The sequence below is a fragment of the Rattus rattus genome, chromosome 10 (genome assembly GCF_011064425.1).
Source record: "Rattus rattus isolate New Zealand chromosome 10, Rrattus_CSIRO_v1, whole genome shotgun sequence".
In the NCBI taxonomy this organism is placed as follows: Eukaryota; Metazoa; Chordata; class Mammalia; order Rodentia; family Muridae; genus Rattus; species Rattus rattus.
The window spans coordinates 11,500,726-11,572,814 of NC_046163.1; positions in this window are offsets into that span (position 1 = coordinate 11,500,726).

Below are 72,089 nucleotides of genomic sequence, written 5' to 3' on the forward strand. Positions count from 1 at the left end.
ACACTGGCTGCCAGCAGCATACTGCCACAACTTTCCCCACAGCGCCCTGGCAGCCAATGAGAAAACACAGAGTCAGGAAGGGAAGGGCCTGAACACACAGCTGCCCAGAGGAGGAATGAGGGAAACAGAAGCCACCTGCTCGGTGTGGTGGGAAGCAGGACGGGGTCTCAAGGTCTCCTGGACGTCTCCAGCACCAGGGCAAAGGCTGGCACTTCAGGGTGGGGGCAGTCACGAGAGACTGGCATTGCCTCCTTTGAGTTAGGGGACGTGAAGCCCGCCATTCTCACCATCTGGAATGAGGAGTCGCCAGGACGACCCTGTGATGACTGCTAATCACTAGATGTCCAAGAGCAACTGGGCAGACATAGGAAAAGTTTTCAGGATACAGGAGTGGGTGGTGTGATGGGCGTTTGTGGCTCAGTTGATGAAGGGATTGCCTTGCAAGCTCGAGCACCTAACTTAGGTCTTAGAGTCCATGTGTGCTTGTAATTCTAGCAATGCTGTACATCTATTAACATGCTCACCCAGGTGCACACGTGCACAAACACACGCATGCACACACACAGGCGCACACACACACATACGTGTGCACACACATACACACAAAGGAAGGCTTACTCTAGACTTTGGGGGGATCGGTGGTCTGTCTAGAGGGTAAAGCTTGCGTCTGTAGTTAGCAGATCGGATGTCTCTCCTACTGGGGCAAAGGGAACCAAGGAAGGCCTTCTGGAGGCTGTGTCGTTTCAGTTAGACATTGACTTGGGGCAAGGATAGGATTTAAGAAAGCCACTTAGCATCTCAAGGAAGAAAGCCAGGGACACAGAGGCGGAGGGAAGGCAGCAGGGCAGGGGGCAGCATTTGGAGTGGCAGGAGGTAAGAAGAGGCAAGCTCTGGCCACTGTGGCCAACAGGACAGGCGCCTGTCCTGTAGCTGGATGCCAGTAGTGTCCTAATGTCACTGGGCTTAGGGGATAAGTGAACTTTGGGGACCTGGCCTGATTAAATCTGCCATCTCAACACAGACCCAAGCTGTATATCTCTGAGGTGGGGGAAGCGACACCTCACAGCCTGCACACAGCTTCATTTCTGAGAGGAATGTGAGAGAGGGGGGAAGGTCAGGAAACAGGCAGCGTCGTAAATTTGATGGAAGGTTTAGCTGGAAGCCCCATTAAATCCACAGACTGCTCAGTGCTGGGCAATGTCCTTCTGGTTTGCCGAACGGGGCCAGGGAGGTGAGGGACTCACTAAGTAATGTCCTCATTCTTTGGTGTCTCCTATTACTCTGGGGATGAAAAACCCATTACCCACAGGTTTAGTGGCACTTGGATCCAACACTGCAAATATTGTCCTTTATCTAAGCTCTCCCCTTGGCCAACACACATGGCATCTAGGAGCTCCTGGGCCTCTGTGTCCTGGTTACCATCTGTTCACTGTTCCTGAAGGCCGGGACAGGGACAGGGACCATAAGTTCACAAGCTCTGTTCCATGAGGTTGGTGCTCCTGTCCCTGCCCAATAGGGCATAGGTTAAGTGTGAGCCAATATCCCCCACATGCTGGGCTGCCCTCAGGTCAGGTGACAGATTTACAGAAGGTTCCAAAATATTTCCTAGGGAGAATCAGAAAAGCTTACTATATTTTTGGAAAAAGGATTCTGTCCTAGTTAGCTTTAACCATCCACTTGACACAGTCCAGAGTCGGATGAGAAAGCAGCCTCTGTCAGGGGGTTAGATGGCTTGTAGGCATGACTGTGAAGGAATGTCTTGATGTAGGAGGGCCCAGCCCACTGTAGGTGGCGCCATCCCTAGGCAGGCAGTCTGGGGTTATAAAAGAAAGAAAATCAGAGCCATCCGGCAGCATTTCTCCATGGTTGTTTCAAGCTCCTGCTTGAGTTCCTGTCCCGACTTTCCCCAGCAATGGACTGTGCTGGAAATGTAAGTCAAATAAACTCTCTCCTTCTCTAAGTTGCTTTAGGTCATGGTGTATTTCACTGTAACAAAACCTACAGTATAGAATACAGCCCTTAGTGACAGGGACTGAAAGCATGGGCAAATGATGCCTCTGTTCCATCTCTGCCACCCTCCTCCTTCTCCACTTGAAAGCGGAGTCTAGCAAGTCCAGCAAGGATCACCCTTCCTCGACTCAAGAATCCCACAGAATAGAGAGGGTGGTGGCAGACTCAGAGATCAGATCCTAGCTGTGTGACACTGTGAAATGCTGAACAATTCTGAGCCTCAGGCTTCTCACTGGCTCAACGGAACTATGGAGGTCTTACCCTCATAAAACTGCTGTAAGAACATTAGGGGTCCAGAAGAAAATGCCCAGCAAACACCAGCTAATATCCCGGACCCTGGAAAGCAGCTCGCCTCCCCCAAGCCTGGGCGGAGGGAGGAGAAAGGGGGAGGGAGGAGAAAGGGGGGCTTTCCTCAGGGCAGGTGAAGGCAGAGTGCTAATCCCTTCTCACACTAGTAGGGACCCTGATCTCAGTCCCTCAAAAGTCCTAGTTGAACATGGTTGATGAGGGTATTTATATGACATTCTGGAAAAGGTCAAAGGGTGGGGACAGGGCCCTTATCAGGGTACCAGAGGCTGTGGGGCCATGCAGAGGACAAGGTAGACATTTTGGGGAGAGGGAAGTGGTCTGTACCTTGCCAGTAATGGGGGTTTTGCACTTGTGTACATTTGTTAAAATCCACAGGACTCTACGCCTCTTTTTTTCCTATTAATTTATTTATTCATTCACAACTTTACACCCCGTAAGGGTGTTATTTGGCTGACTAAATCTTGAACTTTAATAAAGGAACTTTAAAACAGAAAAAAAAAAAAGACTTGTTGGAAGAGGGACTCAAGATAAGAACACTTGGCGAGGACCAGGGTTCAATTCCCAGCACCCATATCTGATAGCTCGCAGCATTCAACGGCCATTCTGGGGAATCCAGTGCCCTCTTCTGGTATCTGAGGGCACAAGGCGCCCACACAGACCCACATTCCTACAGGAAAATAAAATTATAAAATACAACTTTAAAAAAGAAAAGAGAAAAACAGACTCAATGAAAACCAGATGTGAGCTCAGGCTGGCTTTCTGAGGAACTCACTGAAGAAGCAGCAGAGAGGGGTTGAGGGGAAAGCTCGGTCAGTGCTTACCTTGCACACACGAGGGCCTGGACATGGGCTGAAACAGACAGACCAAAAACCTAGTTGTTGGTCTGAGATGGTAGCTCAATGGGCAAAGTGCTTATTGTACAAGTGTGAGGACCCTAGGTTAAATCCCCTGTGTGGAGTCCATGTAAAGCCAAATGCAGTTGCAATCTCAGAGCTCCTACATAGAGATGAGAAGTAGACTCAGGAGAATCCTCAGAAGCTTATAGTTAGGTTAGCCTGGTGTACACAGTGGCTACAGCAAAGAGCCTTTATCTTAAACAAGGTAAGAAGTGAGGACTGGCGTGTAAGATTGTCCCTTTGACCTCCAGATGCACACAATGGTATGTGAATGTGCACAACAGTATAGTATGTACATTTACACACAGGCATAAGTGTGAGCATGTGCACCCATGCGTGTGCGCACACAGACACACACACACACACAGATACACACACATACAGATACACATACACACACATACACACACAGAGAGATACACACACAGATACACACACACACAGACACACACACACAGACACACACACACACACACACACACACACACACACACACACGTGATGGTGTGCCCTTATAATCCTAGTGTTTGTTGGGAGACAAGGACCAAAGGCTCCCTGGCTCCTGTCTACCTGGTGTGATTTAGAGTCACCGAGGAGACAGACCACTGGGCATGTGAGGAGTTGCCAGACTGAGAGTCCATTGAAGTAGGAACGCCTAACCTAAGAGTGGGTGGCATCATTCTGCATCTGGGGTCCTAGGCTGAATGACAAGGAGAAAGTGAACTGAGCACCAGCGTCCATGTCTCTCTGCTTCCTGACTGTGATGTGAGCAGCCACCTTACCCTTCTGGATCTGTGACTTCCCCATATGATTAACTGTGCCCTAAAACAATAAGCCAAAATAAGCCCTTCTGCTCTTGTTGCTTTCATTGTTTTTCTTTATTTTCTGCCTGAATGGATGCATGTGCCATGGGAAGGCAGTGCCCAGAAGAGGGCATCAGGTCCTCTGGAAATGGAGTTACAGGCCATTGTGTCCTGCGGCTGTGTGGACCGGGTCTTCTGCAAGAACAGGAACTGCAGAGCCGTATCTCTTGCCAGGTAAAGTTTTTAATGAATACATCCTGACACTCAGCATGACCCTCAGGGAGGGTCCAGGCCTACCACAAGCAGACAGGCGCCTCCATGGTTCAGAGTGCGACCCGGGTACCTTCAGAGTATTTGGGAGCAGTGCCCACAACCCGGAGCCTGAGTTGCCTGTCTTAAATCATCCACATTCAAGGTCTTGGCTAACTTTATAGGCACGCAAATGCTTCACACAAATTTACTTAATCCTACTAACCATCTATTAAGGTTTGAATGGGAACCATCCCCCTCAGGCACATGTAATTTAAATGCTTGGTACCCAGATGGTTGTCGGGGCTCCACTGAGATATGCAGCCTTGCTAGAAATAGATCTTTGTCGATGAAGGGACTGAGGACTGGGGGGGTGGGGTGGGGGTGGTGGTGATTGAAGCTTATAGCTGCGCCTGGCTTTCTATCCAGTCTCTGCTTCCTGGCCCAGTAAAATGTGAGGAATCCTGACTACAGAGTGCCCCAGTCACCACCTCATAAGACGGATCTGCAGGTAAGGGTTCCTGCCACCCAACTCGGAGTACCTGAAATCGGATCCCCGGCACCCACATGGGAGAATGACAGAAACGGCTCTTACACATTGTCCTCTGATCAACACATGCTCAGCACATGTATGTGTGTGCACAGGCACAAAACCAAGTAAGTGTGAAAAACGAAATAGAGCCCATCCTAGGACTTTTTACTCCCTGATTTAAATATGACTGCAAAGTAATTAAATCGGTCAGTTCCCTAACTCAAATGCTCAAGTGGCTGAAGCCAGCTGCTGGCCCTAAAAACTCATGCAAAACCCAGAGAGGAAAGAAGTCTCTAAAAGGAGCATTTGAAGATGGCAGCCACCAACGACAGTGCCAGGGGCAGCATGCGTTCTGCTTTTCCACCCAACCCACCTGAAGTCCTTAAACAAAACCTTTCTGCTCCCCACAGTACGAAGGCTGAGAAGTCAGACCCATGTTACAGGTCAGTAGTGAGCACAGGAGTGGGAGACAAATGCTTAAGAGGTGTCTCCGTCTGCCCTGATGATCACTGCCCCTGACTACCATGCATAAAGCTGAGGTACAGAAATCCAAGTGGTTTACACAGGTGTTGTAACCAGCACTTAAAGCTCTCAGAGCTGAAACAGAGCTGGCAGTAGAAGGAAAAAAAATCTCAACTGGCTAGCTGTGAGGTGCCCTTCCCCAGCCGGGAGGCTCTTTAGCAAGTTTGAGGGCTTATTAGAACAGGATCGTGCAAACGGAGTTTAACACGCTGAGCTAGAATCTACTGGTTTACATCCACAAACTTCTAAAATAGTAATTATGGGTTAGCTCGAGGTGGCAGCCCAGCCGTCAAGTGACTGCAAGCTTAGGTTCACACTGGGCTGAAGCCAAAGGCAGGTGAGTGGCTGGGCACCATGTGAACAGCTGTTTAGCCTGTGGGGCCTGGCTGGGACTCAAGCACCTACAAGGGACTACTAATGGCATCCGTTCTCAGGCACCAGCACAGAGTCACCACCTTGCATCAGCCACTCGGCTGGAGCTGTAAGAGGCTTAGGCGTCTAGTAGGTCTCAGTAGCTGTTCCAAGCCTCCGATGTTCTGTAGACACCTCAGCCAATGAAGTACTTGCAAGCCTAGGAACCCGGCTCCATCCCTAGAACTCTATAGGAAAAGCCCTGAGTGGGACTTGCTTCGCCACCTCAGACACCTGCCCTCGAGACTGACTACTGGAATTTGACCCTCTCCACATGATGGTGGAGAGAACTAGCTCCTGAAAGGTGTCTTCTGATGACCACATGAGGGGTTTGGCATGTGAACACACACACACACACACACACACACACACACACACACACACACACACACGGAATTTAAAAATTTTCGACGTATTCATTTTTATGTGTATAAGTGTTTTGCCTCTATGTATTTATGTGTGTCGTGAGCATGCCTGGAGTCCATGAAGGTCAGAAAGGGGAACGGGATCCCCCAAACTGGAGTGACAGATAGTTATGAGCCATTATGCACCGGGAATCCAAACAGGGTCCTCGACAAAAGCAGCAAGTACTCTTAACTGCTGAGCTATCCGCCATCCCCAGAGAGGTGGAGACCAGAGTATTCCCAGGGCTCACTGGCCAGTTAGTCTCAGCTACTGAGTGAGCTCTAGGTCTGAGAAATATTGAGTCATTCGGGGTGGCCAGGGGAAGAAAAAAATCGGAGGGTGCTGTCTAGCTTCCACTCTCATTCACGGTGAGGGTGCACACACCCATCCACCCACCGACACACACACCCATCCCCACACTCTACGTACACACCCAAGACACAGACCTGAGCCTCCAGCCATCAAACTCCATGATCCAAAGTGGCCGACCTTCTGTACCTCACTGAGACCCATGACATCCAGACTGACGCTCAGAAACAGGTCTTTTCACAGTTCCCCACGGCTGACGGAGCACCTCTGTCCAGGCAGTGACAGCTAATAGCTCTCCACAAAGCCACAGCCTGCCATGGAACATTCTAGTTAGGTGGAAGGGAAACTGATGCTTGGAAATCAAAGGTCCTAGCCTCTCTGGGCCAGGAAACAGACCGATCTCTAGATCCATAAAATGAATGCGAAGTCAAGGGCCAGGCGGCCAGCAGTACCCATGAGCCCACAGTACAACATGAAGACACTCAGTGCCCCTCAGGGACTCCGAGGAGAAAATACAGCAATGAGCTTGTCAGGCTGCACACAGAAGAAAATTTAAACTGTAACTATTAAACAAAGTCTGGCTCTGAATTTGGGCTGTAAGATAGGGGTTTTAGAAATCATCTTACACTGTGTACAGAATTTGGTACTCTTCCTTTGTAGTACTGTGGTTTGCCATACGGATTTTACATAAATAGCTTATTAGCAGGTTCACAGTATCTCCATGCAAAGCTGGCATTAATTTATTTAAACCTTCGTTCTTACTCAACCAAGTCTTTAAATACCATAACGTGATTTTACTATAGCCATGATTCTGCGCAGGCAGCTCCTCCGGACTTAATTGTTTGTATGAAGCGATGGACTTCTCGTTAACGGCCATTACCAGCAGCAAGAAATAGCTACTGCGCTTGAGCACGCCAGCATTAAGCGCAGGCACATTTGTTTCCAGAGTGCACCCAGTAAATATCTGTGGCTGAAGGCTGGGTAAGCGGATGAGCCACGGTATTAGAAACGCCTCCCTAGGCATTCCCCCCTCTACTTCTCTGAAGTTCCTTAGCCCCCCATTTGTCATCAGGGACCCAGGCTCAGCCAGAGCTTCAACTACCCACCCTAGTCTCAACGGTTTCTCCAAGACGTTAAAAACCAGAGGGTTATTTTTTTTTTCCCTGAGACAGTCAATCTTGCAGGTCCGTCTTAAGATCCTTGGACTCCATGTGATGGCAGAGAGAACTGACTCCTGAAAGATGCACTCTGTGTACCTTGTGCCGCCACTCCTGACTTACGTGGTGCTAAGGACTGAACACGAGGCTTCGTGCTTGCCAGGCGAACGCTCTACTAACTGACTCTATCCCAGGTCCCATTACTCTTCTGTGTGAACTGCCTAGTCCCTGGCCTTCTGTAATAGCAGCAGAACAGCTAGCCCCAGGGGCTGGAAAGATGGCTAAGTGTCTGCTGCTCTTCCAGAGGACACGGGTTCATTTCCCAGCACCCACACTGATGGCTCACAACTGTCCCTAACTCCAGCTCCAATGGACCTGATTCCTTCTTCTAGGCACCTAAATACACAGACACATAAATAAAAATGTAACCTTTCTGAAAAAAGACAGGCAAAGGGCCTGAGGACGTCACTCAGTGAGCAGATGTGGCATGGAACGCAGGAAGCCCTGGGTTCGATCCACATAAACCAGGAGTGGTGGCACATGCCTATAATCTCAGCCCTCAGGGGTCTGAGGCTAGCCTGGGCTATATGAGATCCTGTAACAAAAAAAACAAAACAAAACAAAACAAAAAAAACAAAAAACAAAAAACTAAATCTTAAAGCAGAGATCCCAGCCAAATGTGCTGTCACATCTTTTTGGACTCTGTTCTACCCCAGTTCCTTGTCTTAGTCACCAAGACTTTGTCCCATGGCTTAATAACCATTGGGTGTAACTGCTGACACAGCTGTAGGTCACCCCATCCCCACTGTCATCGAAGAGTGGCTTGGCTCTAATGGTTGTATTGTGTTGTGCGTAGATTTGGAAGAATTCCCCCAAGAGTTATATGGTGATTGTGGTGGCTTAAACGAGAACTGTTCCCCCATAGTCACACATGTGTGCACAGCTGGTCACCTGTCAGTAGCGCTGTTTGGGGGAGGGTACAGAGTTTTTAGGAGGTGTAGTTATGCTGGAGGAAGGATGCCCCTGGAGACGGCTTTGAGAGTTAGCCTTGCCCCGCTAGCCTCTGTCTCTTGGCACGCCGAAGAAATGTGACTGGCCAGCTTCTTGATCCAACCACCTGCTGCCAGGCCTTCTCCAAAATTACAGACTCTGGTGGAACTATAGGTCAAAATAAAGGCTTTCTTTTGTAATAGCTTCCGGTTGCGGTATTTTATCATAGCAAGAGAAAAGTAACCAATACAGGAATCTGAATTCTGAGGTTTATAGGTAAGAATAGAAATGCAATACAAAGAGAACAAATATTTGTGTGTGAACACATACGTGCATACTTGTAGAATATGTGTGCATGTGTGGGGGGCAGAGTTCGTCTGCAGGCACTGTCCATGACTTGTAGGACACAGCCTGTGACCTTTACCTGGAACTCATGGCTAACCTGGCTGGCCACATAGCATGTGGCGTCCACCTGTCTCCACCTCCACCCCCATTCCCAGTGCTACAATTCCAAGTGCACATCACCACTCCCCGAGTATTCTAATGTGTGTGCCGGGGATCCAGGTCAGGTGCCCGGGTTTGCACTGTGACCAGTTTATTGACTGAGCCATCTCCCCAGCCTCACATGGATTAATTCTGTCGAAAGTAGAGAGAGTAAGTAAGCAGGAGTCAGGATCGCAGATGGAGGGTAGCCACCACCACTACCACCATGTCGCTATGGCTATGAGCCAGGGCCTGGTCTCCAGGACATACAGCATCTACTATAGCATTTACTGTAGACTCTTCTGGGCCCCTTCTTTCCTTGTCTGCTTCAGAACTATTTCTCCAACAAAAAGGATTTGGATTCTTCAGCCCTCCCCATCAATCATGACTCTAGACTTCTTGCTTCCAGGATGAGCCTCAAGCCCAGACTCCCCTAGCCAAGCTCAGGCTATGTTCGAGCTTCCCCTCTTGATATGGTTCACTCCTCCAAGCTCTGCGGACACAACACACTCCAGGAACTGTAGTGTTGTCTCAGCATGGATGAAACTCTGGGTTGGAGCTCCCATACCACAGAAAACAGATATTCGAGGAGGGGAGGCAAAGGGGAGTTATGACCATCCTGACTACATGATCTTGAGACCAGCCTGTGCTTGAGATCCTGTCTCAATAGAAGGGAAGAGGAAGGGTGGGGAGACACTACTCCATCTTCCACTCTTGTTAGGCACTTGGTATGGAGAAGTGTAATGGGTCCACTGGTCCAGCAGGTTCATAGGCGGCTCCACGCCAGGCACGGGCATTGCCAAGAAGCTCCTAATCACAAAGACTCCAGCACGACCCAAGCCACTCGCTTCTTCACTTTATAGATAAAAAGACAGGTGGAAAATATCTAACCCTAGCCCAGGTTAGCTTGCATACCCTGGGCTACATTCCTACCAGTAATGACTGGTGTTAGACTGACGGCCCCAGAAGCAAATATCCCTGACACCAAGTCGCTTGCGGGGCAGATCCTTGGCCTAGCTGAGGTTCTCATCAAACCCAAGCAGCACCAGCTGTCAGGCCATCAACATCTCTCATGCCCTTTCTTCTGTGGGACAACAGCTGCCACCGCAACCAGCTGTTGACAAACTGCAGCCAGTGTTCCGCTAAAGCATCTTTCAAAACTGCCTGCATCCTCCGAAGCGGAGAGGCCTCATTAGCGTGCCGTATTTCAGTCCCGAGAAAACAATGCATGCCCAGAGGCCATAAACAAGTAGGTATGTTGCAGGTCACGGATGATAGATGCCATGGGTAGCTCAGTGCAGGTTACAGGAGCAAGGCCTACTTCTGGGCACATCTGTCTTCCCCCAAATGCTGACACAGGGGGAAGTCTGGGCTCTCCACTCAGGAGAGCCTCCATAGCTTCCCACCCAAGCTCTAGGAGCCTTTCTCCTGGTGGGCATTTGGCAGTGTTTTGTGATGACTTTCTAATACTTCAAACAGGTCCAGGAAACTTTCTCTTCGGAAAATAAAGCTTAGGGCCCGGGGAGACCAGTCAGTGCTTGAAGCATAAGTACAGGACTGGAGTTCAGACCCTCAGCATGCACCTCAATGCCAGGCAGGAATGGAGGCACACCTGTAACCCTAGTCCTTGGGAGGAAGAGACTCAGGATCCCTGGAACAAACTGGGTAGCCAGTTTCCTAGTCAAATCGGCAAGCGGTCGGCTTAAGGGAGAGACCCTGTTTCCAGAAACGAGGTAGAGAATGATTGAAGAAAACACCCACTGTCAATGTCTGCCTTCCACATGTACATACATACACACATGTACACCCAGGCACACGTGTATCTCCATACGTAGGAATACGTGACTCTGTACACATACACTCACATGAATGAATGGATGAGAGAAAAGAAAAAGAGAGTTTCAAAACACACCAAGCACATTTTGCGCAGAGCTGGCCAGCCGGTTGAGAAAACAAGCCAAGGCCAAGGCAAATAAACAGGGGCTCTGGCGCAGACCATAGGCTATCACAGACCGTGCTCTGTCAGCAACACGGTCCCACCGAGTGGCGCTGCCCTAGCCAGCTGGGGCCTAAGGCTGCGTGCAGCTGGGAGCTGACGTGGGAGGAGAAGGCAGGAGACGCTGGTTCCCTGGGGTCAAAGCTCTACAGAGTAAGCTGAACCCCCAGAGCAGACCTCAGACCTCAGGGACTACAGTTCCTTCCCAGAGCATGTTCCTGCTGCGGGAATCTGGCAATAGTACACGCTGAGAGCGGCTAAGGACTCCAGGGACACGGGGGATTTGTCTTCTCCAACTATGAGAAAGACCCCGAAATGCTCTCAGTGGTGTGCACCGAATGGTGTGAACAACTGGCTGTTATGTTGGGGCCTTTTCCCGGCGATGGGGAGGGGAGGCCACATGTCTTTGGATGTGAGTGTGGTCGGATGAGGAGGCCCAAGGAGCCTGTGGTTACCAGAGGCATGCTCCTGGCCCAGCCTCGAGTAGGCACGTCAAAAACATCCTGTAGGCTTAATGAAAGAGTCTTTAGTGGTGTCTGAGGGTGTCTCAGTGTCTGTGGAGTCACTTTTTCTTATTTACTCTGTGTGTGCGTGCGTGCGTGCATGGTCTGTGAGTGAGTGTGTGTGTGTGTGTGTGTGTGTGTGTGTGTGTGTGTGTGTGTACACATGAAGGGGTGAGTGTATGTCAGAGAACAACCTTAGATGTTGGGCTAAGGTACCGCCCACCAGGTTTTTGAGACAGGGCCTCTCGCTGCTCTGGAACCCAGTCACTGGCCGGCCTGCCAGGGAGACACAGGGAAGCACCTGCCTGCATCCCGCTGTGGGGATGGCATGTGTGTGCCGCAGTGTCCAGCCTTCTCATGTGAGTTCTCGCGGTCCAAGTCCAGTCCTTACACTTGTAAAGGCAAGCAAGTACTTTATTCAAATTGCTTTTTTAATTAAATAAAAAAAAGCTGTGACATTTTTGTCTTTTTTACCCTTCTCTAGTACACAAAGTAGGTGACCCGCCAGAAGTCCCCAGGCAACTGTCAACAAAAGGCTTCAGCAGGCAAAGGGACTCAAGGCTGGCAACCTGAGTTCAATCCTCAGAAGCCACATGGTGAAGGAAAGAACCAACTCCTTCCTGTAAGTAGCCTCTTACTTCCACAAGTGCATGGGTGTATCACACACACACACACACACACACACACACACACACACACACTCACACACACACACACACTCACACACACACACACACACACACAAATCTGTGTAATAAAAATATAAAAAACAAACTTCGTAGAGATCCGTTCATTCAACAACAGGAAACTGAATTTAAACTCTGAATGTCTCATTTCTGATTTCTGAAAAGGTATCAACAAACATGCACTGTCAAAACGAGGTTCCAGCCAGGCATGCTGGGGTGGCTCACGTCTAGAATCCCAGCACGCAGGTGGAGGAACAAATTCAAGGTCACCCTAGCTACATAAGGAACCGAGCTCGGGTTCCATGACGCTCTGTCAAAACCAAGGAGTTTGGGGGGGGGGCAAACTCCCAGAACTCACTGACACTCCCAGTACTGTCCTCTGAGAAAGGCGCCTTGACCTTGAAGCCCCCCCCCCTCCGAAAGAGAGCTTTGACGAGCAGAGGCTGCTGGGGCACGGGGGCGAGGCAAGAGGGAGAAGACATGAGCGCCAGTCACCTGTGTGTTCCACACACAGGCAGAGAAGACAGCAGGAGCGTAGTAGGAAATCTAGTGGGCCTCTGTGAGTGGGAGATTCCGCCTTTGCAACTTACAGTTGTGACTACTGCCGTCACACGACGTGCTGATGTCTGTTCCCTTCGGCCCATCGCACTCAGAGGTGCTTTCTGAACTGGGGTAGTGCAGACAGAGTGATCAAGGACACCGGCACATGTTTCACACTAGAAATGCTCTCCGATCACCGGGCCCATTTAGAAGCAGGAGTGGCTGAAAAAGTCACTGTAGAAGCTACAGTGAGGTCAAGGTTCACCATCACGCAACAGCCAGGTGACAAAGAAACACAACGCTTTGTCTATCGCCAGAAAGCTGTGCTCCTAGACTCTGGACTAGGTGTCCGGTGTGGCCTGAGAGAGCGACTCTGAGGGGGGCGTGCCTTAACACACAAACCAGAGCGCTCTGAGAGGAGGAGATCTTAATTGAGAAAACGGCTCCATATAATATGGCTGTAAGGCATTTTCTTAATTAGTGATTGATGGGGGAGGGCCCAGTCCATTGTGGGAGGGGTCATCCCTGGGCTGGTGGTCCTATAAGAAAGCAGGCTGAGCAAGCCAGTAAGCAGCACCCCTCCATGGCCTCCTTATCAGTTCCTGTCTCTAGGTTCCTGCCCTGTTAAGAGTTCCTGTCCTTATTCCTTTTGTTGATGAACAGCAATAAGGACTTACAATCCAAATAAGCCCTTTCCTCCCCAACTTGCTTTTTCAGTCACGGTGTTTTGTCACAGCAATGCTAATCCTAACTAAGATGCGGGCTGGTAGTCCTCCCCGGTGTAGCTGATGTATGATGTGTACAGACTTCACCTGTCATGGGCCCAAATATTATATATGAACCGAAGCCTGTGTGTCTATCTCTGGTCTGAGAAGGTGGCTGAGGGGCACAGCTACACAGCAGAGGGCCTATGAGAATGTACTACACTTAAGAAGCCTACTGTGGGCTGACAGGTTCCTCTCACGGGGCACACTCAAATCATTATCAAGACTCCACTTATGGGTCTGGGCTATAATACCTGGGAAGTGAGGTCTTGGTTATTGGACTGTTGAGGACACAATTAAACCATCCTACGTCAGCTCTGAGATCATAGCTGAGGAAGCCTGGGACAGGTGGAGCGCGTGGGTGGTTCCCCAGGATCCCATGCTTCCGCTAGCTCAGACCCCAGCCATCGGCAGGCATCACTGATATGAAGCACAACAATACACTTTGGACACGAATCCCCCTGGGATCTGTGCAGGAGATTCCTGGTCTCTCTTGTCTCTGTCACAATGTGATGTTGTCATCATCACCACAGACCGACCCTTCGGGGATCCTCCCACCTCACCCAGGGAGCGGCTGGAGCCCTCAGCCTGTTTCCGAACTGGTGTGCTGGCTGGGGATGTTAAGAAACATAATAAATGGGCCAGGCTCCTTTTGAAGCACCTAATTTGCAATAATATTGAAGTCTCCAACAATAACTCATTTACTCTTATAATAAATATATAAAAAAAGACAAATTGCTACATTGAACATGCATTTTCTTCACTGCGAGTAGCTGGTACCCCTGGGAGAAAGCCCTGTGCCGCTAACTAATAGTAAATCCTTTGAAAAACCATGTGTCACAATGATGGACAACCTGGGAAGGGATATTAAATAGATTTAGAGGTTAGCTACTCTAACAAGAACAAAAGACGTCCTTTGCAAACCCACACCTAGAGAGCACAGATCGGCCTGTGATTAGCAATACGGTCCAAAGCCTCCACTGGAAAGAAAAGTTCTGTCTTGGGCGGGGTGTGGCAGGCAAGGTGTCGGGACAGAGAAGTAAAGGGCATGGACCAGAGGAGACCTGGGCACGTTCTCAACTTCCAAGCCCCACCCTCCAACACAGAAGGTCTCGGTTTTGCCTGCTGAGCAGAGAAGCCTAGAGCATTGGTCATGGGGTCAGGGCAGGCAGGACTCGTGTGCAGGAACTTATGGTCTGCCTCTACACGTGAGCACCTCATGTGGAGACCGGAGGTTGACCTGAAGTGTCTTCCTCTATATTCTCAATCTTATAGTATTTTCTCCAAATTTACGTTTATTTCTGTATGTGTGTGTGCAAGTGTGCCATATGTGGGCAGCTATAGAATCCTTTGGAGCTGGCGTTACTACAGTTGTGTGCTGCCTGGGGCAGCTGCTGGCAACCAAACTTCAGTCTTAACCATCTTTTCAGCCTCACCATCCATCCATCCATCCATCCATCCATCCATCCATCCATCCATTCATTTTGAGATAGGATCTCTCAATGTATCAGGAACTCACTAATTTGGCTAGACTGACTGGCTGGTCAGCAAGCCACAGAGACCAGCCTACCTCCATCTCACAGTGCTGGGTACATTCTGCTATGTCTGACTTTTTTAATGAATGCTAGAGACAGGAAATAAGGTCGTCATGGTTGCCTGGTACCCTGGTTAGTTTTTATTTCCAGTGTGATACGCACTACAGTCATCCGGAAAGAAGGAACCTCAACTGAAGAATCTATCGGATTAGCCTTTGGCCGTATCTATGAGAGAGTATCCTGACTGACAATGATTGATGTGGGAAGGCCCAGCCCACTGTGGGCAGCGCATCCCCTTGGCAGGTGGGCCAGGGCTAACGCTGGCTGAGCACGAGCCAGTGAGCCTGCCGATAAGCAACATTCCTATGGTTTCTGCCCTGATCTCCCCGACTGTAATTTGTAAAAAGAAACATTGATTGACCGACTGTAATTTGTAAAAAGAAACATTGATTGACCCTTCTCCAACTTGTCTTTATTCATTGTTTAATCACAGCGATGGAATAGGATGCTAGAACACACAGCAACACATTACCAGCTGAGCCAGCACACAGCCTTTTGCCCTATCTTTCTGAGGAAGCCATGGCTTCGGCTGAGAGCCCAGTCCAGCCTTGGCGTGGATGTTTGAAGACAGTGTCGGTGGACACAAACACCCTGGCCAAGAGAAGCAAATGCCGAGTAGCAGACGACTTCTGGTTTTACCATGCTGTTTAGCACAAGCCCATGGGTCTTTTCCCAACAGGGTTGAGTCCTGAAATTCACCTGCCTCAAGCTGGGATCTGAGGTTGACCCATGTCGTCTCTAATTGATTTGACACCAATCTTGTCCTCACTGGTGACCACCTACCCATCCTTCTCTTGCCTGGGTTTCTGTACAGGGATTTGTTCCTGAGTGTCACAGTGTTCTTCTTAACTAAAGGTGGCCATTGAGGTTGCAGGCAGACCTTCTTGCTGTCTTTGGGCTCCATATCTACAGTGTCTTATGTCACAGGCGGGAAAGATGAGGCCCTGGGGCTCAACTCTATGGCTCGTAGAAAGTTAAAAACATATAGAATGTAAGGAACAGTAGCCTCAGGTACTGGGCTCCACCCAAGAGTCCTGATACACACCCTGGCAGGAAGAAGCTGGCCTGTGCCATAGCACTCGAAGGAATCAAGACAGCTTAATATTGCCTGTCATCCACTCACGCTCACCACAGTGTCAAAGGCTGTTGACCCTACAACCTGCACTCCACAGACAGCCAGTTTTACATCCACAGATTTCAGATGTGAGTCAATGTGACCCTGTCAAAGCCAGGACTTCTCTAAAGTCTTCCAGTTTCCCACACGCTCTGGGACAAGTTCCTGGGTTTGCACGGGACTTAATTTCTCTACTGGCAAAAATGGGGTTGCTGACTAGATGCCAAACAAGATTTCTATAAGGGCTTCTTGCCATTCATTCATTCATCTAATGAAAGAAATGTTTCGTTTTAAACAAATGCTTCATGAAGATGGCGCCCATGCAGCCGTGGATACCACAGGGGAACAATGCCAGGATTCGCAGTATTTTTTCATTAAAAACTTTAGTGTCTACAGAAACAATTAAACTTGAGGGCTGTGTATGTGTGTTTCCTGCGCGCGCGCGCGCGTGTGTGTGTGTGTGTGTACATGCGTGTGCATGCGTATGTGTCTTTATGGAGGCTATAGACCATGCGTCTTCATTTTGTGTATTGACACAGGGTCTCGTTGAATCTGGAGCCGAGGGAAAGGCTAGTGAGCCAATGCACTCCCATGTGCCTGTCTCCATCTCCCTGGTGCTGGGAGTACAGGTTCTTGCTGCTGGCCATTTTAGGGGGTTCCTAGGGATCTGAAGTCGGGTTGTCATCCTCACACAGTAAGTGCCTTACTCACTGAGCTACCTTTGTAGCCTACACTTGAGGGAAACACAAAATTCCCAAAAAACACAAAGCCCACCTCTTGCAAACACCACACAAATATACGTATTTGTTGCCCGCCGCACGTTAGCTTGACAACAATCGAGATCAAGTGTGTGTCTGTCTGTGTATGGGTTATGTGCACACGAGTGCCCCAGCGAAGACCTGAAAAGGACACAGAACCCCCTGGAGCAGAATCACAGGCAGTTGGGAGCCACCCCAAGTGGGTCCCCTACAAGCGCCATGCCGCCTCAGCCCAAGCTCGGCGTCTTTACACACACAAGACAGAAACTGAAAACTTCCCAGCAGTGTCTAGAAAGAGGCGTGAAATACTGTGGGACCAAGAAACAGCTGAGACCCTGTAGTCTAGAGCACGGGGAGGGGGCCATGTTTTGCCCTTAGGGCATGGGTTTGCTGGTGTAGCCATCTTTTCCTAAGCTGCCTGAGCTGTTCCACACCTCTGTGTCCAGAATACAAATACAAACATTTTCTTTTACTGCTGCTTTATGGCTCCAGGGCTGCCGATTGTTTCCTCACTGGCTCCCAGCATCTCCCGTCTAGAAATCTTTCTACAGTTTAAGCCACACACCTCGGTGATTGATGGAGATCTTTGCAACTGCTATCAGTTTACTATTTTAACCCATCTATCATAAATCAGGAAGAGGGATGCTGGGCCCAACTGGAGGGTGTGACTCTCACTCATTACCTAGGAAGATTATAGCCGGTTCATCAAATGCACTATCTAGAGAAAGGATCCTATTGGCGGGGGCCAGCAAAATTCATTTCATGCTTCAAAAGTTTGTGATGGGACCAGCTAAGGGGAGAGGGATTAAAAGAAAAAGCTAAACTGTTTAGAAGGTGTACCACCATGATTTGTTTAAAAACCACAAACTGCCAAGACAGTTCGTGATACCAAGTAGCAGTTTGTGCCCAACTGTGGCCCTGGGACCCAGTCCCTGACCACAGAGCTCTCCAGTCACACAAAGATCCAGACCCCTTCCAGCCTTCACAAATAGCCGGACAACCCATCAGCCTCAGGCCTAGAAACAGAACCTTTGCAGCCTCCGTCTTCCCAGCTTGGCTTTCTAGCCCCGTTACCCACACAACCACTTGGTCACGTCCTTCCCTTAAGGATAAAGACCCCAACCCTGCTCATCTCTAATGTCATGCCCACTGCTCCCTGCCAGGGTTTGGGGACAGTGACCACTGCCTGCTCCTGGAGTTGGCATCTTTCTCGCGTAGAGAGGTGTAAATGGGACACCTCTGTCTAGAACCTTTATATGTGACCATTCTAGCTCTCATACCCACTTCCCCATCTGCTGCTACCTGGGCTTCCAGACAGCCCTTCTAACCTTGTTCCTTCTGGCAGACATAATCTGGCTTGTTTTAAGTGACACCAGGAAGGCCTAACCTCCTTACCTAGCTCTATTTCTGAACGTCTCAGGGCCTGCACGATCAAGGTGGGGTGGATAAGAGGCCCCACCACCCCTGCTTGCCTGCCCGGCAACACATGGAGGTTCCCACTGCACCAGGGAACAGCTCACAAGAACTACTAGTGCACTGCCTTCCCAAAGGAACAAGACAACCCCCACTTTTAGTACCCTAGGGGCCCTGAAGGCGGTGCTGGGAGGTGCTTTCTGAAAGCCCAAAGAGGAAACTCAAAAGGATGTTAAAAAGAATCTCATTTTTTTTCCCCGAGTCTCTAGAACATTCCTTTGCCAATGTGACTCTGTTTCCTTCTCTCTGAAATTGAACTTTCCTCCCAATTCATTCCTCACGCGCAGACAGCACTGTCCCTGTGGGAACTGGGTTTTAACGCACATGTTTTTCTAAGGAACTTGGAGCCGTGGCTCACTGCAGACAATAAAGATTCCTGTCTGCAAGCCCCCCACCCCCACCATGGCTGCTCAGACCGCCAGAGGATTGAGGTGGTGAAGACGCACTGCTTAGAAGCCAGGCTTTTCTCGGGCGCAAAAGGTTCAAAGTTCTCCTCGGTACCCGGAGAGTTCAAGGGACTCGGGATCCAGCTGAGGTGTGGAACCCAATCTGTGGGCCTCCACATCTCTCCCTGACACCTTTGGCCAGGGCCATGTAACCTTCTTGTTTCAGGTTTCTCTTTGGAGCCTCATATACTCCCTCCTGATCTGTCTGCTGGGATTTTTCCTTCCTCGGCAGCTCCCATCCCTAACTCCGGTGCCCTCGGCCCACATAGCTCGCCCTGCTTCAGAGGCTGGCTAGACTACACAGTTCTCTCAACCTCAGTAGCTGGCTTCAAACTTGTAGTGCACAGGGCCCAGAAAGGGAGGCACAGACTGAGCTGCATGCCAAACTGTGCAAACGCATCAGCTGCCTCCTCGCTCACACTTGAATGGTCTCGAGAAAAACTGTTCTTCTCCTGCTTATGCAGCATGGTTGGGATATGGGCAGGGAGACTGGCAAGGAGCCAGCAAGGGACACTTACAGCCACTCTGTAGCAGTGACTTCCTGAGGCCTTGAAGGTGGAGAACTCTAAGTATCCGCAGGTCACATCAGAGGACACTCTGCAGGCAGGACTGGGGTCTCAGCACTGCTATGTGAACCTCTGAGGAAGCCAGCTGAAAACCTCTAGTTTCCAGCCGGGCAAAAGCTTCCTGAGACAGAGGCTGAGCCCAACACAAGGGTCAAGAAATAGGAGGTAGGAAGAGAGAGGTTCAAATTCTTGACTCTGCACCCCAAGAGAGAGAGGAATCTACGTGGGACTTCAGGGGATATCAAAGACAGAAAGCCTACAGGATAAGGGGAACTTGAGATCCAAGAAGAGAGAGTGATTTATCCCAGATGCACAGCAAGGCTGTAGAAGATACAGGACAGAACAAGGCAGTGGCCCTGACTTGTGTATGTATGTGTGCACAGGTATATGTATGCATGCACTCGGAGAGCACGGGCCCATGCCAGGCATCTTCTTTAGTAGCCTCCTTAGTTCTTAGTTTTTAAAAATATTTATTTTATTTCTATGTGTATCTGTGTGTGAGCTATAAGCACGGATGCAGGTACAACCAGAAAAAGGCCTCAGATCCCCTGGATCAGATCCCAGCACTTGTGAGCTGCCCAAAGCTGGTGCTGGGACTCCGGGTCTTTTGCAAGAGGAATACTTAACTCTTCACTCTGAGCCTTCCTGGCCCTTCTCTACTTTATTCTTGAGTCAGAGTCTCATGCTAGACCTGGAACACAGAGTTTTGGCTAGAGTGGCTGACCAGAAATCTTCCTGCCTTTGCCTTCCCAGGACTAGGAGTTCACAGACATCCTGTTCTCCTGTCCCATAGTCTTCTTCACCTTTTTGTAACAATGATTTTCATTTTCTTGTTGACACAGTGTCTCGGAAAGGCCTCAAATTCAATATGTAGCAGAGGATGGCCTTGAACTCCTGATCTTCCTGCCTCCACCTCTGACATGGTAGGATGAGCAGCATGTACTACCATGCCTGGCTCATCAATGACATTTTTGTATCCTCTTTCCGATTTCATCTCAAGACATCAAACACATAAAGGGAAAAAAGAAAAAAGAAAAGAAAAAAGAAAAAAAGACCAGCAGCCAGAAGGCTCAGTAGATAAAGATGCTTGCTGACAAGTCTGAGGACCTGAGTTCAATCCTCAGGACCCACCCAGACACTAAAGAAAACCAACTCCCAACCTCTAACCTACACACACACACACACACACACACACACACACACACACACACACACGCCCAAAGGCATTGGATGGATGAATAAATAAATAAATAAATAAATAAATAAATAAATAAAATTTTCATGAAAACTAGTCTATCTTAAAAAAAAGAAAAATAGGATTGACATAAATTAGAGATGCTACAGAGTGACCTCTGGGCAGGAAGGGAAGGAGGTAGGGACTGACCAAGAAAAGGGCAGTCTAGAGTCAGCTGCCTCTCTTCCTACCCCATACTGCCCTATCTAAACCTTCTTTAGAGAGAGACCCTTGACTCCGTGTCCTCACGTGAAGCCCTCTGACTGTGGCCGCATGAGCCCTACCGCATGGGATGCTCTACCATGCACTCCTCTGGGAGCTACAAAACAAGACGCACCTCCTACAAAGTGAGCAGGGCCCCTTATAAGCCGCAAAGGTCGCTAAGACTCTGAAGATGGCTCAGTCAGAGAAGTGCCATGCCGTGCAAGCATGAAGAGCGAAGTGTGAGAACTCAGGTTAAAAGAAACTGCCAGGCATGGTGGCACACTCAGTAACCTCAGTTCCGAGGAAGGGGGACACAATAGTGCCTGGGGATCCCTGGCCAGCCAGCTTACTGAAATCACTGAGCTCTAGGAAAGTGAAAGACCCTGTCTTAAAAACAAACAAGCAGGGGTTGGGGATTTAGCTCAGCGGTAGAGTGCTTGCCTAGCGAGCGCAAGGCCCTGGGTTCGGTCCCCAGCTCCGGAAAAAAACAAACAAACAAACAAACAAACAAACAAACAAGCAAACAAAATCGTGGTGGAAAGCTATTGAGAAAAGCACTTGATATTAACCTCTGATGTCTTTGCATACATGCATACACCCACATGTAACATGTAACACACACATGGACAAACACATGGGCACACAGACACATGTACACACACAGGGACACACACACCGACACACATGGACATGCACATATACATGGACACACATACACAGACACACTGATGCACAGATACACACACATACATTTAGAGACACATCAACACATATGATCACCCACATGGACACGCACAGACACAGACACACACAAAAACATACATGCATACGTGTGGATGCACACACACAGATACAGACACCTAGAGACACACACACACAAACTCAGACACATACACACACAGTAAGGGGAGGCCGGTGGCCATTTCTCAAAAGGAGCGGAGAAGCTGCTCTATTAACACCAAATACATCTTCAGCATAGTTCAGGGTGTGCTGCCTGAGGCATAAAGCTCTGGGCTAGAAAGAGCCTGCTTGACCACCATTTTGTGCCTTTGACAAGGACAACTGGGTTCTAGAGAGGAAACAGTAGGAGCTGCACACACAGGACCTAGAGTGATACTCAGCCCTAGGACCTGGGCAGGGACTCCTGGTTATGACACATCAGCAGCTGGGGCGTGAGTGACTCACAGTGGCTCCCAGGACGAATCAGGTGGAGAGACAGCCAAGCCAGGCACTGGGGCAGGGCTGTGGGGTTGCAAAGGGGTCAAGGGGTCTGCTTTGGTCTGTAACAGGAAAACCTCAACTCCAAAGTGCCCAGCTCAGCAAGACGAAAAGAGCAGTTCCCTTCTTGGGTGGCTCGGCCTAGAGTGCTATGGCAGAGCCGCAGAAAGGAAACAAGAGACGGAAAGCAAACCCTCCAACCTCACAGGGAGAGCGAGGCCCCTCTGGGACGGAGGCCGAGAGGTCAGGGGGCCTTGAATGTGACAATGGGGGAGGTACACACAGACACATGATACACATGATACAGGTCCAGCCGCCATCCACACAGCGGCTTCCCCAGGGAAACCCAGCTCCATGCAAGGTGCATGGAGACCAGAAATTGGACTTCACGTATCTGGTGCACACTCTGGCCCCCATAACCCTGATAAAGAGATCCTTGGGGAACATCAGGGTCAGAAGGAGGTTTTACAGGATGGCAGGGGGCCACTGAGATGGCTCAGAAGGTAGAGGCACTAGACACTAAACCTGGGGACCTCAGTTCCATCCCCCAAGACCCACATGACGGAAGGAGAGAAACAACTCCTACGAGTTGTTCTCTGGCCTCCACATGTTCACATGGTACATGTGTGTCCTACCACATGGATAACGAATACATGTAATTTTTAAAAACTAAAGTAGGTTCCCCAACCCCACCCCACCTTTATGAATAGCATTCCACACAGCAAGGGCTCTCGGTCAAGCCCCTGTGAGTCTCTGGGATGAGCCTTCTCAGAATGTTTACAGCCAGATCAGGCCCCTGCATCCAGCACAGACTCCGAGCGAGCTGTCTTTGGACAGACTTGAGGAAAAACAAGCCAGACCCAAGGCCTATCCAGTGTGGAAGCCACCCTCCAGGATGGCTGAGCCCCACCACTGGGCCCCAAGACACCCACGTTCTACCCACGACAGAATTCCCCAGCCTGAAGCTGCCGAATGGATCTAGCATAGACGGTGGTCCTGGAGACATGCTATGTGACAAAATTAGTCTCCCAGGAGGACTGCTGCAACTAACAGCATTCCCACACCAGCCCTCACCAGGTCTCCTCTCACACCAAAACCCCTCTCTGCTGCCACCAAAGCCCAAGGAATAAGATCCAGGTCTAAAGACTGTTGCAGCTGAGACCTATCTGCCTCACCAGCTGCCCCATCTGCAGGCCATTTCACTGCCAAACTGGCTTCCTCTCTCATTTTCAGAAGCCCACAAGTACACCATGCCTCCCAGCCTGCCCTGCTCTGCCATCACTGGGCTCCATCCTCCCTCAGGCCACACCTTCTCTTGGCTCCCCTTCTCAGCCTCTCCTTCCCACATGAACACACATATATACGTACTATATACATAATCACGCAAATAAAAAAGGACCAGTTATTAGGTAGACAGGACACGCTTGAGTATTTGGGCGTGCCACAATAAACTAGACTTTGTTCAAGTCGTGCCCTGGTGCAAAAATGACCATAATGAGAAATATGACCAAAGGGGTCGGGTGAGGACATTACTAGGGAGGAGGAGGCATGACTGGGTCAGACAGTCCTCGGCTACAGCAGATGCAGGCTTTCACTAGAACGAGGTGGGCTGCGGGCCCTGGAAGCAGCCGGTTGTGCCAGAGAAATATTCAGAACTCAGTGCAAGGCTTTACTTCCAGGGCTCTCACAGACTCCTCCAAAACCATCAACAGGGCCACCATCTCCTTACTGCCCAAAGCAAGAAGAACCCGTTATTTTTAAGAAGGCCGAATTATAAGTGGCCTAAGCTGCACCCTCCAATAGACCAGTGTTCTAATCTAGGAGTCCAACCAAGCAGATGATTTTAGCATGGTTGGAAGTCCAAGGCTCAAATTTTCTCACAGCTTAAAAGAAAAGGCGGAGTTGACAGCAGCCACAGGGCTGCCTCAGGCCACTCTCCCCAGCTTAACATCAGCTGCAGGTGATGACAAGGAGGAGAGGAGGCTGCTTCCCTCCTTATGGGATCAGAGAGGAGAGAAAATGTACCTTCATGCCACCAAAGAGCCGGGAACAGTTTACAATAACCACAGTTTACAACAGGCTTTCTCGGCTTGAGCGAGGTATCTGCTTGGCCACACAGCAGCCTTCTCTGAACTGAGCCAGCCTTCTGCTTCACTGGACTGTTGAAAAAAAGTTCCTTGGGCTAGCAAGGTGGCATCACGGGTAAAGGCATTTGTTGCCAAGTCTCGTGACCAGAGATGGATCCCCAGGCCCCATGGGGTAGGATCTCTCTCTCTCTCCCTCTCTCTCTCTCTCTCTCTCTCTCTCTCTCTCTCTCTCTCTCTCACACACACACACACACACACACACACACACTTCCACAGGAAACTGCATAGCCTGTGTGCATGCCTGATTGTCTGTCTGTCTGTGTGCATATGGAGATGAGAACTTGTTACCAGGTGTCTTCTGTCTTCTTTCACCAGCTTCCCCTCCACTGTATTTTTTAGACAAAATTTCTCACTGAACCAGGAGCTCTCCAATTGTCTAGACTGGGCGGCCAGTCCTCTTGTCTCTGCCCTCCAGCTGTAAGAGTACAGGCACGCACCACCACGTCTGGCTTTTCATGTGGGTGCTGGGGATCCGAACTCAGGCCTTTATGCTTGAGTGGCAGGATCTCTACCCGCTAAGTCCTCTCTCTAGCCCTAAATTCCTTTGAATTCAATTGTGCAGCTCTCAACTATGAACTCTGTAGATGTCAGGGTCGATGTCTCAATGTCCAAAGTTTCCATGCCTCTGCAGCAGGTCACCAGAACCCTGCCTGTCTGACCCAGGTGCCTTCTTTAGCTTGTCTGTTTCCATTGCGAAGCAAGAAGAATTAAAGACTCCCACATGGAGACAGTGTCACCCCTTCCTTGGCGGCTGCACACTTCTGTGTCCCTCCTCCCCATCTGGGGTGACTCACCCCTCAGATGTATAATGAATCAGGCACTTGCTCATTAATAAAAAATGACAAGCTATCGTCTTCATTGAAATCTGCCGAGCGCCTGCAGATACGTCCCTGCTCAGCTCTGCGGTTCCCCTTGGTCAGGTGGTAATGAATCAGGAGAAGAGGCAGCCAGCGTAAAGCTTACAGAGCAGGCAGGAAGCCACCTTTCCTCAGCGGGTGGCCCCTGGCCTGCAGGTCCAGCAGAGAGAGGCCTTTTTCATCTGTTTTAACAAAGGGGCTTGGCTCAGCAGGCCTAGGCCTGGGGAGGTCAGGAAGGTAGGAGGAAGGTCTCAGCTTTGAGGAGCTCATTCTCGCCGTGACAGTGAGTGAGAATCACCACATCCAAACACCCAACAAACACAGGCTACACTCACTTCAGTATTTTCCCTTTGTTTGAAAAGGTGAGCAAAGGCGGTGGAAGAGATGCTGGGTAAACTGCTTGCCCTGCCCTGAAAGTATAAGGACCTGAGTTCGGATCCGTAGAACCCAAAGAAAGCCAGATGTGGTATTGCACACCTGTTTCCCAGGGTTCCTATAGCAAGCTGGCAAACAGAAAGAAGAGGGCCCGCAGAGGCCACTGTGCTGGCATAAGCAGTAATGGACACCAGAGGCTGTTCTCTGACCTCTATATGTGAGAGGCCAGCCTTAAGACCTATCGTCTGCTCACCAGTACCCAGGGAAAGAAGGCCAGCCAAGAGCAATGTCCCAGCAGGCACCTCCACAGAGCCACCAGGAGCCACCAGGCTTCACCCAACAGACATTGCACTGCATGTTCAGTACAGAGTTGCAAGAGGACAGACAGCCCTTGATGGGATTTCGGCTTTTCCCTCAGCCTATCTGAACTCTTGCAAATGAGGAGGCCTCCCTAATGGAGAGGCCCCAACCCTGTGCTTGCACAATAACGGACACTTGTGATAAGACTTGCTCCTTTAAAGGGCTGGTGGTAACGCCTCACCTCATCAACACACCTTTTGATCTAGCCCATCACCACCCTCGCAGATGTACGAGGGTGTGGTAGGGGAAGCCGTGGTGAGCTACCTGAATGTCCCCACCCCGTGGGCAGCTAGACTAACTGCTAGCACAGGTGAAGTAGAGTTAGAGTGATGCAGGTGGCTGAGTCAGACTCATTCCTCACCTCACTAAATCGATCTGTGCAGCCCCACAGCCTTCTACAGCTCCCCACTGACAGAGAAGCCAAAACCAGGCTCCCATAATGAGCCCTGCTTACACAGTGCTATTCCACACAGGGGGCTTGACCAAGCCCTTCATGCACCTTTAACCAACAGGCGCCTGAAATGCTCTTCCCGGGGAGGGAGGTCCTATGAACTTCTGCCATTTTCCATCAAGCCAGCTACTTCTCCTGAAGTGATCCCTGATGGGAGCCAAGTCACCTTGGCTACTACTACTGAGGGGTGACTCTCAGGATGCTAAAAGCCAACTGTCTAGGGTAGTGGTTCTCAACCTCCCTAAACGGCAGCCACAAAATCATTTCATTGCTACTTTATAACTGTAATTGTGCTACTGTTATGAATAGCAGTATTAACTGTCTGGTGTGCAGGATATCTGACATGGGGGACGAGACCCAGAGATCGAGAACCACTGCTCTAGCAACTCTTAGAGCTTCTGAAACGGGGACTGGCTGCCAGCTTGAGTACGTACAGCTTTGCGGCCTGCATTGAGCATTTCAGAAGTGACAATGACACAGAGAAAGGGAGGCTGGAGACGTAGATCAAAGGCCTCCTGTTAGGTAAGGTGGAAACTGATGGACTCCCGGAGCAAACAAGAAGGGGCAAAGAGTGTCTTTGTGAGTTCGGTACTGTTTGCATAAGTGCTACCAAGCCCATACACTTGACGTTACTTTTTAAGTTTACTCTTGTTGATGATCATTGATGGGACGGGCATGTGATATGCACTGTGGAGGTCACAGGACAGGTCTTTGGAGTTCTCTCTCTCTAAGCTTTAGGTTTCTGGGAACAGAGTTCAGGCCATCGGCTTGCTGAATGTGTTTTCCCTGTGTTGTGATGTGTCGTCTCTGCGTTTTCCCTGCTGAGCCATGTGGCTGGCCCAGGCAAATTAAAGACAAGGTCTCATTCCATAGCCCTGGCTGACCTGGAACTCACTATCTAGCTCAGTTTGGCTTCAAACTTACAGCAATCCCCCTCTCCTGCCTCAGCCCCCAAGAGCTGGAATGAGAGATATGTGCTTTACAAAAGGGAGTTTTATTAATTTACTTATCTGGAAGGGGTGTGGATGCTATGGAGTAATACAGAGGTCGGAGGACACTTGCAGGCTCCCTCCTTCTACCGTATGCATCCTAGGATTCTTATTCAGGTGCTCTGGCTTGGCAGCAAGTGCCTTACTCCTAAGCCAGCTCCTAAAACTTTCTCGTGACAGAGGGGTGCTCGCCTGTAGGTGGGGGCACCGTAAGGCTGAGCTGCACTCATTCAACACAGTTTTCTTGTTCTGGAATCCCTTCTACAAGGGAAAGGGCCAGCGTGGATGCCTCTGACGTCACAAGATAGGAACGAAACAGCAGGCAGATCTGAATGCAGAGCCCCAGCTTGTGTCAAGGCCCCTGCCATCTCTTGTCCATCCTCGGGTATTTGGGGAATCCTGTGGTCAAGTTCCAGACAAGAGTCACCAGAAGCAGAGCCCCGGACACTTTCCTTCAGAAGACTACTTCAGAAAGTCCTGATAAGCCGGGTGTAGCTCAGTTGGTAGTGTCCGCCCAGCATTCATGAAGCCCCAAGTTCAGCCCTATAAACGAGGCGCAATCATGCAAGCTTGCATTCTCAACACTCAAGGGTTTGGGGAAGGAGGATCAGAAGTTCATCCTTAGTTAAGTAAAGAATTTGGAGCCAGCCTACACGAGACAATAATCTTGTTAATGAATATAATTCCATCACGTGGGAAGTAGAATCAAGAGAATCAGACATTCAAGGTCATCCTTGACTACATTTTTGAGTCCACTCAAAACGAAATGAAAGGAGGGGAGTGGGGAGGAGATAAGAGGAGAGGAGTGGGGAAGAAGAGGAAAGGATAAAATCTTAGCGATGTGTTTCAGCCAGGATTTCTTACGGGCAGAGAGGCACGCCCAGCCCCGAGGTGCTTCCAGAAAGCCTGGTTTAGGGTTAGGCCCCTGGCCAGGGCAAGCACACCACGGTCCTGCTGAAGTCTGGTTGGCTCAGGCAGGAGACAGCACATTGCAAAACCTGGGCCCCAGGGGTGGAGTCTGCCCTAGATTAAGAAACGCTTTCCAAATGAGATAATTATTTAATAGGTAATAAACGCAGTCGGGGAGACGGCGGTGGGAATTCAGTTGTCTAAATGCCTATGGCCCCCAGCACCAGGCACCCTCCCTGGAGTCCAGCCTGCTGTCGCTCACCTCCTGGTAACTGCTTGTGCCCGACTGACCTTCACGAGCCTCGTGTGCTGAAAACGAGCCACCAGGTCACTAGGCTACAGAACCTGGCCAACAGGGCCACAGCAAGGGCCACCATGCTGCCTGCCAGTAACTCAATGGCTTGTCTTTTACGTTGTCCTTTTCTGGGGACTTAGGGCCCAGTGCCTCGTGGGGTGAGGCATGAGAGAGAAAAGGGAGCCAGAAACCAGGAGCTGGTTTTTGCTGTTCACCTGCCTGGTCCTGGCTTTGGGTGACCTTGGCCTCAGCAAGAATTGCGTGGCTCTGCTGAGTCCACCTAAACACAGTGGCCCCTGATGCACCTTCACACCAACGGGTGTGAGCAGAGGGGTAGGGAAACCGTCAACTACTGACCACCCATGTGCCAGGTACCACAGGAGCGTCTACCCGGGCACTGCATCGTACAGAGAGGTTTGTGTGTTGTTTCATGACCAATAGAGGCACTGAGGTTCAGGTCAGATGACTTGTTCCCAGGCCACACAGATGACGTCAGCCCCAGGACTCAATCCTATCCTCGCCTGACTATATTCCATGCACCCCTCTTTTCCCCACTGTAGACTCCTGCCAGACATTCACTAGCAACTTTTCCACTGACCCAAGAAAGATGTCCGTAGTAACATCTTTAAGTTAAGCTTTAAGAAAGGCACAGGGAGTTGGTAAAAGAGCTTTCAGTCTCCCAAGTGGGTCACGAAAAGGGACAAGAAGAATCACAAGAAAGTAGTCTGAGAGGCAAGGAACCAGTATCTCTCTCTCTCTCTCTCTCTCTCTCTCTCTCTCTCTCTCTCTCTCTCTGTGTGTGTGTGTGTGTGTGTGTGTGTGTGTGTGTGTGTGTGTGTGGGGAAGGAGGAAGGAGGGAAGGAGGGGAAGAGAACAGAGATCAGAAAAAATGCGTAAGTGTCAGGCATGATGACCTTCACCCCCAATCCTAGCATCCAGGGAAAGAATGGGGAGGGAAAGAGGGGTGACCAGGTGGTCAGTATGCCAGAAATTGCCCTGAGATATAACCTGAATGAAAATGGCAACAACATAAAAGGTAGTCAACAAAAAAAATGCATTAGATCAGCAAGTGAATGGGGTAGACGAGCGGGTGGAAGGGTTGGTGGGTGGATGGATGGAAAATGAACAGATGTGTGGGGCGGTGGATGGTTGAAAAAATGGGTAGATGGGTGGGTGGGTGGATCAACGGGTGATAAATGGATGGAAAAGCAGTCATATTAGTGGGTGGGTGGGCAGGTGAATGGGGGAGTCAACGGGTAAATGAGTAAGGAGATGGGTGTACCTATGATGGATGACTGGCTGGGTGTGGACAGACAGATGGACAGACATAGCTTTGTACCTATGATGGATGACTGGCTGGGTATGGAGTAAGGGTGATGATGGGTGACTGGCTGAGTACAGACAAGACAGACAGGTAGACAGAGTTCTCTGGTGCAGCATTTCCCCTCCTTGTGTCTCCACCTTGTTCCCACCTCAGCCTTCTTTCCTCTTGCATAGCCCTTTTACCTCAGGTCTCCTTGGTCTCCTGCAGGAGCCCTGAGAGGAGGGACAATGGCTTGGCAGACCCTGGCCCACAGCTTCATCACACTGGGGTGTGTCATGGGATCCCCTGAGCTCTGGACTAGCAGAGCTGGGGCCTAGGAGGATGAAGTTCTGGGTCCGGCTCTCCCCTCCTGACTTTTCCGGGTCCCCCAGCCTACGCCATCATTACTCCTGCCTGTTCAGGCAGCTCTTACCTTGATAGAAATCAAAGGGCCTCTGGGCCCAGCTCTATCAGAGCATGCCCGTTCCCTCCAGGCCTGAGCAGGAGCCAAGCACACCCGCCCACCACCCATCAGTGGTCCATGCATCTGGATTTCAGTCACACCATAGAAAGCAGGGTGATCTTGAGGCCGAGTTGGGGTTGGGGGTGTCAGGCAGATGCTCAGGACAGCAATCCGTAGGGCTCTGGGCTCCTGGGTGCTCTGCTCCGGGTGCTCTAGAGGTGTCCATGGGCATCCCAGCTTGTTCCTTGTCACAGTAAATGGTCCTAGGCCAAGCTGGGCCCAGCCCTATGGACGGGCGTATGAAAGCTGGGGCACGGATGGTCTACAGTAGAAAGCAGCTCACAGCTCCAGTCTCCATCTTGATGTCTCTCTATGGCTGTCCTGCCTAGCCCAGAGGCACTCAGCCCAACTTAGCCTCCCAGTCCAGGCCCCTGCATATGACCTCTGGACGGGACCACCAGTGGATACGTAGATAAAAGCATTCTAAGCCCTGATTGCAGGAAGCAGCAGGCCACAGAGAACCAGAAGGGTAAAAAGGACTTCCAGCAGAAAAGAAGTCAGGAAGGACAGGCTCTGGGGTTAGCGGCCCAGATCAAGCTCCAATGACACTGAACTGCACAGGTAGCAAGCCTCTCTGAGCCTTGATCTGCCCCCTCCCCCAACTCCTTCAGACAGCTCTCTAGTAAGTATCCCAGGGTAGCCTAGAGCTCACTACTACATAGCCCAGGACGGCCTTGAACTCCTGGTTCTTTTGCCTGGTCTCCTGAGTGCTAGAATTTCCACATGTACCAGTCGCACCTGGTTTATCTGCAATGATGGGAATCCAACGCAGGGCTTCATTCACTCTTGATGAGCACCCTAACCAGTGAGACACACACACACACACACACACACACACACACACACACACACACACACACACACACCCTGTTGATATCCCCTTTGCAAACAGGCAAGCACACGACCACGCTCCTAACAAATGGCCTGGAAAAACCTTGGCTCCCTGACTCAAAGCAGGCACTGCCAAGTGGTACCTGTCAGCAGCTAAACAATACATTTGCCTTTCCTGAACACATTTTAGGTCCTGCATGTGCCTTAAGGAGCGGTTCAGACAGTAGCTGAGGACAGCCCTTTAGGGACAGACAGCCCTAGTGAGGGCACTGAGTCTGTGGCTCATTATGGGCAGAACCGGAAGTTGGTAACATCACCCTCTCTAGCTTCTCTTTTTCCAATCTGTCCAGTGAGGCATCATGGGATTGTTTTCTAGACCTACCAGGAGGATAGAGTAAGCAGACGAAAGGCCGGCTTCCAGTATTCCTTTGGTTTTTTTGAGGCAGGATTTCATGTAACTTAAGGTGGTCTCAGACTCCCTACACAGACCTTGAACTCCTGATCCTCCTGCCTCTACCTCCTCAGTGACGGGGTTGCAGGCATGAACTACCTCACCTGGTTCATGCCCTGTTGGGGTGGAACGAAGGGTTTTGTGATGCTTGGCAATCACTCTACCACTGAGCTGCACCCCTCCCCCAGTCAATCCTCTCAGTTTTCTTACCATCCCCACATCTAGAAGACTCCACATCTTCTCTGGGAGCTGCCTTTATGTGCACACACAGCTGCCCCCATGAAAAAATAATGTAATCTTACAGAGAAGAGGGGGTGTCAGGCAGACAGACAGAGACAGAGACAGAGAGACAGAACAGGAGTTGCATAGTGTTACCCTGTTTCAAGAAGAAAAGAAAAGAAAGAAAAAGAAAAGAAGAGGTAAGAAAACACAGCAAGTGAGCAATGCACAGCCTCTGGCACCTCCAGGATCAGCCCAGAGCTGAGAGGCCTTTGCTCTTCTAAGAGAACCATCTACACTGAGTCTTCCTCTTAGAGCATCCCTGGGCACCTTTACACCGTCAGTCACTCCTGGGAGAGCTGTTAGCTTTCCTTGTGAGCTGTCATACCTCGGAGGTTGTATGTCTCTGCTCACCTGCTGGGTTATCAATGATTCTGGATGGCCTCTCGGATATTTGAGGGATTTTTTTGGGGGGTCCTTCCAAGATGGCCTCAAGGGGACTCTGAGTAAGTGATTGCTCTACCCAGCCCATGAAATAATCTAGCCCCAAGCTAGCCCTGCTTGGCCCACACTCTCCCCATTACCCGGCTAAATCTCAGGCTTTTCCTAACTGGTCAAGGAACAGTAACGTCAAACAGTATCAGCAGCATCTAAAGTTGGCAGAAACACAAACTTGTCTGGTCCTGGGCCTGAGTCAGGATGCAGCACAGGCCCCGTGGTTACTAAGCCTTGTTGGGGTTGGGAAGAAAGATTAATTGGTAAAGCCCTTGCCATGTGTACTAGTTTCCTTCATGGTCCTGTGACGAAACATCCTGACCAAAAGCAACTCAGGCTTTACTTAGTTTACAATTCCAGGTTTCAGTCCATCACTGTGGGAATCAAGGGAGGCAGTCATAGTATATTCAGTCAAGAGCAGAGCAAAACCAATACACACACGTTGCCTGCTTACTACTCAGTCAGCCCTCTCTGCTCTTACACAGAACAAGGCCCCTAAACAGGGAATGGTACCGCCCACAATGGGCTGGGCCTTCTTACATCAATTAACAAGCAAGATGACCCCCACAGACACAACCATAGGCTGACCTGTCCTAGAGAATTGCTCAACTGAAACGCTCCAGTTAAAACTAACCAGCGCACCCTGAAAGCATGAGGCTTTGTGTTAGGATCCCCAATCCCATGTGAAAAAATCAGACACGATGGTGCACATTTTTAATCCCTGGTGGAGACCTGTGGCTTGCTAGCCATCCAGACTAGCAGAATAAAGGAGCTTTGGGTTCAGTGGGAGCCACGACTAGCTTGGAAATCAAGGTAAAAAGTGACTGAGGAAGACATCAGTCTTAACCTCTGACCTCGACATGCATGGAGAGTGAAGGCTGGACAGAGAGATGGAGCTATCCCTCTGAGATCCCACCTCTTCTTCTCTGACTTTCCCAGGTCTTAGTCACTGCAGCCAGAAAACATTCATTTTCCATGCTCACATCTCCAGGATCTGGCCTGGTCAGGCTGCCCTGCTCTCGGTAGTCTGAGCTCACTCTCATGCGTTCTACCCAGCTACTCTGGTATCAGACTGCAAGACCCTCCCAGGAGCATGTTTTCAGCCCCATCCAGTGCCTGCTTCCACTCGGGAAAGCTTGTACCAAGCACCTCTGAGAGCTGGCATCAGACCCGCACAGCGTTTGCTCAGAGTAGCTTGCCCAAGGACACATGGCACCACCCATGTCCCTGTGTTTCTTCTCTTGGCAGTCTCACAGTCTCTGTCCTCATAACATCTTTCCTAACTCCCTTCACCCCGAAGAAAGGAGGGGGCAGGATCTAGAACATCGTTGCCCCCAAGAGCGAGGACAGCATCCAGGACATAGAGCATAGAGTGAATGCTGACTGGCTGTTCAGCTGAAGGGAAATGGTCCTGACCTATCAAGGCATAGAGAACACTTAGAACTGGTGACAACTCGAGACTCATGGGGCTGCCTGGCTGCAGTCCAAATCAAAGGTATTTGGTGGCTTTAATGGTGTCACTGGTAGTCCAAGCCAAAGGAATGAACCCATAATGGTGGAATACTAGGCTTCAGCTCCAAATGGTCTGGGGAGGCAAAAGAGGTGTCTGTGGGCAGAGAAGTCTTGCTCAAGCTGCTCTGTCCAAGTGTGAACAGCTCGACACTGGCCCTGGTTCTGAGTGGCACCTCCCAAGCACTCATCCCTTGGTCCTGCCTGATGCTGTGGGTCTCATGTGTGTCCTGGGATCTGAGGGCCTGAGTAGGAGGTTGTACCAGCACCTTTTCTAGTTTGACATGGCCTCAGCCTGGTTCAACCTCACTAAGAGGACTCAGGAGGAGTGGGGCCCAGATTTTAAGTGTCTCTGCGATTTTCCAAGGCCTGAACAGAAACTCTGCAGGCTCCAATTCATCCCTCTCTCTGGACTCCATACAGAAACCCAAGCTCAGGACCTGCCTCCAACTCCCCCCCCCATGCAGCAGATACCCTCAAGTCTCTAAAACACTGGTGCTCTAAGCCCAAGCCTTGCAAACAGGCTGGACCCACTACCTCTAGGCCTCAGCTGTTGCCCTGAGTGGGGAGTTCCATCCCCTGTACACATCTAGCCGTAGCTGGATCACCTTTACTGACAACTGTACTAAGATGTGATCACAGTGGATGGCCCCACCCCTCCGACTGGACAAACTTGGGTGACTCTGAGTTCCTGATTATCCTTATATTTCTGTTGCTATGATAGGATGCCCTTACAAAAAAACAACTTAGGAGAGATAGGGTTTGTTTTAGCTCAAAAATCAAAGTTGTAGCCTAGTAAGGCAGCAAAGGGATAAGGCAGATGATTCAGTCAGGAGCAGAGAGAAAGGCACGCATGAACATCTCATTTCTCCAGTCTTATACAATCTAGGACCCAAACTCACTTAGTGGTGTCACCCACAGGGGGCTGGGTCTTCTCACATCAGTTACCACAACCAGGAAGACGCACATAGGCCAACTTGGTCCAGACAATCCCCCACTGAGGCTCTCTTCAAGACAATTGATTCTACATTGTGCCAAGTTGACAGGAGAAAGTACCACACTTCCTCAGGCACCCTACACGCCAGCTCACCAGGGTTCCACACTCCAGCAGGGTTCCTGCCGTCTGTTCCACACCTAGCTCTGTCTGTTCCCCTTCACACGCCTTTCACTATAAACACACCCACTGTGAACGTCAGGTCAATATAGATGATTGTTCTGAAAGCAGGGACAGCACTTGTGTAGTCCAGTGTCCAATGTCCGGCTGGTACTTTGCTGTCCACCCCTTGTTTGGGGACCCTTTAAAGGCCTTTTCCTTCACTGTGGGCCACAAGGCGGAGCAGGCAAGACAACAGATTTCAAGGGCAGTTGTCAGATCAAAGTCACAGGCTTCGAGACATCTCAGCACCAAAAGTGCCTAGGCACCCCTACAGCTTCCAAAGAAGGTTCATCTGGTTTTTCAAATATAAAATAAATAAAACCTAAGAGAGCACAAGAACAGCATTGAGTCGTCCTCACTTGAGAGGCCACCCAACTCAGTCTGGCCCCGCTGAGCTCTGAAGATGTCCATCAATCCTACAGTGACAAGAACCCCAGAAGCCAGTTAAACTCAGAGCCCTCAGGTGTCCTCAAGACCACTCCAACAAGTGCTCCCCCACCTACGGCTCTCAAGTGCGTGTCAGGGCAGGCATGCGTGAGCATGCACATGTGTGGAGTCTGTCTGTGCAAAGGGGAATGTGCATGCCGAGGTCTGAGTCTGACATCCATTATCTTCCTCAGTCACTCTCCACCTTACTTTTGAGGCAAGGTCTCAAGCTGAACCCGGAGTAGAAAGACCTGGCATGACTGGTCAGGAACCTCCTGGAATCCTCCAGTCTACACCTCCTCAGGTCTGGGACTACAGAGAAGCCCTGCAAGCCCCCTGTCTATAAGGCTGCTACAGATTCCAAAGTGGGCGCTGGTACTCGCACTGATGAAGCCTTCACTCCAGCCCTCAACAAGCGGTTGCAAACCAGGGCCTTTCAAGTTGTTTCCTTTGAATTTTCGTAATTTTGGGAGGGGGGGGACGTTAAAAATAAATCTTATCCGTCCCACACATGATTTAAAAAGAAATCAAACAGCACAGTAGGATTTATAAATGAAAGCAATCGTCCCTTCCCAGCACCCTCAAGACAACCACTTCTGACAGATTTCTCTGCATTTAGCTCCTCCAGCAGCATCGGATCTGTGTGAGGAACACTGTTTAACAGCACATGTTTCTTTCTTGAGTTCGACGTCGTTTTGGCTCCCCCCACACTGGCAGGGCTACAGCTGGTGCTTTCCCTACCTAAGCCAGCCCTGGGTTCCCTCACATCTAACGGTCTCTGTACTGTCTGAAGATCAGACGTGGTCACTGCCCTATACCCCAGATTCTCCAGGCTGGGGATAAGGCTCCCTTGTAGTCACTGCCCCTCCCCCTACCTTGCATGAGAGAGCAGTTAGGGAGCTGATAAGAAAGATGAGTGCCAACAAAGTTTAGTTCCATGGGGCATCCCTGGAAGCATCCCTACTTGGCCCTGTAGCTTGACTGGGTTTGGCTGATAGTAAGACTGGTAGACTCTCCCTCCCCTGCACTGTGGAGAGCAAGTTCTATCATCCCCAACCCCTGCCCAACACATATCCCCTGTACGTGTTCAAATGCATACGAGTGTGTGTATGTAAATGCATGAGTGCCTGCATATGTGTGCACCTGCCCCTCTCCCTTCCCCGTGTGTGTGTGTGTGTGTGTGTGTGTGTGTGTGTGTGTGTGTGTGTGTGCATGCGCACGAGTGCGTGCATGCATAGGTCAAAGGCTGCCTGGGGTGTTTTTCTCTATCAATTTTCTGAGACAGGATCCCTCACTGAACTTGCTGCTCACAAATTTAGGGGGAGTGGCTGGTGGGTGAGCCCAGGGTGTCTTCCTGCCTCTGCCACTGCAGTCCTGAGATTACAGGTGTGTGATGCTGCTCTTGGGTGGTTTTTTTTTTTTTAATTCTTTTTTTCGGAGCTGGGGACCAAACCCAGGGCCTTGTGCTTGCTACGCAAGTGCTCTACCACTGAGCTAAATCCCCAACCCCAACTCTTGGGTGTTTTATGTGAGTGCTAAGGACCAAACTCAGGTCCCTAGCCCCAAGTCCACATCCTGATCTGACCACTGTTACTTCCCAGCCGAGCCTTCCCCCACTGTAACCAACTTTGGTCTTTTGTTCTTCCTTCTTTTAGAAGTTTTTCAAAACACTACTTTATTCTTGGTTATTTGAAATTTCACAATCAAGTTGCTTAAATCAGACTTTTCTGTACTGGGGAGAGTCAGAGCTATTCCAATGAGAAGATTTTTATCATTCTGTTATGGTCAATTCTCTTGTTAAGAATTCTTTCATAATCTTCTTCTGTTTGTTTTGTGTTTCAGTGACTCACACTATGAGTCACGGGATTCATGACTTGCTTTCAAGTTTTGCCTTTCCCAACGCTCCTGTCCCATCTCTTTGTTCCACAGGCTCTCCGTGGAATCTCACCTTCCACTTGTTTAACGAGCTTCGAATTTCAGTCATCATCCTTTTCTTAAAGTTGTTTTATACACTCCTACTTAGTAGCACCCTGTTCTCATTTCAGACACGTAATGCCTTCTAGCATTTCCTGGGGGAATATCAATGCTGATGATTTAATTTCCTTGTTGTTGCAGTTTGGGTCTGTTTGTTCTGAGACAAAGTCACATACAGCCCATTTGTCTGGGCTTCTCAGAGACCCTGATACCTTTGCTTTGCTCCAGCTCCTGCCAGTGACTATGCTCTTCCTACTTCCCCAATATGAAAGTTGAGGGTGAGATCATCCTGTGCCTGTGCTTTTGAGAAGGGTTTGTTTCACTGTGCATCCTCCATGCTGCAGTGTGTGGGGTAGCCTCATTTTTCAGGCTGATTGACATTCCAAAACACGATCATGCCGCCTTTGCTTTTTCCCTCCCACTTCACTCATTCCACCTCAAAGTGACTGAGAACGACACTCGGGCAATCCTACTCAAGTGTGTGTGCGCATGCGCACACACACACACACAGACACACACAGACACACACAGACAGACACACACAGACACACACAGACAGACACACACAGACAGACACACACAGACACACACAGACACACACACATACACATACAGACACACAGACACACACACAAAGACACACACACACACACACACACACACACACAGACACACAGACAGACACACACACACACAGACATACACACAGACACACACACACACAGACACAGACACACACACACACACACAGACAGACACACACACACAGACACACACACACACACACACACACACACACACACACACACACAGACACACACACAAAGACACACACAGACACACATACACACAGACACACACAGACAGACACACACACAGACACACACACAGACACACACACAGACACAGACACAGACACACACACACACACACAGACAGACACACACACAGACACACACACACACACACACACACACACACACACACACACACACACACACTGTCTGCCCCAACAAGGCAGACGGCCAATCAGCAGCTCAGAGATGATGCCTGGGCTCCCTCTTCCTTTCCTTCCTCCTCTCTTCCGCCCCTTGCTCCCAGGGTTACAGCACACATCTCCATCGGCACAGGTAGCCTTCTTGACCAAAGACTAGCTACTTTCCGTAGGAACTCAAAGTCATCACCATTTGTAGCAGGAAAAGGCCAAGGAAACAAAGAGACTTCGTTCTCTACCCACTCCCTCCCCAGCAGCTCCAGCAGCCAGGTTCTTTCCCAGAACAGGACAAGAGATAGGAAAGAGGCTCCAGTGTTCACATTCTTGTCTGGATCTCTACCCCGATTCAAGGACTGAGGGGAGTCCAACAAAGTTTAGTTCCATGGGGCATCCCTGAAAGCGTCCCTACTTGGCCCTGTAGCTTGACTGGGTTTGGCTGATAGGACTAGCAGACTCTCCCTCCCTGCACTGTGGAGAGCAAGCTCTACCATCCTCACCCCTGCCCAACACATAGCCCCTGTACGTGTTCAAGTGCATACAAGTGTGTGAATGTAAATGCATGAGTGCCTGCATGTGTGTGCACCTTCCCCTCTCACTTCTCTGTGCATGCGTGTGTGTGTGTGTGTGTGTGTGTGTGTGTGTGTGTGTGTAGGTCAAAGGCTGCTTGGGGTGTTTTTCTCTATCAATCCCATCTTATGGCAGATGACCGAAGTTCAGAGCCTTGGAACCTACATAAAACCAGATACGATAGCAGGTGTCTGCAATGCTGGCGTTCTTGAAGCCAAATGGGACTTGGAGACAGGAGAATACCTGTAAGTTTGTGAGCCAGCTTAGCCTGGCTTACTCGGTTTTGAACAACAGTGTAGAAGAGAAGGACTAATACCTGATCTGAACATCCACAGACTCACACACATGCACATTCACACAGATGCACACAGACACACTCACACATAGACACACAGACACATATATAGATACACACATGTAGACACAGACACAGACACACACACACACACACACACACACATGCATGCTCTCCCGCAAGTACAGACACACATACAGATGCACATACATATGTAGACACAGACACACACATAACATACATACATGCATGCACGTGTGCATACACACACACACACACACACACACACACACACATACACACACACACAGGAGAGGAAGGCACGGTAAAGTGTGGAGTCCCTCAGAAGGTCAGGACCTCCTTACAGATAACACAGCCACTGGTCCCCCCCTCTCTGGGTGCACACCTACAGGTCTGACGAGCTGGAGAATGGTGCTACAGAGTTTTGAACTGGGAGTGACGAGTCCAGGCTACTGGTAAAGCCCAGGCCAGAGCAGGGGTCCACCTCCACGTGCCTTCAGCTGGTCACACCCATTCTATCCATCCCACCCCATCCTGGGAGCTGAGAAAAACATTCTCCTCAAGTTCAGAAGCCAAAAGCATCTGTAGCGCTCGCTCAGGTGTGCGCAGCGGCCCAGCAGGCTCCATCAAGATGCAGCCTGTATTATTCATGCCTGCTCTCTCCTCCCCAGCTTCTGAGGGAGGCCGCCTTGGCGGAACAGCCTGCTTGCTTGCTCCAAAGGACTGCTCTGAGCACTGCCCCTGCGTGAGCCTAAGCGCCTGCCATTAATAAAAGATAAACAAGAAGCGTTCACCATGGTGACATCTGCTACATACCCCCCAGCAGATCTCCCCCTTTCTGGGCTTTGTAGCCCCGTGTGGTAGGGAGGAGGACTTGGCAGAGACCCAGCTGTCTTCTAAGCCTCCATGAAGAGGCCCTGGCCTCAGCTGGATTAAATCAGCCACCTGGCTCAGAACAGGAACACACCACTGCCATTTCTTGCCCCACGTGGCCCAGTAGGCACATCTGAGAGCCAGGGTCTCCCAGCTCACTCCCGGAGGGCCATCGGAGTGGTACAGGGCTTCCCACCCTGACGGTCCTCCAGACTGTCATCACCCTCATGGAAGTCTTAGGGCTTGCCAGACTCAGGAACTGCCAAGGTTCTGCCTCCCTTCCCTCCCTGGAGGCTCTGGAGGGTACCCTGCATCCTCAGCTCTGGGCCCACCACCTTCTCCTTGGGTTGCCAGTCACCCATCTCTTCTTCCCAGTTCCATGAATGGCCATTTCTGGATATCTTCCTCAGAGCTGATCCTGGCGCTTTTATTCCTGTGTGCCCCTTCCTCCATGGACATATTAAAAACAACATTTTACAGGCTCAGGAGATGGATCAGTTGGTAAAGTGCTTGCTTTACAAGAAGAAGGAGGACCTGAGACTGGACAGACAGACAGATACACACACACACACACACACACACACACACACACACACCCCCCTGCAGAGAAGCCAAAGCACCACAAGGAAACAGCAGGGCTACAGGGCTAGAGATCCTAACCCTAGCTTGGAGATACAGCAACGAGGTCGTCTAAACACCCAGTGAATAACAGGCCTGGGTTCCTGGCGTATTTCTAACCAGCTGGTCTCAGGCAGTCTTCCTAAGCCTCTGATCCTCCCCACCTCCGGTAACACAGAGAGGATTATGGAACTGTGTCAGGAGCCACACTAAACACTAATTCAGGCCATAGTTCTACAAACCTGTAACCCCAGCACAGAGGTGGGTGGGGAATAGAGGATGGGAACAGAGACAGGAGGATTTCTGGAGCTCACTGGCCAGCGAGCCACTGACATACGGTAAGCCCTAAGCTTCAACACTCAAAGAGCAAGGTGCTGAACAACTGAAGAAGGTGTGCAACATTGATCTTTGTTTGGGTTCTACACATGTGGGAACACATGCACACACTTACACCCCCACACAGACAGAGTATACACACAAAGGACCAGAAATTGCTGGCACCAGAGAAGACCCTACACGGTGAGCTAAAAAGGAAATGAGATTGGTCAGGAGGAGGTGAGGTCTGGGGTCATGCCAGACCATCCAGAGCACCCCCAACACCTCTGTAGTCAAAAGCCCTTGATACTCTAAGACGATGAGAAAGCAACCCACAGGGTCAAGCCCAACTGCAGCCTCCTCATATGGAGCTGGAACCAGAAAGAGTATGAGTTGGGGCTGGAGAGACGGCTCAGGAGTTAAGGATATGGGCTGCTCTTCCAGAGGTTCCTGAGTTCAATTCCCAACAACACGTGAGTCAACATATGCTTAAAAATGAATAAACAATTTTTTTTTTAAAAAAAAGAGTATATAAGCAGTTGCTGTCCTCTCTAAAATGCTCTGGCAGAGCTGGGAAAAATGCTGTGCCTTTGTCGCCTCTCACCACTGTGGCTTGGTTGTTACGGACTTAGGACTGTGGCTGAAAAGCCTCTGGGCGCATCCTCTGTGAACCCATTGTCAGTGGAAAACCCTGCATTTTTTAAAAGCAGAAAATCCAAGAAGTCAGTCAGTAAAGTGCTTGCCACCCAAGTTCCACCCCTACATGTAAAAGCGCCATGCATGGTGACACACACCTGTAACCCTAAAGCTGGGGAGACAGAGACCGATGGATTCCTGGGGCCCGGGCAGCCTAGCCTGATCAGTGAGTTCCAGGTCAACAAGACACCCCGTCTCAAGAGGAAGATAGAGGCTGTCTGAAACTGAAGAATGGGTCAAGAAAACCATCACACGCAGCTCGTACTGTCCTTATACAATGATCCCTATGAAAACCTGCTGCCCTGGGCTGACTGCTCGACCATGTGTAAGTTCTGAAGTTGCCTGGAACAAGGACCTGGCAGGAATCCAGGAGAGTGGCCTTGGGCACAGCACACCCAGCCTGAGCCACAGGCGTCTGAAGATGACAGGTAGCCAGAGTTTCCAGCAGGAGGAGAGGAGCCAAGAGTACAGAGCTCATTAAATGTTGGCTGCCATAGTGCTGTCTACAAAGTCCTAAACACAAGCTGGACAAACAGGACTTGACCCAAAGAGGTGTCCTAGACACTTAGGAAGAGAGCACCTGATCGTGCATGAACCAAAAGAGGTTTCTTTTCCTTTGAGACACAGGATCTCCTACAGCACAGACTCTGTGCTGGGAGGTCTCTGTGTGGCTAAGGATGCCCTTAAACTCCCGAATCTCCTGCCTCCACCTCCGGTGGGCGGGGGTAACACTTGTACAACCACATTGTGTTTATGTCGTGCTGGGAGCTGAACCTGGACCTCTGTGTGTGCTTAGGTAAGGGCTCGACCACCTGAGCTCCCCTCCCAGCCCCAAACGTGCCTCTCTCGTACATTAGTGTGGCAGAATCTCCCCTGGACTCTACTTTGAACACCTAACCAGATGTTCATGTGGATCAACAGATGGATCTCAGATGTTTGTGTTTCAAAAATCTAGCAGAAACCCTTCTGTGTGGGGCTGGTTTGAATGACTTAGTAAGACTGTGTCTGCATCCATCTTCCTGCAAACAAACTCTTTGGCTCTGCAGCCTAAAACTTCTATGAAAACCACGTTTTCTAATCTAATCCACCACTGGATACCTAGGCTGGTTCCCTAACACAGCTGTAGTGGTCCATTCTGCAATAACAGGGTACGCAAGTATTCCTGTGAGGTGTTCGTGTGGGGTCCTTTGGAGAAATACCACAAGTGGTACAACTGAGTCATTTGGTAGACCCATTTTCAACTTTTGAGGAATCTCTCTCTTCTGTGATTTTTAGATTTTATACAGATCCATAAAATCACGTGGGTGAACGAACGCCTTAAGTTAGGTGTTCTATCACTGTGATAAGACACCACGGCCCAAAGCAGCTTGAGAAGGAGAGAGTTCATTTCAGTTTATAGTTACTAGGTCTCACTCTGTCACTGAGGGAAGTCAGGGCATGAATTCAAGACAGGAAGGATCCTGGAGGCAGGGGATGATGGAGGAACGTTGCTTACTGGTTTGCTCTCTATAGCTTGTTCAGTCTGCTCTCTTATACCATGCAGGGCCACTAGTGAACAGGTAGCCATACCCACCGTGAGCTGGGCCCTTGCACATCAAATATCAATCAAGAATTCGCACTGCAGGCTTGCCAACAGGCCAGCCTGGTGGACACTTTTCTCAGTTGAGGTTCCCTCTTCCAAATGACTCTAGCCTGTGCCCGGTCAACACAAAACTAGCCAGCATGGCATATAAAACATAAAAGAATAAGTGGAACCATCTATGGACAGAGAGGACAAAGGGGATAAAGAAGGGGTAAGAAAGAGAGGATAGGGGGTGTGACGGTTAATCTCAATTGTGAACTAATAACAGAGAATCATCTGAGTGACGGGCCCCTCAGCATGCCTGAGAGAGAAAGATTACTGTGGTTAATTAAGGAGAAAAGTCCTGCCCACTGTGGGTGACACCATTCCCTAGGTTGGGATCGTGGACTTTACAAAAAGCAGAAAGCTGACTGAGGCAAGGACCCACCTGTTTCTTGACTTTGGGATGCAAGGTAAGCAGCTGCCTCAAGCTCCTATTCCCGTGACTCCCCTGCCAGATAGACTATAGCCTTAAAACTGTGGGCCAAAATTAACCTCCTTCCTTAGTGATTTTCTCAGAGTATTTTCTCACAACGGGCAGAGAGGACACGGGAAAATATACTTACTGGAACAAGATATACTTATATGGACTTCGGTTTTAATGTTAGTATCAACTAGATGACTTAGTAGGGAAAGGTGCTTACTCAAAGTCTGATCTGTGGGACCCACAAGGTTGAAGGAGAGGAGACTCTCAGAAGTTGTCCTCTGATCTTCACAATCATGCTGTAGCATACAGGTGTGCACGAGCACACGTGTCTGCATGCATGTGCGTGAACACACACACACACACACACACACACAATTTTTAAAACACCTCTTTGAATTGATTCCCAAACAACCTATAAATGGACGGATGCATTTACTTCCTGTGTATTTGGCTAACAGACAGAGTCCCTGACGTCCACCCAGTGTCATTCCTTCAGAAACTGCACCTGAGGCCAGGTGTAGCATCATGTGCCTTTATTTCCAGCACTTGGAAGGCAGAAACAGGCAGACCTCTGTAAGTTCAAGTACAGCCTGGTCTACATAGCAAGTTCCAGCCTAGCCAGGGTTACACAGTGCCTAAAATTAAAAAAGAAAAATCAAAGACAGAAACTCCAGCTATACATTTGTAGGTAAAGATAGTAGACAAGTTCCCATAACTACGTGAGTAGTGGGCAAGAAGCCCAAGAGGCCCAGGGCAGCCCTTGCTAGCCAGGCAACCTTAACCACGAAGCGCTGACTGTCTCTGCAGTAAGGCTGGAGTTCCTCACGAGGTCTGCCCTGAGTCCTCTGCATACACTCTCTAATAGGTGAGTAAGTCGGCACAAGGTGCCTTCATGGGGCACAGTTTGGAAATGGCAGAACCTGGCAATCTAAACACCCATCGGAATGGGGCCTCGTTAAATAAATTACAACCTGTCCGTATAACGGAATAGCAGGCAGCCATAAAAAGAATGAAGAAGCGTTTCTTTCTGGTGTGGAACGATTTGCAAGATGCATTGACAGGGAGAGCAAGAGAGACGCTGACAATTGCATTAGGAAATATAGATGTGTGTGTATGCATGTATGTATACAAATTTATAGATAAGCACACACACATAAATATCGCAAAATTATGTACGGGTTACACGTGAGCATCCAGAATATCTCGCCATGGATGTGTGGCTAACAGGCAACACTGGGGCCTCTAGGGAGGGAAGCCAGCTGGCTGCTTGGGAGACAAGCCTGGGAGGCAGGGATCTCAGCCGACAGCCTTTTGCCCCTGTTGAATTCATTTTCTGCCATCGAAAAACCCTCACTAAATGGAAGCTTTGCATGTGCAGGGGAGGGGTGAGTGTGCACAGGTGTGCACATGTGGTTCGGAAGCCAGTGGTCAGTGCCAGTGTCTTCCAGTCACTCTCCACATGTGAGACAGCATCTTTCACTGGACCTGAAGCTCACTATTTCACTCCAGGGATCCACCTATCTTTGCTTTCCATGTGCTGGAGTTACAGATGTGTGCCTCACGTGCTGGAGTTTCACACAGGTTCTGAGGAAAATAGCTCAGGTCCTCACACTTGTACAGGAAATGGTTTGCCAACGGATACATCTCTCCAGTCAACTGTGTGTTTCAGCTGATAGAAGCTCCCTACAGGCTGAATGCCCTTTCTCTAAAAACGTCTGAGACAATGCTCCACACATTACGGGATTTGGAATGCTTTGGGTTTTGGAACATTTGCACGTGCACAGTGGAATATCTTGGGCTTGAGACTCAATCCAAGTACAGAATTCAGTTTCAACAAAAAGGCTGAAGTTCATTCTGTGCTTGCAGCAAAGCTTCATGGTGTATAATTTTCCATGGGCGGTGTTCTGTGCTGCTCGAAAAGAGTCACTTTCCAGTATTTTGTATGAGGGATACTCCATGTCGCCTGAATGATGAGTCATGTAAGCTACTCTATTTAAAAGTTAGATAGAGCTGAAGAGATGCCTTAATTGGTAGAGCACTTAAGGACCTGAGTTCAAGTCCCAGAACCCACATAAAGAAGCCAGGTATGGTGGTGCGTGCTGGTAATTCCAGAACTGGGGGGAAGGAGACACCTAGATGCCTGGGCCTCACTGGCCAGATAGCTGGCCTACTTGTCGAGTTCCAGATCAAGAAAGTAGATGGTACCTGAGGAGCAACACGCAAGGTTGTCCTCCGGCCTCACCACCCCCACATGCACACACACATACACACACCCCACAGGTAATGAAATAAAAATGCCAAAACAAATAAAAACTTAACAAGAAGCCAAATACTTCTACCAATTCACCCAAAAGAGTAAAGGAGAGAATGGGAGAAGGGCCACAATTAGAGCTTTAAGACCACAGCAGCCGCAGCAAACTCATGTGCACAAATGTATACACATACACACCTCACCCACACTCGCCAGACTGAATATGTCCTGGGCCACTCCCAAGTGGGACTTAAGCACTGTACCTGACCCCATGTTTGGATCTCCACTGTCCTCTATCCTAAACCTGCACAGCCTGGCCACACCGAAGGAGACTAGGTTTCCTTTCACCTCCTAACACGCGATGCACCAAAGACACGATTCGAACAGTGCCCAGAGCAGACCTGCAGTGCAGACCAACTGAGGAAACGGAAAATCCAAGAAAGTCTAGAAGTCATAGCCGGACATGATCACTTAGAACAGTAACCCCTGAACTAGGGAAGGGGGTCTAAAGGAAATGTCTGTAAGTTCCAGCATCATCCAGGAGACAAGTGACGTGCTGTCTCTAAACAATAGAAGCAGAAACCCCTTAGATCCCAGTGTGTGTGTGTGTGTGTGTGTGTGTGTGTGTGTGTGTGTGTGTGTGTGTGTGTGTAGCATCTCTATCTCTCGGGTCTCCTGTAGTCCAGACCCCCCACACACACACACTCACAAGAGATGGGGGTATACAAACACACAAGGAATAATGGTGAGTGTGTGTGTGTGTGTGTGTGTGTGTGTGTGTGTGTGTGTGTGTTTGTATAGCATCTCTATCTCTCAGGTCTCCTGTTGTCCAGACCACATACACACACACACACACACACACACTCACAAGAGATGGGGTATATACATACACACAAGGAATGATGGTGTGTGTGTGCGTGTGTGTGTGTGTGTGTGTGTGTGTGTGTGTGTGTGTGGTGTATGTGTAGCATCTCTATCTCTCAGGTCTCCTGTAGTCTAGACTACACACACACACACACACACACACACACACACACACGCACACACAAATCTCTGTGCTAAGTAGGAAGGCGGGGGAGCAGGGACTGCTCTTGCAAAGGTGTCTTTATCCATAAGAAGGTCCTGTGACCTGTAAGAAGGACACAGGCTGGACAAGCACTTCAGCCAGCAGGAGCAGGCCTCTGGTAACCCACACCTTTCTTCAGGCTGTAAAAGCCTCGGTTCCCATCCTGCAGGCAGAGAGTGACTGGGTTATAGAAGAAGGCAGAGGCTGAAGACTTCGTCCTCTGAACGCCAACCACTTCACAGGACTCTGGCTTAGGAGTGGATAATAACTACCATTCTTCCCCAAAATACTGGGTTCCATGTCTCTCTCATCCTCTACCTTTAATCTACCTTGGGAGAGAGAGGAACGACTGTTCACTTATGGGGAGACTGAAAGCCTTCCAGACAGAGAATACAGAATGCCTGCCCAGACGTGCACAAAGGTTACTGAGCAAAGTGGCCACCTGAAGGTGAAAGACAGAGGGCCAGGGTCAGCAGGACTCCCTGAGATGGAGCTGTATCTCAGGGTCATGATGAGCCCCAGTGTCATGGAGGTAGGGATGGAGTGGTGCGTATGTGTCTGCGGGTGTACACACACACACACACACACACACACACACACACACACACACACGCCTAAGTCCTGCATATACATACATACATACATACATACATACATACATACACACACATATATATAAACACACACACACACACACACACACACACACATATATATACATACATACATACACACACACACACACACACACACACACACACACACACACATACACACACACCTGTGATGGCCAAAGGAGATATGGGGTGTTCTGATCTATCCTTTTCCACCCTTGGAATAGGGCCTCTCACTGTCCTGGTTGATCATTGCCACCTTACACAAGCTAGAGTTACCTGGGATAAGGAATCTCGACTGAGAAGTTGCCTCTGCCCGACTGCCTGTAGACAGTCCATGGTGTGTTTTTTCTTGGTTAATGCTGTCTGTGGGGAAGCCCAGCCCACCGTGGACAGTGTCATCCTTGGAAAGGTGGTCCTGGGTGGTGTTAAGAAAGCAGGCTGAGCAAGTCAGGAGGAGCAGGCCCCCTCCATAACATCTGTATCAGTTCCTGCTTCCAGGTTCCTGCCTTGAGTTCCTTCAGTCATGGAGCATGACTTGAAGACTGTGAGAAAAAGAAGCCTTCTATCCCCCAGTGGCTCGTGGTCATGGCGTTTACCTTGGCAATGGAAGCCCTAACTAAGAGAGCCCAGAACCCCGGAGGCTGCTCTTCCATGCCCAGTAGCAGAAGTGTACCATGGAGGCTGTAATGCCTCTCCCTCTTCAGACAATGAGTAGAGACAATGAACCCTCCAGAAGGTTTGCATCACAGGTTTGAGCCTCACTGGGTAAAGAGTTAGACTGGCAATCTCATCCCGTCCCACCTTTAATAATAATAAATAAATCTGATCCTACATCTGTGCTGCTCCTAAAGACCTGGAGGTTGGGTTGTTGAGATGCCGAAGTGGGTAAAGGTACTTCCTGCAGGTCTACCTACCTGAGTTCGAGCCCCAGGAACCAAATCCTGCAAGCTCTCCTTTTACCCTCACATCCAGTCTATGGCATTTGAGTGTACACACACACACACACACACACACACACACACACACACACACACACGCATGCATGCATGCGCAGACACGTAAAAAATACTTCATACATACATACAAACAAATAAATAAGTGTGGGTGGTTTTTTTTTTTAACTTTAAAGACCCTGGCAAGCATCCAGAAGACCACTTTGGAAGGATCACTCGGGTCAGGGAAGTTTCCTACAGCTAAATTACCCCAAATTACAAAGTGCATGCAAGCACACTTATGGCCAAGAGTCAGCAGACAGCAGAAAGAGCCGATTGAGTCAGCTTAAAACAGGATTAAAAGGGTCTAAGCGAAAAGCGACGGGTGATAGAGAGATGAGGTAAAGAGGCGTGACTTGTGACTCGGAGGGGGACATTGCAGCAGGGGAAGCCAACAGAAGAGAGCCCTGACTCAAGGGGGTGGTAGTTGGCAAGTACTTGGGACCCAAGAGTTGTATGACTTTCCAAAGGGCTGGAGGAAGCCTCGCTACACCTCAGATTACAAAACTCCAGTTTAATGACACCTTAGTGCTCAGAAAACTGTAGGTCCTGTCCCCAGCACCTCAAGGCACACAGAAGCGGCCATCAACCAAGAAGCAGAAAGGGTGTATGAGAAATGACAAGTGTGGATTGTTAATAAATTGCCGATCACAAATGAGACATGAATGTATTCCTGGAGAGAGCTGTGGTGAACTGCAAACAACTCGAAAAGAAATAGAAAGCGGGGACTGATCCCCAACCCCTCAAAAAGCAGGAAAAAGGGGGGCAGGGCGGGAAATGGAATGGAATGGAGGTGGGAAGCAGAGGGGGACGAGGAGGGGGAAAAGACAGTGAGTGAGAGGGAAGAGAGGCTCACTCTACCCAACTGATCTAGGCTGGAGCATGTTTACAGTTTGGATTTTACCAAACCCTGGAGGGCTGGGTAATCCTTGGCATATGTAAATACGGAATCCGATCCATATACAGTCTATCAACCTACGTCTACCCAAAGATAATCATTAACACACACAACATTTGCATATTGAAAGAGGAAAGTTTCCTGTGTGTGTTTGAGCATATACTCCGTGTGTGTGTGTGTGTGTGTGTGTGTGTGTGTGTGTGTGTGCGCGTGTGTGTGCGTGTGCATGCTGTGACACAATTTTTGAGAGTTCTCTCCTACCATGTGAACCTTGGGATCAAACTTAGGACATCACACTTGGCCACAAGTGGCCTTTCTGCAGTGAGCCATCTTGCTGGCCCCATAGTACTAAAGCTGGACTCACCTATTTTTCTTTTTAAATGTATTTCCTAGAAGATTTTAATTAAACATGGCGTACATTCAATTTCTATTGTACAGTACTAATCTAGAGAACACAGGAAGATTCAAAAGGGAAACCTTAAAATTGGGAAGGAAAGGAAAGGTTTCACTTACAAGTGGTATAACTAAGTAAAGCATCTATGGAGTCAAGGGGATTCTGACAGCCTGATCACCAGGTCCTTGGGAGCAGCACAGATGTGGGATCAGTTTTAAATCCTCTCTATGGCTTGGTGTTAAAGGTGGGGTGGGATGAGACTGTCAGTTTAACTCTTTGAAGCCTAGTTGGCGCCTGGCAGGTGGCACACGGAACTTAACTAAACATTGGCACTGAGAGGTTTGGAACTACGACCTGTAAACACATACACCATTTACAGGAGCAGCAAACACTGATGAGGGACAGGGGCTTAGCTCAACTGGCAAAGTGCTTGCCACTCACGCACGAGCACCCAGAACTATGCTTGGACTCCCAGGGACAGCGTCGGGCGTTGCGTGCTGGGGAGACAGACACAGAAGGAGCCCTGGAACTTGCAGGCCACCATGCATAGTTTAATCAGTAAACTTCAGGTTCAGGGAGAGACCTGTCTCAAAAAATAAAGCGGAGATCAATTTAGGAAAACCCCCAAAGCCAACCTCTGGCTTCTCCACACGTGCACAGACGCTCACTCACACTCACATAAATACAAACCTAAGGACCTGTGACATACAACTGCTGACCTAACAAACCAAGCCGTACCCCACGTTCATGAGCAACAAGAGACAGAGAAGGATTACTTAGAAATGGCATGAACTAGACATGGTAATTAGCATCTCTTTAAACAATTTTTTCTTCCAGAAAAGGAAGCTGAGCAAAGGAGAGAAATATGCAAATAAAGAAGAAACATTGGTGTCCGACATAAGGAGAATACAGATTACAGCAATATCAGTCATACGTATTGGATTGGCAAAACATATATATGTGTGTGTGTGTGTGTGTGTGTGTGTGTGTGTGTGTATATATATATAAAATAAAATAAAATAAAACCATGAATCAAGCTTCACATAAGGAGATGAGGAACCTGCCTAGCTGCTTTGCAGAACAATTTGACAACATCTACTAAAGCTGAAAAGGTGTGAATACGAGACAAGCCAGCCATTCCTGTTGAATGATGGTGTGTATGTATGTGGGGGGTAGGGGGGTATGTCGTGCATACACAAACTAGGAACCAAGTGTCATGGCCAGAGGACTCAGAGGACTACTACTTGTCAGAGTCAGTTCACGACTATGTGGGGCCTGGGGATCAAACTCAGGTTGGCAGGCTTGGTGGCAAGCCCCTTTGCCCACTAAGCCATCTTGCCAGCCCACAAGAAAAAAACTCTGCTCTCACACCTGGCCTCATGATTTAAAAAGTTTATAAAGACACAGATAAAGAAGTACATTTTATGTCACCGAGTCTCTCTTTCACACACACATGTGCAGGCACATACCCAAAATGCAAAAAGTGTCACAAAACTGCACACTGTCTTGTAATGCACTGTGATGATTTTTATTTCGTCTTTCCAAATGCTATTAACTGGGACTGGGAGACGGCTCCATTGGCGTGAGGATCTGAGTTTAGAGAAAAAGCTAGATGTGGTAGACCACACCTGTAGCTCTGGTTGGGGTGGGAGTAGGATTCTGGGGTCAGTGAGAGCCACTGTCTCAAAAAAAAAAAGTTCAGGAGTCACTGCATTAACCTTTGACCTCCACACATAAGCATATACATACATTGAATTGTGGACACATATTAACACTCACACACATATATTACAGACATGTATATAAACATACATGCACATACTATAAAACTACACACACACACACACACACACACACACACACACACACACACACACACACACAGTGTACTAAGCACAAAACTGATTTCACAACCTCCTGTCCTCAAGAGCTCCCTCTCTGTGGACGTGGGGGAGGCCCTCCGTCCATGGCAACCACATATGCAACAATAAACACTGGCGAGCAACTTAAGAAACCCAGTTAACTCTTTTTCTGTGTGCTTGAAATATTAAATATTTAAATGTATCCAGTCAAGTCTAACTGTGGACGAACCATCGCCATCTGCAGTTCCTCATCCACAGATTCAAGTTCTACAGACTGAACATGTGTCTGGAAAAGAAACTCTTGGGAGGCGGAGACGCCTGTCAGGAAAGTGCTTGCCATGAGAACCTGTGTTAGGATCACATACAAAGATGGGTGCTGTGCCGTAACGGCAGCCCCGGGAAGGTGGTGGGAAAGGGATTCCTGCGGCTCAATGACCAGTAAGGTCTAGCCTATTTGTGACACCAACAGTGTCCATGGTCATGTGTGAGTGCACACCCAGGCATACATGCATGCATATACATAGACTATGGCGGCAATGATGATGATGATGATGATGGTGGTGATGATTGTGGTGGTGGTGGTGGTGGTGGTGGTGATGATGGTGGTGATGATGATGATGATGTGATGAAGAAATCTGAGTCAGGCGGCCTGCTTTGACCTCTGGCTACTAGCATCTACTCCACATCCACTGAAGCAGCTAGCTACCTGGGTGTTTGAGGGCTGCCCTCAGTTGCCTTTAGAAGAAAGCCTGGCATTGACTTCCAATTGAATTTTAAACTCTGGTTTGTGGATTCTTATGAAAGAGAATCTTAAATCCAAAGGCCAAGTGTCCCTAAATGGCCCGCCTGTGTCCCAGCTGCCAGGGAGGAGGTTTGGGGAGCTAAGGGGACACTTGAGGCCCAGGACTCTTGGCACTGCTCAGCTCCATTGGTGACCACAGGGGTGGAGCACAGCAGGAAGTGGCTGCTCTCATTGGAGCATGGAGGGGTCTGCTCATCCATGGTTAGGGGTTGAAACCTCCAACCCACCTTCTTGTTAAGCCCTGCAAAGAGCCCTGTTTCTCAGGCTGTTCTAGGTGGGGGAAGCGGGTCTCAGAAAGGGACAGTGACTTGTCTAAGGTCACACAACTGAGGAACGGATAAGGGAAGAGTTCTCAGTCTATGAAGAAGTGTCCTTTACCCACAGAGCTGGCACTGGTGGGCCATAGCACTTAAGGTCTTCTCCAGGGCCTGGACCTCCAGCCACACTGCCTCTACAGCCTTGGAATCCCAAGGGGAGAGAGGCATCTCAAGAAGCAATGGAAAATGGGGGAAGTTCACAGGGACAGTGGGGGCAGAGAGGGACAAAGGGGAAGGAGAAGGACACTATGGAGGTTTCAGGTGAGGCTGAGAGAGGAAGAGCCCCGAACCATCCAGGTTGGTACAACAGAGCAGGCAGCCACCTCTGTTACCCCAAACCCTGTTACTTCATCTGCCTCAGGGCTGAACACACACCATGACATCACCATTCAAGGGAAACAAGCCTGTACAGTGTCTCCAGCCAGCATACCCAAGCGTAACAGAAGAGAGTTCTAGGAGAAGTGGCCACCGACAAGGTCCCCACCATAGAAGGACAGCAGAGAGAAAGGGGGGCATGCACAGCCCCAGAATCTGCCTCCTCTCCTGGGCCTGGCTTGTCCAATATAGTCCATGTGTACCCTCAGGAACTCAGCAGCCTAGGGGCTGGGGATAAAGTGATCTGGTCACAGATCCGAAAGGAGGAAGGAAAGCCATCAGTCCGAGACCCACATCTGTCCAGCCGAGAGCTAGCTTCACACAGAACAGCAAAACAGCAGCCAATGAGGGCTGCAGCTCAGGGCCGGCTGGAACCAGAAGATCCACTGTCCTTCAGGGCACACAGGGAGGTTGAATCTCCCAGAGGGATGACTGTGGAGATGGTAACTGATATGGGAGCTACTCAGTGCTCACCACCCATCTGCCCCAGCACCAGGCTCAGGCAGCCCTTCCTGCCCGCTCTGTCATCTCGGATCCAAGAGGGAAGTTTAATCTTCTGTTCTTGATGTCAGTCTTACCACCCAGGGCACAAATGAAAGACTCACATGCTCTCAAGGTTCACAGACAACAGCATGTGCAAGAGTCATGGTCTCCAATGCCCTCCAGAGGAATGTCACCACTGCCTGCAGGCAGACACAGACTGGGGACCAAGCCACTCTAATTCTCCTCCACGGAGTGAGAGACGCATTCCCACGGCCCTGCTTACTGCTGATGAATGAAAAGGCTAGGCCTGGGGAGATGGCTCAGTCAGTGGCCTTGTAAGTGCCAGGAACTGAGCTCCATCCCCAGAAAGCTGGTCATAGAGATGTGCAAGTTCAATCCCAGCACCAGGGAGGTGGAGCCAGGAGGATGCTGGGAGCCCGCTGGTCAGCTAGCTTAGGTCAGTGAGTTCCAGGGTTAGAGAAGAGTTCTTATTTCAAAGGACAAAAAACAAACAAACAAACAAACAAACAAACAAAAAACAACAAAAAACTAGCAAACCAAAACCAACCAAACAAAAAACAACCACCACCAACAAAACAAAAACAAAGCAAGCGAACGAACCAACCAAAAACCAAGCAAAGGGGCTAGAGACATAGAGTAGAGGGGCTCAGCCATTAAAGCTCTTGCTTTCTTGAAGAGATGGGGTTTGAGTCCCAGCACCCACACTGTGCAGCTCGCAGCTACCAGTAACTCCAGATGCAGGGGATCCAATGCCCTCTTCTGGCCCCCAGACACCTGCACTCATGTGCACAGACATATAACTAATATAACTAAACAGAAATAAATCCTTAAAAAGAATAAGGTGTAAGGTGAGGGAGGAAGGTGCCTGGTACCAGTCTCTGGCTTCCCTGTGTGTGTGTGTGTGTGTGTGTGTGTGTGTGTGTGTGTGTGTGTGTGTGTGTGTGTGTGTGTGTGCGTGCGTGCACGTGCGCACATGCACACCAATGTGTACACATCACGTATGTACATGGTCAAGCATACATACACATATAGCACATGAACATGAAAAGAGGAGGAAAGAGGGAAAGATAGAGGGGGGAGGGAAGGAGAGAGATTTCCATGTTACCCGTGCATAACCATATACTTAAATCCTCAAAGATTGCCTCTAGTACCTCAGACAGCATGAATACTGTGGCCATGTTCCTACTCAGCAGGCACACGCACAGACACACACACTCCTGGCTCAGTCCTCAGGCAAGGGACCTAGGGAGATGGTGACTGACTGTACTTTACTGACCACTCCCAACCAAGAGAACGAACTCGAACACCTCAGGCTTGGCTCTTACTTCTCCGACTTAAATGCCTGTGGCTTTACCCGGAAAACACAGGTGCCTCCCTGTATGACGTCAGTGCCCTCGTGGTCACTCGGCTGTCCAAAGACACCTGTCCCACACCACAGGCACTGCCCGTCTCCAGGGAGGTCCAGTAGCTGTGGCCTGGGCCTCTGTGCCATGAAGTGTTTTTCCATGGGAGGAGTGCTTGCCTATTCCACACCAATGCTGGGATGACAGTTCCCTGGGGAAGGGGGACTCAGCATCAGACATGGAGATGGTGTAGCCTCAAGGTTCAGACAGACAGACAGACAGACAAGGGGCCCAGAGACAATGAAGGAGAGAAAAAGGAGAGTCAGGGAGGGAGGTGAAAGAGGAAGAAAGAAAAGGAGAGAGATGGAAAGAGTGGGGTAAAAAACGGGGTTGAAGGAGGAAGTGCAGGTGGCAGTATCAGGCAAGGAACAGAGAGGACTGGGACACCAAGGCAAAGTGAAGGGGACAGACAGACAGACAGACGGAAAGACAGCAAATAGAACCAGCATAGAGAGCAAAGAGGGTAGGATGGAGTCAGGTGAAAAGGAAAGATATTCTACACAGAGGGGCCCTGCTCTGTTCCTCTACAATGGCCTGTGTGCCCATATCACCTTCCTCATCTTCTTAAAAATGACTGCACTATTTTAAGTGTGGGGGTGTTTTGCCAGCATTTATGTCTGTGCACCACAAGTGTTCCTGGTGGCCATAGATGGTAGATGATGTCAGATCACCTGGACTGAAGGAATATGCATGTGTGTATGTGTATGTATACACGCATATACACACATATAACACATATGCACACATATACACACATATACATATATATATACCCACACATATATACACACACATATACACACATATACACATGTGTCCGCATACACCAGGGGAGCCTGAGCTCATCCCCATTGTCCTCACTCTGGGCCGAGGGCTCCTAAGTGCCTGTCACATGCTGCTGGGGCTCAGAGACAGGGCAGAGGCAGGGAGGAGATAGGAACGCTCTGAGGGTAGAAGGAGCTGAGCTGTTTAAATGATCTCAGGAGGCGAGGAAGAACACGACACTTCCAATAGCAGCACTGCAAACTTGTGTTCGGCCTGCGCGGCACATGCTAGGACTAGAGGTGAGAGATAAGCTCACACCTAAGGACTGTTGTGTAAGTAAAAAGTTCATAACCTGGCACAGGTCAGCCGCAACCTAGTCAGCAGCAAACACTATTCCCAAAGCAACCAAGGCTATCATGCAAAGCCTCTCCACCCCTCAGTGGCCTCTAAGCAGTCTTGCACACAAGTGCATGCACAGTCAGACACACACAAGCATATGCACCCTGCCCATAGCCATTCGAAGACACCCCGCCCCCCAAGACCTATATGTGACCCATAGTACCCGCTAACAGGGATGGAACTCTACTGGGAAACCTGCACCCCACCCTGGTCTCTGAGCACCCCAAAGACCCTAAGAAATGCTCTCAGTGAACCAGAAGTGGAAGCAACATAAGCAGGAGGTCTGGAGATCTCATACAGCCCTCCTGCACCACACTGAAGCCAGGGGTCTCTTTCTACCAGGCTTGCCCCCCTTCTCTACTTAGCAGACACCTGGGAAAGTGGTGAGGCACCCTATTATGGGATGGTGATGTGGGCCAATGAGGGTAAGACCCTCCTGTCGGGGGCATTGATATGCATTAGGAGTCAAGCACACCCTACTATCAACTTGGCAGGGCCAACAGCCATCTTGGAGACAAACCTCCTGGTCTGTGAGGAACTTTCCAGATTGAGCTGACTAAAGTGGGAAGACCTGGCCTGACTGTGGGTGGCTCTATTCTCTGGGCTGGGTCCTAAACTACAAAAAGAGGGGGTGGGGAAGCAAACTGAGCACCAGCATTCATTTCTCTGTGACTACAGATGCAAGATCACCGGCCACTCCAAATTCCTGCCACCATGCCTTCTCTGCCACTACGCACTGCGTACCCTTAAACTGTGAGCCAAACTAAACCCTCCCTTAAGTCACTTTGCTGGGTGTCTTGTCACAGCACTGAGTGAAGTAGCTAACACAATCCCGATCCCAAACTGGGACAAAGATGGCTCTACAGAGACACGGCTATAGGCAGAGACGCCAGGTCCACGTGGACTACCGTGGAGAACTCCTTGGAAGTCGGGTGCTGTTGAACTGCACAGCTGATGTGGCTCTGAGGACACAGTTGTGCACATGTGTTAAATGTGTGAGGTACGAAAGAGCCAGGTATGTATGCAAGTGTTCCAATGTGTGAGGGGTGTGCACGGGTGTGTGTGGATACGTATGACAAGGATGTACACCCATATGTGACTGCCAATGTGTGTGGATTCAGAGGGTGCACATATGTGATAATAGTTGGTGGCTGTGTACATGAAAATACACAAATGTGTGTGTGTGTGTGTGTGTGTGTGTGTGTGTGTGTGCACGCAGCACATATGTACAGGGGGTTTGGCTGAGGTATGTGTGCATGTAGATTGCATTTGACAAGTAGGTCCGTGAGAACCTGTATGTAAAGGCTGTGCGTGTTTCTCTAGTGTGGAGTGTGAAAGCACATGAAGTGTGTGGTCCAGCCCAGCCTGGTGAGCCAGGGACACCTTCTGGAACAGTTTTAAGGAACAATGACTATGGACAATCACTTAAGGAAGCTGGCAGTCCCAGAGAACAGCAACTTAGAATCCCCTTTAACACCAGGAGAAGTGGAGTGGGGCCAGCAAGGTGGCTCAGGGGGAAGACTGCTTGCTGTCAAGCCTGAAGACAACTTATGCTCTGTCCCCAGAAGTCGCATGGCTGGGGGCAGAAAGGACTCTACCCATACAGTGGCATGCGACCCTTCTCCCCATCTGAAAAAAAGTGTCATCTGAGGGAGGAAATGGAATGACTCCATAATCTGCAGCATCTGACCAACCCTGTCCTTGCTTCTACTTCGTCCACATTTCATTTAGGAGCGTATTTTCACCCTCATTATCAACACCACCAGCAAGTGTTCTCTGTGTGGCTGGGGTTATGACAAATGAGTGGGAATTTAACTTTCATTCCTTTCCACGGTCCAGACCTGGAGAAGACACAGGGAACAGTAGGAAAAGAAAAAAAAGAAGGAAAGAAAAAGGCATAATGACCCTGAGGCTGCACACACAGCTAGGGCAGGGAAGAGGCAAATTCACCTTTCATTTGCTGCCTCCCAAAATCACCTCAGCCACTGTAACTTGTGGGATCCAAGCTCCCATCACAAATGGAAAAAAAAGAATCACTTAAAATGTCTAAAGTCATTGAGTTCCTAACCTCTAAACCTTAGCATGTTTGTGGGGTTGACAGCTCAAATGATAAAGACAAGGCAAGGGAGACAGGACTCCAGCAAGAGGTCGGCTTCACAGTTATATCCCCTCCATCTACAGCAGCATCTCCTCAGGACGGCCACCGGCCCAGGGTTTCCAACCCCAGCAGGCCTCCCTCGCAAATAAAACAAGATGGGGTCACGCCAGGGTATGAGGTCTTAAGGCTTTAAAAAAAAATCCATGGGGTTGGGGATTTGGCTCAGTGGTAGAGCGCTTGCCTAGCAAGCGCAAGGCCCTGGGTTTGGTCCCCAGCTCCGAAAAAAAAAAAAAAAATTCATGAGTCTTCAAACCAACTCCATACAGACTCTTAAATTATTTCGTTATTCTTTAATTGTGGTGCAAGAACTGGGGCTGAAGCTCGAATGGTAGCCTGCTAACCTTGTAGGCACAAGGCTGTAATCTAATCCCCAGCAGCGCCTAAGCCAGCTGTGGCAGTGCACATCTGTAATCCTGACGCCTGGGCAGTACAGGCCACAGGATCAGCAGTTTAAGCTCATCTTTGGCTTCGTACTTTGAGGCCAACCTGGGCTACATGAGAGCCCGTCTCAAAAAAAAAAAAAGTTAAATTTTCCCATTATAATCTTTTTAAAAGTTGTTTAATTTCTATTTATGAGGGGGGCACCCATGCAACTGAGCACATGTGGAGGACAGGGGACACCGTCTAGGAGCAGGTTCTCATCTTCCACCTCGTGTCCCAGGGTCAATTCAGGTTGTCGGGCTTGGTGGCAAGACCTCTGCTCCCTGAGCCGTGTTGGTTACACTACAGCTGTCTTTACCTCCAACGCCATGGAATTAAGTTCATCCTGTGTGATCTCAGCACCACCTCCAGAACCTTCTTGGCCGTTCCACCTCCACTCGAAGGCAGAGCGTCTTTACCATAGTCCTTCCTGCCGGCTGTTTACGCTCCTCCTCTATGGGTAGTCTGACTACTCTCGGGAAGGCACAGGGCACCGCTCCAACAATCACATGTGGGGTGGAAAGACAGCTCGGCAGTTGAGAGAACCTGTTGCTCTTGCAGGCTCACCTCCTAACACCCACACAGTGGTCCACAGCCATCCATAACTCCAGTTCTAGGGGATCTTAAGACCTCCTCTCCTATCTGTGGGTACCAGGCATGCACGTGACGCACATAAACATATGCACACAAGACACACACATAAAAAAGAGAATCGAACACTATATATCTCTTTGTAACTGACGTATCGCACGTAGCACCATAACCCCATGGCTTGAGGTTGTAGCCTGAGTCAGGGTTCCTTCCTCTTCAAAGCTGACTGACACTGCCCAATCTACAGACTACACTCTGTTCACCTACTCACCCGTCAGTGGACACTCAGGTTGATTCCCGAGGGGTCCTGGCTATCCCTGGACAACACTGCCAAGAGACGAGCTCCCCCTTCTTAAGTCACTGCCCAGGGTGGTCTACATTAAAGCAAGCAAGGGCTTTTCTGGTGACAGGCTTAGCTCCAAATCCACTCCCCACCCAAGTGACCAGGAGTACTCAGATCACAGGTCCCTTATCTCCAAAACAGGACATGTTGAGGAACCCTGCTTTTGAAGTCCCCACCAGACAGCTGTTGAAATACTCAAGTGAGGCCCAGCCAAGAGGAGGCAGGCCCAGCTGAGGAGTCCCTGCACTGTAGGGGCATCCCCACTACATCCCTCGGCAAAGGCAGTGGAAGGTGTGTACGGACTCTGGTAACCCACAGACAGGCTACATGGAAACACTGGACGGAAAGGCCCACCATGTAACTAAAGAAAGCTCACTTGACCCTGAATGTGAAGTAGTGGAGACAGACCAGCACGGCTTGCCTCTGCCGGCAGCTTCCCCCAGACCCATCGTGCTCTCCTCTCTCCTCTCTGACTCACTCAGTGAGATGTGTGCTACAGGCAACCTAGCTATCTCCAGACAGGACCTGGTTGTCCCCACCCCACCCCCTCTGTGAGGCTCTGCTCCTTCACAACAGAGTCATCACAGGGTAGCCGCCTCCCAGAGTGTCCAGCTGTGAGGGCTTGGGGGATCCTCACTCCTGGTGTCCTGCCCCACACTGGGACCCTGTTGGACCACAGCTGACACGCAAGGCTCTAAACAGCTCAGACTTCTGTAGAGACATCTGTCAACCAGCACACACAGGCGGAAGCATGGTCCCTGTGATCACCCGCCCAGTTATGCCCAGTTTATCCAAACATCCGACTGCTGGTGGCAGGGAGCGTGGGTCTGGAGGACAGATGGACGGGGAGACGAGTCATCGGAACTGATTACAGGGGGCTGGGGTTCTTGCTTCGCAGGCACAGGGCCCTGGGCCTGTTCACCCAGAATAAAGCAGACACAATGAAACACACCTGCGATCCCAGCATTCCGGATCTGGTGGTGGCAGTAGATCCCGCCGTTTCCTAGAGAGGTGGGTACAGCTCCTGAGTGAGGCAGAGGCTCCACACACTTTGGAGGACATAGGGTACTGCTGGGCAACACCTGAAACGGCTGATTCTGTCTGGAGGGGGGTGGTGTGAACTAGCAAATCCAGATCCTCCTGACAGCTGGAATTACAGGCATGCACCAACCAAACCCAGTTTATGCAGGGCTGGGGATGAGACCGGGGGCCTCAAGCACCCTAGGAACTTAATGACAAAGATGGTAAGGAGTTACCATTGCCCTCCCTGTCCCTGAGTCAGGGGAAAGACATATTCTACTTCCTCGCTATTGACCTAGTCACCTTCCCCATCCAGCAGACCTCCAGGCTTGTTTGCTGGTCCTGTCTCCATCACACATGCTGTGTGACCAAGAACAAGTGGCTTTGTTTTTACTGCTGTTTTCCGATGCTAAAAAGATAGCTCAGGCCCAGGGAGACGGCTCCGTGAGTAGAGGCCCCTGCAGCACAAGTCTGAGGACCTGAGTTCAATCCCATCCCGTGAGCCCATATAAAAAGTTAGATGCGGTTGTACACATCTGTAATCCCAAACCCCACCCATAAATGAGAGGCAGAGAGCCAAGGATCAGTCCATGGGCACTCCCAGGCCAGCTAGCCTGGGGTTCACTTCACAACCATGAGAGGTGAGACCTGCCTCAGCAAGGCAGGAGAGAAGTGACTCCCAAATGTCCTCTCTGACCTCCACACAGGTGCCAGGGCTCGCCCAGGTCCACACTCACCAATTACATGTGTGTGCCTGTGTGTTTTAAGAAGGCATCCCAATGAAAACTCATTGAGTACTGGCCCCTTTGACTCCCAGAGCCAACAAATCCGAAGTTTTCTTCTTATGTATCAAGTAAAGTTAACTTGCCACAGAAGTCCTTTAATTAATAAATCTGGGGTTTGTTGTTTGTTTTGGAGACAGGGTCTCATGTGGTCTAGGCAACTTCAAACTATATATGCAAGGAAGGCTGTACTTCTCCTAACACCAGACCACATGCACACATCACCATGGCCGGTTTATGTAGAGCACTCAAGGCTCTCAAACTCGCTCGACAAGCACCATAGGAACAAAGCGACATCCCCAGGCCAATAAACTGCTCTCAGCCTATAAAACAGTTTTGATCTGTGCCTAGCTTTATAGGAATGTGGCCAAGGGCTACCGCATCTCTAAATCCTTCTGTGGGGACAGAAAGGGGAGCCCTTCTTAGCCAGGATGATTGGCGCTGTCCCTGTGGTCTCAGCCTGTTAGAACCCCAAAAGCACCTCTCCCTCTACCCAGTCTCATGCTCTCAGTCCCACTGCAGGGCAGCTCTCCTCTCTCACAGGGAAATCAGCGTCCTCTACAAGAGCCTCCAGCAAACTCTCTGAACCTTACCTACACATGTACTCTGCGCATGTCCCCACATCACCTGTTTTCACGGTCTCCCCCAAACCGTGAGAAGTGGCCAATCAGAGGGATTTGCCACTGTGCATCGAAGCACAGAAACAGAGTTCAGTATCTGCTGTCCTAGCTCTCTTTCATGCCTGCCGAGGACCTGGGCACGGTCCCCAGAAATGCTAACAGGGTCTCCATACTGCTTCCTGAGTCCATCTCCTTCACCCACACAGAGCAGGCAGAGTTTACAGGTCTGGTATCGCTGTATTACTCGGGACCAGGGGGGTTCCCATGAAAGAAATTAAAAAGTGATTCAAGTAAAGGATCTTGGGCTATGGGATAGCATCCCTGCAGAGCTGGTTATAACCAGGGCCAGAAGTGGTGTGTGGCCACTGCCTTCCTGACATGTCTGTCTCTCTTCATCAACTCTGCACCCGGCAACCTGCTCAGCAGCTCGGATGAGAGCTTCTGGGATCCACCGCACCCGGGCTGTGTTGGGCAACTCCACTAGGGAGTGGAGGAAAGGCAAGGGAAGAGGCCTGGATGGCCTCAGACTGCACTGTGGATGAAGACAGGAATTCCACCTTTCAGGCACCACAACATGGACACTGTAAATTTCAACAGCTTGGGAATCAACTTTTTTAAAAAAAAAATTTATTTTCAATTTCAGAATTATCCTGGCAAAGGTAAGTCTTGAATGGAAAGAAAATGACCTAACCCAGCACCTGGGTGACAGAGGCAGGAGGATGGGGAACTCGAGGTCATCTTCCATTACAGAGAGATCCTGGGCTGGACAAATGAAAGAAGGGAGGGGAGGAAGGAAACAGGCAAGTAACTGGGAGAGAGAAAGGAAGCAGGCAGAAGGAAAGGAGGAATCAAGGTGGGAAAGGAAGGAAGGAAATGTTCTCTGGCTTACGATGACTGCCTACCCTTGGAAGGCAAGAGGAGGGATCATTCTGATGGCCTGTACTCTCTAGCATTCATCCACTGTTGTTGTTGTTGTTGTTGTTGTTGTTGTTGTTGTTGTTGAGACAAGGTATCATGCAGCATAATCTAGTCTCAAACTTTCTACGAAGCCAAAGATGTCCTCAAGCTCCTTATCTTCCTGTGTCTACCCTATAAGTTCTAGAATTACAGGCACGTGCCGCCATGCCTGATTTATGCGTTGCTGGGGATAGAGCCCAAGGCTTCTCTCACGCGGGGCAAGTGGTCTATACACCCGTTCGCATCAACTTCTTAACACCTCGAAGAACGGAAAGTCAGTGCGTGGTTAGGGGAAGCCGCCCTGATGAGCTTCTGCTGAGGCCTGAAGGTATTAACCATGATGACTTCCCACAAGGAGCCCTCAGGAAGGTCAGGCATCTGGGTTCACACCCCTTCTGCAGCACCAAAGACAACCCTGTCATTTTGCTTTTTGTCGTCCCTCCTGTGGACTGCCCTGAGCACCCATCGTGCTGGGCAGAACATGTGTGGCAGGCCTGGGGCTATCTGAGGCCAAGAAGGGAAGGGTTTGTGTTGGTTCACCGTCTGAGCACACAGTCTATCATGCTGGGGAAGGCACGGCAGCAGGACCGTGAGGCTGCTGCTGGCTACACAGAATCCACGGTTGAGAGCAGAAAGGATTGAGTGCTTGTTCTAGCTCGCTTTCTTTGTTTTATTTAGTCCAGGACTCAGGTTCGTGGGATGGTGCTACCCACACACAGGTTGAGTCTTCCCACACCAATTAAGTTAATCTTAGCTCCCTCACAGACATGCCCCATGTTTCGTCTTCTGGGAGATCCCAGAACCTGTAAGCCATCAGTCACCACCACCATGACTTTGTGGCCCTCTGAGCACTGGTACAAATGTCCCACTGCCAGTAGCTCACTTTGTCCCTGCGATAATCCCTTCACCCTACTCTGGGACAGGACACTGATGTGTTTGTCCGGGCATCACTGGCACAGTGAAAACATGAACTTGGCTCACTGCCCAGGTCTTAGCCATCAAAGCCTCATCTCCAAGTCAGAGACGTGGGACCCAGCTAAAGCCCACGAAGGAGCAGCTGCTGCCCAGGTCACTGTGCTCTGACCCTGTGGAATCACAAGGTTTACAGGAACACCTACCAAAGACCACAGAAGGTAGCCCGGCCCAAGTAAAGGAGTCGGGAGCTGTGACTCCCAACTCCAGGCCACCCAGTTGGATGAGTCAAACTGGTCATCCCAACTTTCACATCTGTAAGAAGGACATTGTACTTGCTTCTGGGGGTTGGTGTCGGTTCAGACAACCTCACAAAGGGCTGGCTGGGGAAAAGCAGAAAGAGGTTGTTACTGAGGTGATGGCCTAAGGTCTCTAAGTAGGCCCTCCTCCTCATCCATTAGTTAGAAACTGTAAAAGTTGGGTATAAGCTCTGTTGTCTGACTAGTGTGCCAGAGCTCTAGTTACGGCCACTGTAGGTCGCATCCCAAGCAACACATAATAAACACGTCCAGGTGGTGCCCGGCTGCAATCTCAGTGCACAGGAAGCCGAGGCGTGAATGTTAGAGGTCCATCCTTGGCTACATAGAGAGTTCCGGGACAACCTGAGCTCTAAGAGCTGAAAAATGGGGGAGGGGGTTGAGGAGGAGGATTATCTAGGTGTCCCCTGAAAGTGTGGAGACCCCCCTACAGCATTCTCAAATGTGAAGCATCACACACTGGTCTGCAGTCCAGGCCAGAGTGAGATGTCCCCTCTCCCCCTCCTCATGGGCCAGAAGTGTCCCTGAGACCTCAGAGTCTATGGTCAAAGATTCTCCTCTTCACTCTGCTCAGCGAAGCCACAAGGCCATTCCTAATTTGGACATTTTTCCCCTCCTGACCTCCCAGCAAACTAGGAAAACACACATCCCAAGCCATGCTTCCTAGCTCCATCCAAGAAGCCCAGGGGACAATTAAACCTTCCCCCACACATCTGCACTTTCGTAACCTCTGCCCAGAAGCCCTCCCCACAACACTGTCTCCGTCACACAAGCTGGTGGCCAAGACATCAGTGAGGCCTAGTAAAACCGTCTGCCAGGCCCGCAGGGGCAGGTCACTGTGATGCAGTGATTAGGCCCCTGAAAGCCCTCGCTGCCTTTCTCTGGGGAGGGGAAGCCCTGGTCTTGGATAGCCATCTGAAACCACAGGGCGGCCACACACTAGCTACTGACTCGGCACATGGCAACCCCTTTGAAATGCCTCTTGGTCACAAAAACAGATGGAGAAAACATGTACTTAAGCCACCTCAGCAAATTGTTCCCTGGCCTCTGGGGACTTGCATGTCCTGGGAAGACGGGGGTGGGGTACCACCTTAGAGAAGGCTGTCCCTAGGCAGCTGTTGGGACACTTGAAGGTTTAAGAAAAAGTCAGCCCTTCCCAACTCTCTGGGGAGAGCCACTCCCTCTCTTCCCTCTCTCCTCTCTCTTTCCTCTCTCCTCTCTCCAGCCCCCACGCCCTTTCTTTTTCCATGAAGTCCTGGCCAGCAGGGAACTCTTTCAAAGAGAAGCATGCGTGCGTGTACACACACACACACACACACACACACACACACACACACACACACACACACACACACACACACACACACACGCACTACGTCAGGACGCTGCATCCACAGCCAGCCTACCTGGGGTTGCAGGCTGGGCACCAGGCCATGTGCCCCAACCGGGAGAGCCGAGGAGGGGCAGCTCCCTCCAGTGCAGGCCACCAGCTCACTCTCTGCCTCTCCATCAGTCAGTGACGTGACACAGAGGGGAACTAATGTTCACCAGCTGGCTTGGTGCTTTAACCCTCTCAGCTTCCAGGGAGTTTGGCAGCCAACCAGGCTGAAAGCGCGCGGTCTCCCTAACAGGGGCCCCCAGTGAATGGCTCACTGCAAATGCAGAACAGCAGCTGAGGGCGGCTGAAGCAGCAGTAATGTACCGTCTGGGGCTTGAGATGGGGACAGGAACTGACCCAAATCCACTCTCACCCCGCTGGATTCTAAAGGAGCCACGGTGAGCTCAGAACCCACCCAGACAAATGTAGAGGATTAAAAGGGTCCAGTCTAGACCTTTCCTTGTCCACCACGACAGCAAAACAGCCAACAAGCTCTCCGTCTGTGCCCACATACAGTTCTAAATGAGCTCGTCCTGGTTGGTTTGTTGTTGTTGTTGTTGTTGTTGTTGTTGTTGTTGTTGTTGTTTTCATCTTGACATAAGCTAGAGCTATCTGACAAGCAGGAAGCATGGTGGGGGAATTTCTCCATAGGACTGGCCAGTAGGCAAACCAGTGGGGGTGTTTCCTTGATCGATGGCTGCTGTGGGAGGGCCCAGCTCACAGCAGGCGAGGTCAGTCCTGAGTGGGAGGTCCTGGGGTGTTTTAGAAAGTTAACAGAGCAAGCCATGAAGAGCAAGCCAATACGCAGTGTTCCTCCAAGGCCTCTCCTTCCGTTCCCGCCCTGCGTTCACCCAGTGATGGCATGTGACCTGAGGATTGTAAGCCGTTCCTCCCCAGGTTACTTTTGATCATGGCGTTTTATCACAGCAACAGAAATTCTAAGACAAAGTCTCCTCTTCATCCTCAAGACTCACCTCAGACAGGCCCACCTAGTCCAGAAGACTTCCCCCAGGCGAGAAAAGCAGCAGCTAGAAATGACCTCTCTCCTAGCACTTACCACACTGAGACCCTCTCCCTGTGCTTCCCAGTCTGTCTTCCCACCTGACAGGCTCACTGAGAGGTGGAGATGGGAGGAAAATAATGAATATAGTCATTATGAAAGTCTGATGTGAATACCCCAGGTTGCTTAGCGCAGACAGCAAAGGTCACATCATGGGTTCCTCTGCGCATTCAGCTGCTGGCAAAAAAAAAAAAAAAAAAAAAAAAGAAAAGAAAAAAAATGGCAAAGGGAGAAGAGAGTCAGACAGAGACTGTGAAACCACCTCTGTCCCTCACACCTCACAAGTCTCAAGGAGAAAGCACTCTCTGAAGGTCACTTAACTCTAAAGAGCAGCTTTCCACTTGGGGAGCTGCTTGGTGCCTCCAAACACATGGGGGTCAGGGGTGGGAGGTCGGGGAAGAACACACAGCCCTAGAGCCAAGAGTAGGGCTCATGCCTCTAATCCTAGCATTCAGAGAGAGAGGCAGGAGAGTCACCCTTCTAGGAGGCCTAATCTACAAACTAGTTTACTAGTCCCAAGCCGGCCAAGGCAATAGAAGAGACCTTACTTATCTCAGAAGACAAAACAGGGCTGGGGTCATAACTCAGTTGGTAAATCATGAGGACCTGGAGTCCATCTTCACACACAAAAGTAAAAGGCCAAGTAGGCAGAGGATGCCTGCAACCCCAGAGCTGGGCTCACTGATAGGCCAGCCGGCTAGTCACACAAGCACGAAACACACAGGCACACACACGCACACACACTGCACACATACACACACACATACACACTGCACACACACTGCACACACACACCGCACACATACACACACACACATACACACACACACACACTGCACACATACACAGTGCACACACACACACTGCACACACACTGCACACACACTGCACACACACACTGACACACACACACACATTCACACACACACACACACACACACACACACTGCAAACATCCCTCGCCCATTAACTAATTAATTAGTTAAAACAAATTTTAAAAAAACATCCTGGGACCCTAAACTCCACACCCCAAGGGCCTTGAATAAGAGGTGAATGTCCCAGGCCTTACACGGGGCATCTCACTCAGCAGTAACCAAGCTGTGCATGTCCCCAGCATATAAGGGAACAGGAAGTGACAGAGGGCAGGGTTCAGGGCCACTTTACAGAGCAGTTTGCCATAGGAAGCAGGATGGCAGTGGTTACCTGAAGGAAGAAGGCATTCCCTAGAGGGTTCAGGCTGACTCAAGTTCAAGTCCTGACTAAAGCACTCAGTGACCGGGTGGCCTTGGCAGCATGCCAACCAGCAGCCGTCCACAAACATCCAAACGCCTTTTGAATTAAGCCCAGTTGACAAATCGGATCTGGCCTGGAAGGAGAAAGGGAATGGGAGGAGCAGAGCATCTACTGGGAGACACGGAAGGCAGAGGGTCCTTTCAGCTCCCATCTGCTGGGACTGAGCAAGCTCCTTACAAGGCCGGGCCCTCTCAACACTAACAAGTCCTCAGTAGGCCAACTAAACAAACCAGTGGAAAACAAGGCCAGCCACTGACTTCTTTGCCCAGCTCCAGTCTCTCCTGCAAAGTCGTTGCGTGAATTGTCAGAACCCTATGAAATCTCTTCCTGGGAGACACGGTCTTTGTCCATGAGGCACCTGGCCTTTTCCTTCTCCTACCATGAAACTCTGGGGAGGTTCCCATTACTTGGGGTCCACTGTTGGCATAGTCTAACAGCCAAATGGGGAACAGGTATCTCTTTCTTTGGAATACCTTCATTCCTTCCGGGGTGCTTAGAAGCTCAAGGTAGCATGTCAGATAGGTCTGAGAAAGAAGAGGGGAGTTGCAGGTCCAGAGGCCCAACTTCCTCCCTGTCTGTCTGGGCCCCCAACCCTATCCCATTAGGATGCCAGAGCCTGGTCTGGCTCACTGAATGTAGCACCAGAGCCTCCTGTGGACAGACAGCAGAGGGGACAGACACACTAAATCCATGATCTCTAGACCAGACCCCTGCCGTGTCTACACTCCTCCTTGCCAGCCCCTCGGAGCGGCGGAAATGACCCTTCCTTGGATGAAGAACCAACCTTCCTAAATTGCCCATGGTCCCAGAGTCAGATTTAGCTCATAACTGCCAGGGCAGAGTCCCCAGCTCTGGGGCAGTTGTCTTGGTTGTCAACCAACAGCATCTGGAATGAACTAAACCCAGGCAGCTGGGCACACCTGCACAGGAGTCTTCTCAGGAGGATCATTTGAGACAGGAGACCCACCCTAAATCCAGATCATTTGAGGTCAGACGACGCAGCCAAATTCTGGGCCACACCTTCTGCTGGCAGCCCCCCTGAAGGGCCTTGGAAGAAGAAAGCGGCCTTCTGCCTGCCTGCTCTCACTCTTGAGGCCCAGCTCATCTGTCCTGTCCTGGAGGCAATCCTTCCTTGGTATGTGCCAGCATGCCTGGATTTTTATGTGGGTGAATTCGGGTTTTTCTGCTTGCTCATTAGGCCTTGTACCCACAGAGCCATCTCCTTAGTTCCCCCACATGGCCCTCTTGCTCCCGGGAGAGCTGTCCAGACACCCTCTCCATGTTCCTGTTACTGAACTCGCCATTGTGGGGTGCAGACTTTACACCTCCTCCCAATATGGCCCCTCTGGGTAAATCTCCTTTTCCTGCTTTTGATTATTAATTTGGCTGTTTTAATGGGTTTCTCCAGGACAGATGGCAAACTTGCCTTCAGGGATAAGCTGGAGTCTGCGAAGACACTTGGAGGTTGTGTCAGTCTCCCTGGGTCTCTCTAGAGCCACCCTCGGGGTCTTCACAGTACCTCTCAGGGGCTCCCCTTGAGCATCGGTTAGTTCTCCACCTGTGGGTCACATCCCCTTTGGGGATCAATGACCCTTTCACAGGGGTCACCCGAGACCATCAGAAAACACAGATACTTATGTTAAGATTCATAACAGTAGCAAAATTACAGTTACGAAGAAGCAACAGATACCATTTTACAGTTGGGGGGGTCACCACGCTACGTATTAAAGGGTCACCCCTAACGTCAATCTCTTGGCTTTCAAATGTGTGACTGCACACTCGCACTTTCATGCCCCTGTGGCACACACACAACAACAGAAAATCCCGTTGGAGGCACAGCTGGAGGCTCGTAGTCACAGGCTGCTGACGCACGGGACAAAAGAACCCGGGAGCCACGGCAGACAGATGGGGCAACAGGATTCCTGCGTGGGTGCACGGGGAAGGGGAAACAGTGGTGTGGTGCACATCACTGTCTGGTGGGCAGTAAGTCTGGCTTGATGCTCCATCCACTCCCAACTTTGGGACAGGATGGACGGATGCTGGGCAGGTGATTTGCAGCTCCCACTACGGAGAGGCTGCCGTGGCTCCATAAAAGGCTGGATGCTTTCTTCCCCTGGCTTCTCCGTGTGTGTTTATGAGTAAACATTTCTCGATAAAGACTTACCGTCTGCAGAGACCCCTTTACACCCCAAAGGGAAGGGTTTAAGTGGCTTGGAAACTGCAGTTACTTATCTTTACAATGGCCACATCGCATGTCTGACTCCTCATGTATATTTTCTGTGACTGCTTATAAATCAGGCTTATCCCCTGGACCATGGTATCTAGGGTCTCTTTCGTTCTAAAAGGCCCAGCAGGGGAAGGGACAAGCTAGGAAATGGCTCTTGGAGCAAAGGTGATTGCTGCATATGTATGAGGACCCAAGTTCAAATCTCAAGCACCCATTTCACTGCCACCTACAAAGTTCACACTGCTCAGTCGATCCACACAACAAATGAATCATAAAGGAAAAAAAAAACCCTCATGATATCTCAAGTTACAATTCAGCGTCCGGATCGTATTCACAGCTATCCAGGGGTGCCTGGGGCCCAAAAGATTGAGGGCTGGATGTGCTTAGCTCAAATGTTGACTTTGAGGGCAGGGGGAGGTTAGGTGGCAGAGGAACACATGCTGATTGCCAGGGTCACAGACTTCCCACCCCCCAGCCCCTACCCCCAGACACAACAGCATCTTCACTGCCTACAAGCAGGGAGGGCCTGCTGGGGCATGTTCACCAGAAACCAGTCAAGGACAGTGCTCTCGGACAGGACTCCTCAGCCTAGGAGGACGCAGAGGGGACCAGCTGGCCCCAGCTGGAAGATGCATTCAGGAAGGAACACTAGACACAGACTCTGACGTGAGCTGGTGCCAGGGTCAGGAGCAAAGACAGACCTTGCCATAGAGACTGCAAAACCGTTTTTTTTGCTAGTAATCTTTACTGCGTATTTGGCCTCAGACCCACTGCAGCCCATGCAGACCCCAGGACTTTTGCCTGCACCGTTCACGGCAAAGACTCAACTTCATTCGCTCTCAAATATTTATCAGTAGCACATATACAACTCTGAGGAAACAGTTCTTGAATTAATAATCACAGGCCGGTGAGAAGAGCAGCGCTTTGAGCGGCAACTGCTGTCTACCGTACATCCGCCATGGGCCAGGGGGCAGCCCAGACACATAGGTAGCAAATGGCAGTGTCTGAGACGATGATGGCGTGTCCCAAGGTAGAAGGTCAGGGAGAAGAAGGTTCGAGCCTAGGCTCCCAGCTCCACTGTCCCTCAGGTTGCACGTCCAGGCCACACCTCATAAACCCAACTTTACTTGTGTCTCTGACGAATACCGAATGAAGGTAATGTCAGAAGGGGAAGAAGAGTGAACTTTGGCCCACATCCCAAGGGTAGAGACTGTCATGTTGGGTAAGGTGCAGTGGTGGGAGCAGGAGGTGTCTGGTCACATTGAATCCACAGGCAGGAGGTGGAGAGCAGGGCATGCTGGTTCTCGGGAACGACGGCCCATGAAATGGGGATATCCATTTGGGGTGGGTCTTCCCACCTCAGGTAACTCAAACGGACACTCTTTCACAGACACATCCCGAGATTTGTCTCCTAGATGGTTCTAGGTCCTGTTGGGTTGGCAGTCAAGATTAATCACCACAGTGGCCCCATACTCCTCAAACTGGTCAGAGTGTGT